General features: G+C 52.9%; 1 protein-coding gene across 2 annotated transcripts; it reads left to right on the top strand.

The window, feature by feature from the left end:
• The first annotated feature begins 12,218 nt into the window (after nucleotides 1–12,218).
• LOC147095566 (zinc-binding protein A33-like) lies at nucleotides 12,219–58,429 on the top strand. 2 transcript variants are annotated; one of them, XM_085974694.1, is made up of 6 exons: nucleotides 12,219–13,040; nucleotides 40,481–40,576; nucleotides 40,657–40,890; nucleotides 44,762–44,784; nucleotides 44,877–45,106; nucleotides 54,864–58,429. In XM_085974694.1, the coding sequence occupies exons 1-6, from the start codon at nucleotides 12,267–12,269 to the stop codon at nucleotides 55,406–55,408; spliced, it is 1,902 nt and encodes a 633-aa protein (XP_085830820.1). In that variant the 5' UTR covers nucleotides 12,219–12,266; the 3' UTR covers nucleotides 55,409–58,429. The 2 variants fall into 2 exon arrangements, with proteins under 2 accessions (XP_085830820.1, XP_085830822.1); XM_085974696.1 differs by lacking the exons at nucleotides 40,481–40,576; nucleotides 40,657–40,890 and having other exon boundaries at nucleotides 12,228–13,040.
• The last annotated feature ends 13,001 nt before the right edge of the window (nucleotides 58,430–71,430 follow it).

Genomic DNA, 71,430 nt, shown 5'->3' with positions numbered 1-71,430 from the left:
TGTCTTTCATTCTGCCAGTGCCATTTACACTTCATCTCGAGCCATCCTTTGTTTCTTAACTTGTCCCATTACCACCTCCTTTTGCCTTGCACCATCTCTTAATGTCTCTTAATCTCTCCTGCCTTCCATCCTATCACAGACCCTCCCTTTTGTTCTTGCCTCCCCCCTCCCTCGCTTCCCCCCTCCCTCGCTTCCCCCCTCCCTCGCTTCCCCCTCCCGCGCTTCCCCCCGCTTTCTCCCCTCCCCTCCCCCGCATTCACCCCTCACCCGCTTCCCCCCTCCCCCCGCTTTACCTCTCCACCCTCTTTCCCCCCTTCCTCCCCCTACCCCCCACTCCTCCCCTCCCCCTCTCCCTCTCCTCTCCCTCCTTACCCCCTCCTCCCCCTCCCCCCTCGTCTCACTCCTCCCCCGCTCCTCCCCCACCCTTTCCCCCTCCTCATCCCCCCTCCTCCCCTCCCCCCTCTCCCTCCTCCCCCCACTCCTCCCCCCTCCCCCCTCCTCCCCCTCATCCCCTCCTCCCACCCCTTCCCCCCTCCTACCCCTCCCCTTCCCCCCTCCTCTCCCCTCCTCCCTATCTCTTCCCCTTCCTCCCCTCCTCCTCCCCCCTCCTCCCCCTCCCCTCTCCCACCTCCCCTCCACTCACCCCCTCCCCTCTCCCCCCTCCCCACTCCCCCTCTCTCACTCCCTCTGCTCCCCCTCTCCTCCCCTTTCCCCTCCGCTCCCACCCCATCCCCCCTCTGCCCACTCCCCTTCCCCACCCTTCCCCCTCCTCCCCTCCTCCTCCTCCTCCCCTCTTCTTCCCTGCTCCCCTCCTCCTTTCCCCCTCCTCCCATTCTCCTCCCTCCCCTATCTCCCCTCCTCCTCCTCCTCCCCCCACCCTCTCACCCCCTCCCACAACCCCTCCCCTCCCTTCTCCCCCTCCCCTCCCTCCCCCTCCCCTCTCCCCCCTCCCTCCCCCTCCCATCTCCACCCCTCCAACCCCTCTCTCCCTCCTCCCCCTCCGTCCTCCCCTTTCCCCCCTTTCCTCCCCCTCTCCCTCCTCCCCTCCTCCCCTCCTCCTCCCCCCTCTCACCCCCTCTCCCCACTCCCCCTCTCCCACTCCCTCTGCTCCCCCTCTCCTCCCCTCCCCTTTCCCCTCCGTTCCCACCCCATCCCTCCTCTGCCGCACCCCTTCCCCCTCCTTCCCCACCCTTCCCCCTCCTACCCTCCTCCTTCTCCCCCTCCTCCTCCTCCACCCCCCTCCTCCCCTCCTCCTTTCCCCCTCCTCCCCTCCTCCTCCACCCCTCTCCTCTTCTCGTCCCTCCCCCACTCTCCCCCCTCTCACTCCTCTCCCCTCTCCCCCCAACCTCTCGCCCCCTCCCACCCCCCCTCCTTTTCCCCCTCCCCTCCTCTCCCTCCCCTCCTCCCCCTCACCTCCTCCCACCCCCTCTCCCCTTCCCATCCTCCCTCCCCCTCCCTTCCCTCCCTCTCCCCTCCTCCCACTCCCCTCTCCCTCCCTCTCCCCCTCCCTCCCCCTCCCTTCCCTCCCTCTCCCCTCCTCCCACTCCCCTCCCCCTCCTCCCACTCCCCTCCCCCTCCCCTCTCCCCCCTACCTCCCTCTCCCTCCCCCCTCCCCTCCCCATCCCTCCACCTCACCCCTCCCTACCCCTATCCTTCTCCTCCCCCTCCCTCCCCTCCTTCCCCTCCCCTCCCCTCTCCCCCTTCCCCATCCCTCCGCCACCCCCCTCCCTACCCCTATCCTTTCCCTCCCCCTCCCCTCTCCCCCCTCCCCTCTCCACCCCTCCAACCCCACTCTCCCTCCTCTCCCCTCCCCCTCCCCTCTCCCCCCTCCATCCCCCTCTCCATCACCTCCCTCCCCCTCCCCTCTCCCCCCTCCCTCCCCCTCCCCTCTCCCCCTTCCCCTCCCTCCCCTCTGCCCCCTCCCTTTCCCCCTCTCCCTACCCCCTCCCTTTCCCCTCCCCTCCTCCCCCCTCCTCCCCCCCTCCCCTCTCCCCCACCCTCTCCCCCTCTCCGCTCTATCCCCTCCCCCTCTCCTCTCCCCCCTCCCTCCCCTCTCTCTCCCTCCCCTCTCCCTCCCCCTCTCCTCTCCACCCCTCCCCCACTCTCCCCTGTCCCCCAATCCCCCGCCCCTCTCCCCCTCCCCTCTCACCCCCCCTCCTCCCCCTCTCCTCTACCCCGCCACTCCCCCTCCCCTCTCCCCTCTCCTCCCCCCTCTCCTCCCCCTCCCCCTCTCCCTCCCCATCCCCTCCCCTCTCCCTCCACCTCCCCCTCCCCTCCCCCCTCCCCCTCCCCCTCCCCTCTCCCTCCCCCTCCCCCTCCCCTCCCCCTCTCCCTCCCCATCCCCTCCCCTCTCCCTCCACCTCCCCCTCCCCTCCCCCCTCTCCCTCCCCTCTCCCCGGAGGAAATTTCTGGATTGTGGGAGCACGTTTACCACACAGACTGTCGTGGTTCAAGAAGAAGGCCCACCACCTCCTTCTCAAGGACAACTAGGGATCAGCAATAAATGCCGGTCTGGCCAGCGAGGCCCAAATCCCCAGAATGAATCATTTAAAAATCTGCCCGCTTCCTGCTGGTGTACTTTCTCCGGCTGCAGTAAAGGTGGAAGTGGTGGGATTTCTGGCAGGGGAGGGGAGCAGATGTCATTGCGCTAGTCTTTGAGGGAGATAGGAATAGGAGTCGGCCATTCAGCCCCTCGAGCCTGCTCCGTCATTCAATGAGATCATGGCTGATCTGTATCTTAACTCAATCCACCTGCCTTGGCGCCATATCCTTTTATACACTTGTCTGGCAAAAATCTATCAATCTCAGATTTAAAATTATTTATTACTAATTGAGCGAGCATCTAGTGCTGCTTGTGGGAGGGACTCCCACACTTCTACCACCCTTAGTGTGAAGAAGTGTTTTCTAACTTCTCTCCTGAAAGGCCTGGCTCTGATTTTAAGGTTATGTCACCATGGAAGGGGTCCCAGTCCAAATTCTAGCCCTCCCTGTAATGTCCGTGTATAAATGATACACGAACTGCAGAAGATGGTAATAACAGGTGTTTACTGGATAGAGGATATGCTGGAACTACTGTACAAAATTACTACACGGGTTTATATACAGGTGTGGTCACTACTGGTACTGCAGTATACAGGGGCTGTAAAATATAGTTCCTCTCTTAAAGGCACATACACTACAATTCCTCCCCTTTTAGATAAACAGTACATAACATTCAATTAACAATTAAGCAACTTATTTACAATTACAGTTACTATTTACATCAGCTGAAATTAATCATTTATAAATTCAGTCTTTGAGGAGGCTTCCTGATTCTGTCTGGATAACGCCTCTTTGGAGTATCAGGTTCTTCCGGCGGAGTTGATTCTGGCTCATTGTCATTGTTTGGTTCGTCTGCTTCCAATATCACCGATTCTGAGTGTGGTAAACCACTTTTACCGTTCACTATCGTTACACTATAGTTATCACTGTTAGATCGTTTCCCTATAGTTATCACTGTTCACATTGTTGTATCACTGTACGAGGTCGCCTCTTGTCACGCTGCTATACCTGGGCTGACCACTGCCGACTCCGCCCATGGCTCCACCTACCTGCCCAGGTATAAAGGTGGTCGACTGGCTGGTATTCCTCCTTCTTGGATCCGATCACCCACGAGGGTGGGCTCTGTTATTTAGTCAATAAAAACCCATAGTTACTTTCTTAACTCGTCGCTTTTCATTGGACGAATTGATAGGTATATCAATTTTATTGACTAAATTTTAAAATGTCGTCACTTGAGCAGCCAAACAACCAGTCAACGGAGCAGCCAAACGACCAGCCAGACGCCCAGCTACAACAGCCACAGCAGCCGGCTTGGCTGTGAGCCCTCAAACCACCGTACCCGGATCTAAACCCACAAGCAACAAACGCAGCCCTCGACTTCAAACACTGGCTGTGCTGCTTCGAATCCTACCTGGAAGAATCCGGCGTCCCTCAGAGATCCAAACTGAGAGTTCTGACCGCCCAAGCGAGCCCTAAAGTATACGCACTCATCCAGGACATTACTACTTACGAGGCCGCTATCAACCTACTGAAACAGCAGTACCGGAGCCCGGTAAATTCCATGTATGCCAGACACCTCCTAAGATCCCGCCCGCAACAGCCAGGAGAGTCTGTAGCTGAATTTTTATGGGCGCTACGAACACTCGGCAGGGACTGTGACTTTGAAGCAGTATCGGCTGCAGAAAACACTGAAGATAACATCCGTGATGCCTTCGTGAAAGGCCTTCGGTCCGACTACTCACGGCAGAGACTGCTGGAATCAAAGGACCTCGACCTGAACACAGCTGCAGCCTTGGCCTACTCCCTAGAAGTGACCCAGCGGGACCTCGAGGTGTATTCCAGGTACAGTTCGCGACTCTGGGACTCGGGCCCGACCCCGACCGCAATACCCCTCGTAGCGCCGCCCCCGGGACCTACCTCAGCGTCGGCGTCCCGGACCCGATCGGGACCGCCACCCCCGGTACCGGCTGCGACTTCGGACCCCCGCGACCGGGCCGCCGGCTGCTTCTTCTGTGGGCAGGCGAAACACCCGAGGTCGCGCTGCCCAGCCAAAAACGCGACGTGCTCCAGCTGCCTGAAGAAAGGCCACTTCGCGAAGGCCTGCAGAGGGAGAGCAGCAGAGGCCAGCAGTGCCTCATGCGAACTGTGGGGGCGGCCATCTTCTATCAAGGCCACAGATGGGCAATGGGGGCGGCCATCTTTGATCCAGGCAACCGACGCCAGCAGTGCCTCATGTGGGTTGTGGGGGCAGCCATCTTCTCCACCATTTTGCCCCACCTCGTGGGCGCCTCCATTTTACCCACCACGCTCGACCGCCACCTTACCTCCAGACCTGACGACCGCTTCACCTACAGACTACAGCGACCCGCTCAGCCACACACTAGCCTCCGTCACACTAGACCAAGCTCGCCCGCATCAGCTGTCCAAGTCAATGATGGACATCAAAGTAGACGGCCACGCCACGACCTGCCTGTTCGACAGCGGAAGCACGGAGAGCTTCATACATCCAGACACGGTGAGCCACTACTCCCTCACTGTCCAGCCAACGCGCAACCGGATCTCGATGGCATCGAGGTCCCACGCCACAGACATCAGCGGCTACTGTGTTGTGACCCTGTCGGTTAAGGGCACGGAGTATAAAAACTTTAAACTCCTCGTCCTGCCCCAGCTATGCGCTGCCGTCCTACTAGGGCTGGATTTTCAATCCCACCTCCAAAGCGTCACTCTAGCATACGGTGGACCCCTCCCCCCGCTCACAGTAGACAACCAGCAGCCTTTAAATCGCCCACCGCGTAACACCTGCGGCCTATCCACCCTCAAGGTCCCGCCACCTTCCCTGTTCGCTAACCTCACCCCCGACTGCAAACCCGTCGCTACCAAGATCAGGCGGTACAGTGCCGGGGACAGAGCTTTCATTAGCTCTGAGGTGCAGCGTCTCCTGAAGGAGGGCATCATCGAGGGGAGCACCAGCCCCTGGCGTGCCCAGGTCGTGGTCGTTAAGACCGGCAATAAAAACCGCCTGGTCATCGACTACAGCCAAACCATAAACCGGTACACCCAGCTGGACGCATACCCCCTTCCCCGCATATCTGATATGGTCAATCAGATTGCTCAATACCGGGTATTCTCTACCATCGACCTTAAGTCGGCCTACCACCAACTCCCTATCCGCCCCGAGGACCGCCAGTATACCGCCTTCGAGGCGAATGGCCACCTCTACCACTTCCTTAGGGTCCCCTTCGGCGTCACCAACGGGGTTTCGGTCTTCCAAAGGGAGATGGACCGGATGGTTGACCAGAACGGGCTGCAAGCCACGTTCCCCTATCTAGATAACGTCACCATCTGCGGCCGCGACCGGCAAGACCATGACGCTAATCTGGAAAGATTCCTCCGTACGGCCCAACGGCTGAACCTCACCTACAATAAGGAGAAATGTGTGTTTAACACCTCGCGCCTTGCCATCCTCGGCTGCGTAGTAGAGAACGGAATCATCGGCCCCGATCCCGAAAGAATGCGTCCCCTCATGGAGCTACCCCTTCCCCACTGTCCAAAGGCGCTGAAGAGAACCCTGGGGCTCTTCGCCTACTATGCCCAATGGGTGCCGAATTATGCGGACAAAGCCAGACCCCTCATGAAGTCCACCTCCTTCCCCCTTACGGAGGAAGCGCGCGCGGCCTTCTCCCTCATCAGGGGAGACATTGCTAAGGCCACTATGCACGCAGTGGATGAGTCCATCCCCTTCCAAGTGGAGAGCGATGCATCCGACTTCGCCCTAGCCGCTACCCTCAACCAGGAGGGGAGACCGGTGGCCTTCTTCTCAAGGACCCTACAGGGCCCTGAGATCCGACACTCTTCGGTCGAGAAGGAGGCCCAGGCGATTGTGGAGGCGGTACGCCGCTGGAGGCATTACCTCGCAGGCAAGCGATTTACCCTCCTCACCGACCAGCGTTCGGTCGCTTTTATGTTTAATAACAAGCTGAGGGGTAAAATCAAGAACGACAAGATCTTGAGGTGGAGAATCGAGCTATCCACCTACGATTATGATATCTTGTACCGGCCTGGTAAGCTGAACGAACCCCCTGACGCTCTATCGCGAATTACATGCGCCAGCGCGCAAATTGATAGACTTCAGACCCTCCACAACGACCTCTGCCACCCCGGGGTCACCAGGCTTTACCACTTCATTAAGGCCCACAACCTGACCTACTCCATCGAGGAGGTCAGGACCATGACCAGGAACTGCCAGACCTGTGCCGAGTGCAAACCGCACTTCTTTAGGCCGGACAGAGCAAGCCTGATCAAGGCCACCCGCCCCTTCGAGCGCTTGAGCATCGATTTTAAGGGGCCCCTCCCGTCCTCTGACCGTAATGTGTACTTCCTCAACATTGTTGATGAGTACTCCCGTTTCCCCTTTGCCTTCCCCTGCCCAGACATGACCAGCACCACGGTCGTTAAATGCCTGAACGACCTCTTTGCCTTGTTCGGGTTCCCAAACTATATACATAGTGACCGGGGCGCCTCCTTCATGAGCGAGGAACTCCGTCAGTTCCTACTAGCGAGAGGCATCGCCACTAGCAGGACCACCAGCTACAACCCCCGAGGGAACGGCCAGGTGGAAAGAGAGAACGCGACGGTATGGAAGGCCGTCCTCTTTAAGGCTTAAAGTCTAAGGGCCTCCCAACCTCTCGCTGGCAGGAGGTCCTCCCGGCGGCGCTGCATTCCACCCGGTCACTACTTTGCACTGCCATTAACGCCACCCCCCATGAACGAATGTTTGTTTTCCCCAGGAAGTCGACTACGGGAACCACGCTACCAACCTGGCTGACCTCTCCGGGGCCTGTCTTGCTGCGAAAGCACGTGAGGGCCCATAAAATGGACCCCCTGGTCGAGAGGGTGAACCTCCTGCACGCCAACCCCCAGTACGCCTACGTGGCATACCCAGACGGGCGGGAGGACACAGTCTCCTTACGAGACCTCGCACCCTCGGGCACTCCGGAGACACCACCGCTACCCCCCCCCCACCACCCCCCCAATTCCAGCCCAGGTAGACGGTACGCCGGAACCCCAAGAGCCTTCGCCTACCTCGCAGACGCCAGCATTAACACCGGAGAATGCAACACCGCCGCTGCGACGATCAGACAGGCTTCCGAGGCCTCCGGACAGACTGACATACCAGAACTGGTAGTACACTCCACCCCGCCGGACTCAAATCTAAACAAGGGGTGAATGTGGTAAACCACTTTTACCGTTCACTATCGTTACACTATAGTTATCACTGTTAGATCGTTTCCCTATAGTTATCACTGTTCACATTGTTGTATCACTGTACGAGGTCGCCTCTTGTCACGCTGCTATACCTGGGCTGACCACTGCCGACTCCGCCCATGGCTCCACCTACCTGCCCAGGTATAAAGGTGGTCGACTGGCTGGTATTCCTCCTTCTTGTATCCGATCACCCACGAGGGTGGGCTCTGTTATTTAGTCAATAAAAACCTATAGTTACCTTCTTAACTCGTCGCTTTTCATTGGACGAATTGATAGGTATATCACTGAGGTAGATGCAATTGGTACTTCGGTTTCATCACCAGGTGCGTATGATCGTGGCATAGGTTTGACTTGTTCCTGTGACTCTAGAATCTGGTCAGCATGGCGTCTCACGATGCTCTCTCCAATGTCCACTGTATACATTAGCGGTCCCTGCTGTGTGCAGATCGTTCCTGGCTGCCATTTCTCTGTTCAGTAGTCGCGGGCCAAAACTGGTTGACCTATCTTGAAACTCCTGGTTGGCTTTTCATTTATGTGCTGAAATTGCCTATTCTCCACATCTCGTCTGATGTTTGGTTTGATCAAATCCAAGCGACATCTTAATCTTCGATTGAAGAACATCATGGCTGGAGCTTGGTTGGTGACCGCATGTGTCGCATTCCGGTAGGCAAACAAGAATTTATCCACCTTGTGTTGCAGTGGTATGTCTTCATTATACATTGCTTTGATAGCTTTTTTAAAGGTTTGAACAAACCTCTCAGCCAATCCATTGGTGGCTGGATGATATGGGGCGGATGTATAATGCTTTACACCATTGTTCTTTAAAAACCTTCGGAATTCCTCAGACACAAACTGTGGTCCATTGTCGGAGCAAATCTGTTCGGGCAACCCATTTCTGGCGAAGATGGTCCGTAGGACTGTAATAGTTTTCTCTGTGGTGGTGGAGGACATTTTGATTACCTCTGGCCACTTTGAATGTGCATCCACAGCGATTAAAAACATCGAGTCCATAAATGGACCAGCAAAATCAATGTGTACCCTTTGCCATGGAGATGAGGGCCACTCCCATGGGTGTAGAGGGGCCTGTGGTGGAGCGTTTTGGACCTTCTGGCATCCTGTATAACTCTTGGCCATCTCTTCGATTTCTTTATCGATTCCCGGCCACCACACAAACGCCCTGGCTAGGTTCTTCATTTTTACCCCTCCCAGATGACCCTCATGAAGCTCATTGAGCACTCTATCTCTCAACTTGGGTGGAATTACCACTCGGGATCCACACATCAAGGTCCCCCGGCACACTGACAGCTGTTCTCTCCTTGGCGAGAATGCTGGCAACAGTGAGTCGCCATGTGCTGGCCATCCCTTCACCGTCAAATCATAGACCAGAGAGAGTGTCGGGTCATTTCGGGTTTCCTTCTCTATACTTGCATTTGTAACAGGTAGACATTCGACTATGGTCGAGTGGAATATCTCCACAGGATCTACTGCAGGTGCTTCCTCCACCGTAGGCAGCGGTAGGCGCGACAGTCCATCAGTGTTTCCATGCTGTTTCGTGCCCTTGTATTCTATATCATATTGATGCGCCCCTAGGAAAAGGGACCATCTTTGCAGCCGTTGTGCCGTCATCACCGGAACGCCCTTCTTAGGGTTGAAAATGGAGACAAGAGGTTGGTGATCAGTCAGTAAGGTGAATTTCTGCCCGTGCAGATAGTGATTGAACTTCTTCACCCCCCACACCAGGCTGAAGGCCTCCCTGTCAATCTGGGCGTAGTTACGCTCGGCTGAGGTTAACAAGCGTGACGCAAAGGCTATTGGCCTCTCTGATCCGTCAAGGAATTTGTGTGGCAGTACCGCTCCAATGCCGTAGGGAGACGCATCACACGCCAACCGAATCGGTAGTGATGGATTGTAATGGGCCAAAACTTCTTTTGAAGTGATTAGGCATTTACATTTCTGAAAGGCACGCTTACATTCATCACTCCATTTCCATGCTACTCCAGTTTGTAGCAGGGCGTTCAGTGGGTGCAGAATTGTAGACAAATTCGGCAAAAATTTATGGTAGTGGTTCACCAACCCGAGGAATGACCTCAGTTGTGATACATTTTCTGGTGCTGGAGCCTTGACTACTGCCTCAATCTTGTCAGGGGACTTATGTAACCCCTCTTCATCGATCACATGGCCACAATACGAGATTTGTTTCCTAAAAAACTCGGCCTTGGGGCGATTGGCTCGTAGCCCATATTCTTGTACTCTAGTGAGCACCTGCTCCAGGTTGGCAAGGTGTTCACTGTCATTTTCACCCGTAACCAGGATGTTGTCTAAATAACACTGGGTCCCCGGGATCCCTTGCAGGACTTGTTCCATCGCCCTCTGCCAAATAGCCGGAGCTGATGCTACCCCGAATACCAGTCGATTATACTGGTAAAGACCTTTGTGAGTGTTTATCGTGAGATATTTCCTAGAGGATTCTTCTACCTCCATTTGTAAGTATGCTTGTGCCAGATCAATCTTTGTAAAGCGTTTCCCTCCAGATAGTGAGGCGAAAATATCTTCTATCCTCGGAAGAGGATATTGTACTGTGTGAAGGACTGGGTTCACAGTTACCTTAAAGTCCCCACAGATGTGAACCTTGTTTGGCTCCTCAGACTTGCTGTTCAATGTTTTTTTCATAACAGGAACGATGGGTGTGGCCCACTCGCTCCAGTCCACCTTGGATAGCACACCCGCATGCTCCAGATTCTCCAGCTCTGCTTCGACGGCTGGGCGGATCGCATACGGTACCGGTCTGGTTTTGAAAAACTTTGGAATTGCATTCTCTTCGATCTTTATTGTGGCAGTTACGCCTTTTAGTGTTCCAAGTCCTTGTTGGAACACTTCTTTTGCGTTAGATAAGATTTTCGACAATCGTCCAGGTGTGACGTCGTCATCCTTTTTGTTAGCCACAGTCAGCGCCTGAATGGAGTGCCAATCCAATCGTATTTTTCGGATCCATTCATGTCCCAATAATGGAGGTCCACCATCTTGTAGTATATATAGATACAATTTCTGTGTTTCCTTGCCGTTGTATTTAACGGGCACCCTTATTTTTCCTCTGGAGTAGATTTTTTGCCCCGTATATGTCTTCAAGACAATGGATGTGTCCCTGAAGGGTATGTGTGAGAATAGCCGCTCGTAGTCTCGTCGATTCATGACTGTTAGGGCTGATCCTGTGTCCAATTCCATCTTAACTTGGGACCCTGCTATCATGAGGGTGACCCAAATGGTTCGATGATCCCCCTTTGCGATCACGTTGTGTAGCTTGAGACAACTTAGTCTCTTGCTCCCGGAGTCACTATCACTCTTCTGATCTTCGGAACTACTGTCCGTCATCTTTTGTACTTTCTTGTACTTTTCCTTAGTAGTCCTTTTGGTGTTGGTCTTCTTTCCCGACCTGCAGACTCGTGCTATGTGTCCCATTTTTCCACATTGCCTGCATGTTTTGTCCTTGAACCAGCAGTCCTTCTGGTCATGGGTTGTTCTGCTGCAGCGATAGCACTTTTCTAATCCCTGTGTCATTTCATGGGTGCTGTATTCATGTGGTTTTTGTTGTATTTCTGCAGCTCCCCGTGCTGCTGCTTCGTAGGATACTGCAACGCTGAAAGCCTTTTCTAGCGTAAGCTCCTTTTCCGAGAGTAGTCGTTTCTGGGTTCCTTCATTCTGGAGCCCGCAGACAAATTTATCCCGTAGGGTATCTGCCAGTCCTGCTCCGAACTGGCAGTGTTTTGATAACTTGCATAGTTCCGTAAGATAGTCAGCATTACTTTTGTCTTTGTGCTGGTTTCTTTTATGGAACTTGAATCTTTCTGCTATCAGCAGCGGTGTAGGGTTTAGATGTTCCTGTAGAATATCAACAATTTCATCAAAACTTTTCTCCATTGGTTTGACTGGAGTGATCAGATTCCGCAATAGGCTGTACGTTCTTGCGCCTCCAAGAAACTTCTCTTCAGGGATGGATCCCCGTGAGGTGGTGCAGAACTGCAGGTGAGTTCGAACCTGCTCGTCGCCAGTGTAATGTCCGCGTATAAATGATACACGAACTGCAGAAGATGGTAATAACAGGTGTTTACTGGATAGAGGATATGCTGGAACTACTGTACAAAATTACTACACGGGTTTATATACAGGTGTGGTCACTACTGATACTGCAGTATACAGGGGCTGTAAAATATAGTTCCTCTCTTAAAGGTACATACACTACACTCCCCCCAGACTTGTATCCTCAATCCATGCCCCCCAGGCTAAGAATTTTTGTGCCTTTGTGTTTTATATGTTTGACATTCAAAGAAATAAAGATTTGCCAGACCAGTTTGCCTGATGACAGTGCCCCTTTAAGAGGACAGATTGTGAAGTGAGTTCACAATAAACTAGGAGAAATGAAACTGAAAGTAAAGTGAGCCACAGAATAAGGAGCAGCAACTGAGATGGCTGTCAGTAAACAGATCTTCACCCTGACCGAGGATTTAACCTGCTCGGTCTGCCTGTCTCTGTTTGTGGAGCCGGTGCGACTGAACTGTGAGCACAACTTCTGTAAATCCTGTATCCAGAAGTGTTGGGGAAAGCAGCGTAAGGCTGTGTCCTGCCCGGAATGTCAGGGGGTTCTCCCCCGGAGAAGCTACACCAGTAACAGGGTGTTGGCCAATCTCTCCGAGAAAGTACGGCAGCTGATCCTGATCATGAAGCTGGAGAAGGAACATGGTGAGAAGCTGAACCGGGACACGGAGAAGGGCCGGTCTCACTGTGAGGAACACGGTGAGAAGCTGAACCGGGACACGGAGAAGGAGCGGTCTCACTGTGAGGAACACGGTGAGAAGCTGAACCGGGACATGGAGAAGGGCCGGTCTCACTGTGAGGAACACGGTGAGAAGCTGAACCGGGACATGGAGAAGGGCCGGTCTCACTGTGAGGAACACGGTGAGAAGCTGAACCGGGACATGGAGAAGGGCCGGTCTCACTGTGAGGAACACGGTGAGAAGCTGAACCGGGACACGGAGAAGGGCCGGTCTCACTGTGAGGAACACGGTGAGAAGCTGAACCGGGACACGGAGAAGGGCCGGTCTCACTGTGAGGAACACGGTGAGAAGCTGAGGCTGTTCTGTGAGGAGGATGAGATTCTGATCTGTGCCAGTTGTGTAGATTCTCCCGCACATCCAGCCCACAGGTTCCTGTCGGTACTGACGGCAGTTCTAAAGTACAAGGTAAGGGGACACAGTGAGTTACCCGTCTCCATTGCTCACTGTGCTTATTGGGCTGTAATTAGCGCTGTTTGAAGTTAATTAGACAACTTTTGGTCAGTCCTCCTGTTTGCTATTTTCAGCTCAACACTGACATTTGACAGTGAAGAATCTGAGAGATAAGACCTGTTAATAGTGTGTGGACTAGTGTGTTACAGGCTGTGTTTAAACTACTGCTGCAGTTTAATGTAGCTTCCAGTAACACTCCAGGGACTTGAGCACATAAATCTAGGCTGACACTCCAGTGCAGTGCTGAGGGAGTGCTGCACTGTCGGAGGTGCCGTGTTTCAGATGAGACGTTAAACCGAGGCCCCGTCTGCTCTCTCGGGTGGACATAAAAGATCCCATGACACTATTTCGAAGAGTAGGGGAGTTATCCCTGGTGTCCTGGCCAATATTTATCCCTCAATCAACATCACAAAAACAGTTTATCTGGTCATTATCACATTGCTGTTTGTGGGAGCTTGCTGTGTGCAAATTGGCTGCCACGTTTCCCACATTACAACCGTGACTCCACTTCAAAAGCACTTTGTTGTCTGTAAAGCACTTTGAGATGTCTGGTGGTCGTGAAAGGCGCTATATAAATGCAAGTCTTTCTTTCATACACAGAGGTATTGAGTACAAAAGTAGAGAAGTTATGCTGAACCTTTATAAAGCACTGGTTAGGCCACAACTAGAGCATTGTGTCCAGTTCTGGTCACCACACTTTAGGAAGGATGTGAAGGCCCTTGAGAGGGTGCAGAGGAGATTTACCAGAATGGTTCTGGGGATGGGGGATCTTAGCTACAAGGACAGGTTGGAGAAGCTGGATTTGTTTTCATTAGAACAAAGGAGGTTGAGGGATGATTTGATAGAGGTGTTCAAGATTATGACGGGTTTGGATAGGCTAGATGTGGAAATGCTGTTCCCACTGGTTGATGGTACAAGGACTAGGGGGACACAGATTTAAGGCTTTGGGTAAGAGATACAGGGGGGATGTGAGGAAAAACTTTTTTACGCAGCAAGTGGTGAGGACCTGGAATTCGCAGTTGACGGAAGTGGTGGAAGCGGAGACACTCAATGTTTTTAAGGGGAGGCTGGATAGGCACTTGAAGGAAATAAACTTGCAGGTCTTCGGGGATAGAGCGGGGGAATGGGACTGAATGGATTGCTCTACAGAGAGCCGGCACAGACTTGATGGGCCGAATGGCCTCCTTCTGTGCCTCTATGACTCTATGGCCTAGAAATTGGGTATAGCCCCGCTTGAGGCGTTAGAACTGGCGCTGCGCAAAGTTTATAGCCAGACGAAACTTATCGCTGCCTGGCGCGATATTGGGTTGCATCGCCCCCAAAGGGGATTGAGGCGCGAATTCAGACGTTGCACGGGGCTCCTAAGGCGCAAATGTTCAGGCGCTACCCAATATCGGCGCGGGCGGGCGCAGCGCAGGTGATCTCAATTACCGAAAACCACGAGACTTCCAGGCGCCGGCCGGCTCTTAAAGGGATGGGTCAGTCAGCCTGAGCTGCCACACTCAACGCCCTGTAGGCCTCAGATTCGGCGCTCGCCCTTCTCTGGCACAAAAAACTTGGTCAGGATGGAGAAGGTGAGACAGAGAGCAGAGCGCTTCAGCACTGAGGCTCTGGACCAGTTGATGTCTGCAGTTGAGCGCCGTCGAGATGTTCTGTATCCTGACAATGGCAGGAGGCCGAATCAAAAGGATTACCGGCGATCTTGGAGGGAGGTTTCTCAGAGGGTCAACTCCAGCAGCATGGCGACCAGGAACCCTGTTCAGTGCAGGAAGAAATTCAACGACCTCACTCGGGTCATTAGGGTGAGTGTTGTTTAAGCAAACTTCTGATTCCCTCCATCTGCACCTGACTTCGAGCACCCTGTTGCCATGATGCCCCAATGGCCATCTGTCAGCAAGCACCCATGGCCCTTTCTGGGCACACACATGGACATTTCACTCAAGGCCACATGTAAGGGCTCTTGCACCATGGGGGGCATGAGATGATCTCTCAAGGCATCATGTAAGGGCTCTTGTACCATGGGGGGCATGCGATGATCTCTCAAGGCCTCATGTAAGGGCTCTTGCACCATGGGGGGCATGAGATGATCTCTCAAGGCATCATGTAAGGGCTCTTGCACCATGGGGGGCATGAGATGATCTCTCAAGGCATCATGTAAGGGCTCTTGCACCATGGGGGGCATGAGATGATCTCTCAAGGCTTCATGTAAGGGCTCTTGCACCATGGGGGGCATGAGATGATCTCTCAGGGCCTCATGTAAGGGCTCTTGCACCATGGGGGGCATGAGATGATCTCTCAAGGCTTCATGTAAGGGCTCTTGCACCATGGGTGTAAAGTCTGTGGGTTGTGCAGTTAATAAATACACAGACTTCAGAAGTAACAAACAAAACAGGTCTTTACTATTCGAAGGTCCGGGCGAATCTGCCCAATAACTCCTGGCACAACACTTATATACTGGTGTGGTCACTATCGGTATTACAGTATACAGAAGCCAAACAAATAGTGCCACACCTAAAGTAGTTCCCTTAAAGGTGAACGGTTACATTCAATAGTTCCCTTAAAGATAGACGGGTACATACACTACAATCCTCCCTTTTTAGCTTATTACTTAGAGTCCCCGTTAAACATACATATCTTCAACTTCCTATAAAACAAATTACAGATATAATCTCGGTGGAGTCAATGTCATATAAAACAATTTACAAATATAATCTCGGTGGAAACAGTTCACAGGTTCAGTCTCTGCGGAAACAGTTCATAGATTCAGTCTCTGATCTTGACTCGTTCCGAACGACATTTCTTTGGTGTAGCCGGATTACCTGGCTAGCGTGACTCCTCCATAGCCTTTTTCTTGACGTAACAGCTTGAACCTTCGTCCTGTTGAACCAGCAGTGCGGACTTTTACACCCAACTGGCTGTCTTGACATTTTCCAGTTTTTCAACTAATTTAGCTCCTTTCGTAATGTCCCGCCTGGAATGGTAGAAGTGCTAATATTTTAGACAGTTATTATCTTCTGCTTCTTCTTTTTCTTTTCTGCCTTTTTGAAACTCTCGGAGCTCCTTTCTCGGCTGCCAGCTGTAGCGCCACCAACTCTCTATGTTCCTTAGACTTTAAGTGCTTCCTCCGGATTTCAGCACTTTGAGAGTTTTCATCACAAGCTGGGCAGACCACATCCTCGTAATATTCAGTGTCACTCAACAGGTCATGGTAATATTCGGGTTCGTCCTGAGTTAGGCCAGCGAGAGAGACTTCTTCTTCCTCCTCACCCATCTGGACGTTAGCTGACGGTGGTTCCTTCCCTAAACATCTTTCTTGAAAAGCCTTCTTCATGCATTCATATTCATCCCGCTCTTCCTGGGTTATCTGCCATTCCTTCACGACGGACCTCATTTGTGAGTTCAATACCTCCCTTTCCATCGGTAATTGCGTTATCAGGCTATTTAACCCTTCTACTGAAGTAACGGTTTCCACATTCTTCTGTTCACCTTGACGTGATTCAACGTACTTTTGGCATCCTTGTAAAATTTGTGTTGCCACCTCAGCTATCTCCGTGACTTTTGAGAGCTCCGAACTCGTTCCCCCTGAAGATTGAAGCTCGTGTTCAGATTGTTCCCCTTGCAGAGTCTTGTCCTTCAGCATATGAAGGAGTTGGCTGACCGTTAACTCTTCCCTGGGAACACGGTGGATCAGAGTCTTCTCCATTTCCTCCACCTCTTTCTCCAATACTTCCACCTTACGTTCCTCTTGAACTTTGGCTTTCAGCGCTCGGAAAAGTTGCGCCCTGATGCTCTCTAGCTCATGTTCAGGGACCATTCTTACAGTGTCCTGTTCTTCCACTGGAAGGATTCCCAGTTGAATCTGTTCTTCAAGTTGTTGAACCTCGGTCATTGCCGCCTCATATTTGTCTTGGGTGTCCTTCAATGTTTTTATAAGTTCTTGGACACCCTGTCTTTCATGCTCTGCCATGATTTTCACCTCTAATTTCTCATCTATGGATGGATCTCCTACCGATGAGTCTGTCTTGGCCTTGAGCTCATCAAGAATTTCCTGTAGCCTTTGGACTTCTTGCTCATGTTCAACCTTTAGTTGTTCATATGCTTCTACTGAAACTAGCTTTTCGGAGGCTGCCGAGTTAACCCCCTCCAGAATTGTAGCCTGGGCCTGTTCATACTGTTCTTTCAACTTCTCACACTCTGCTTGTAAGGAGTCGTAGAGAAGAACTGGAATAAAATCCTGGCTCCCTGAAGATTCCTCTTCCTTTGGTTCATTCTGTAAATATTCTAGTTCCTGAACAGCATCAGGGGAATGTGATTGGTATTTGACCACGATGGCTCTATGGTCGCTCTCTGCTTGAGCTAGCTGTCTCTGTAGTCTTTCCAGGTTCTCCCATTCGGTGTCCCAGAACCTTTCCATATTTTTCATCTCTTGTACGAGACGGTCACTCAACTGTTCTAATTGTTGTCGTACTTTGACATAAGTTTGCGTCCGAGCTCGGTGTTCTTCCGTCATGGATGAATCCTTTGCTTGAACAGGCTCAGAATTCTCTGTCAACATGGAGTTCTGCTCTGCAGCTTTATTCTTCTTGGTACCATAAGTCCTTCTGCATGTCTTCGTTTTCTTTCCCATCGTCGGTGTTAAGTCTGTGGGTTGTATTGTAAATAATGCACAGACTCCACGATTAACAAAATAAAACAGGTCTTTACTATTCAGAGGTTCGGGCGATTCTGCCCTAGTTAACGTATCACCCCCCTTATATACTGGTGTGGTCACTATCGGTATTACAGTATACATGAGCCAACAAATAGTGCCACCCTAAAGTAGTGCTCTTAAAGGTGAACGGTTACATTCTATAGTTCCCTTAAAGGTAAACGGTTACATACACAACACTCCTCCCTTTTTAGCTTATTACTTACAGAATCCCCTTTAAACATACAATCTTCAACTTCATATAAACAGTTTACCGATATACTCTCGATGGAGTCAACGTCATATAACAATTTACAGATATACTCTCGATGGAGTCAACGTCATATAACTTCATGTTTAACATAACATAATAACATATATAACTTCATGTCAAAACAGATCACAGATTCAGTCTCTGCGGAAAACAGTTCACATTGCTGAAGTGACTCATTCAATAGTCCTTACAGATCACAGATTCAGTCTCTGTGGAAAACAGTTCACGTTGCTGAAGTGACTCATTCAATAGTCCTTCCATGGATTTAACAGTTTGAACTTCCGAACTGATTTGACTCCGTTCGGAGGGACCACGTGTGTGATCTGGTAGAGGTGATAATGGTTCAGATGGGTCATCTTCTGTTTCGACTTTTCCTTTTCTGCTTCTTGGAGACTCTCTGGGCTCCACTGTCAGCTGCCAGCTGCCTGCGCAGTTCCTCCTTCTCTGCCTCCTGTTTCCGTCGTAGAGCCAGCTTCACCCGATGTTCCGTAGACTTTTGGTGCTCCTCCATGATTTCTGCACTTTGGGAGTCGAAGTTACAAGCTGGGCAGGACAGGACATCGCAATAATCGGTGTAGTCCACCAGGTCATGGTAATATTCGGTGTCGTCCTGAGCTAGGCCAGCGAGAGGGTCGTCTATTTCCTCCATACCCAGCTGGACGTTAGCCAGCTCTTGTTCCAAATCCAGACATCTTTCCTGAAGAGACTTCTTCATGTGTACCTCTTCATCCAGCTTTTTCTGGGCTTTCAGCAAGTCGTTTTCTAATGACATCATTTGTGATTTTAATACTTCAACTTCCTTTGGAGATTGATTGATCGGACTATTCAATCCCTCTACCGGAGCAGCTGTTTCAGCGGTCTGTTGTTCTACCTTGACGTGAGTCAGCGTACTTTTGGTATCCAAGGGTTGCTCTGCTGCCATCTTCTCAGTCTGTGTTGCAACCTCAGCTATTTCAATAACTTTTGAGAGCTCCAAACCCCTCTCCTCTTCCACCACTAATGTTTCATCTATGGATGGAATCTTTACCGATGAGGCAGCCTTGGCCTGGAGCTCATCAAACATTTCCTGCAGCCTTTGGACTTCTTGCTCATGTTCAACCTTTAGTTGTTCATATGCTTCTACTGAAACTAGCTTTTCAGGGGTTGCCGAGTTAATCCCCTCCAGAATTGTAGCCTGGGCCTGTCCATACTGTTCTTTCAACTTCTCACACTCTGCTTGTAAGGAGTCATAGAGAAGGACTGGAATAAAATCCTGGCTTCCTGAAGATTCCTCTGCAATTGGTTTTTTTGCAATTTCCTGTTGGGAGTTCAGCCAAGGCTGTTATGCTATCTGCCTCTCGAAGTCTCACTGCCATCAATTCTTCTTTATTCTTGCAGTCTATCTCAGCCATTTCCCTTTTACTCTCATTTAACTGAGTGAGTAGCCCCTTATTCTGGGCTGAGAGATATTGCACCTTCTCATGTCGACCATAGCACTCCTTCTCTGCTCGACATAGCTGATTTCTGCTGATTTGGTTCTGTGTTTCAAGTTCCAACATCCTTTGCTTAGCTTCTTTCAGTTTCGCCTCAATAATCCCCTCTCGCAACATGTCCACATTATTCACATCAGGTAAAGAAGCGTTTCTCTTTTCCATGTCCAAGATTTGTTTCTGCATCTCCTTAAGAGCACACTGCGATTCAACTTCTCTTAACCTTGCCTGCACTAGCTCCGTCTCTAATTGCAGAACAAAATCCTCAGTGTAGCGTGGTTTGCCCTTCTGCTGTATCTCTAGATCATGCAAATATTCTAACTCCTGAACATCATAAGGGAGATGTGATCGGTAATTGGTCACGATGGCTCTATGGTCGCTCTCTGCTTGAGCCAGTAGGTTCTGTTGTCTTTCCAGACTCTCCCATTCGGTGTCATAGAACTTTTTCATTGTTTTCATCTCTTGTACGAGGCGGTAACTTAATTGTTCTAATTGTTGTTGTACTTTGAAATAACGTTGAGTTCGAGCCCGGTGTTCCTCCGTAATGCATATGTCTGTAGCTTGAACAGACTCAGAATTCTCTGTCTTTATGCACGCCATCGATTTTCCAACCTTGTTTTTCATACGTAAGCTGGACTTATCGTCTTCCGGCTCGGAGTCTGAGCTGCTTGTCTGCACCGAGTCCTCACTCGTCATTGCTTGTAGGTAGTGCCATTCCATGTCTATTTTCTTGATCCACTCCCGTCCTAGAAGTGGTGGTCCTCCCTCAGGTAGTACGTACAAATTCATTCTTGGGTGTACTTTACCCCTATCTCTCACCTTGACTCTTATTTTCCCCATGGGGTATACGTTATGCCCCGTATATGTCCGTAATACGAACTTGGTATTTCTTAAGGGTATGTGAGAGAATAGCCGGTGATAGTCCTTTTGGTTGATGACTGATACAGCTGATCCCGTGTCCAGCTCCATTCGTACTTGGACTCCAGCTATTTTTAGTGTGACCCAGATCGTCTGTAGATCAGTCACTTTACCCACATTGTGGATTCTCAGACTATCCAACTCCTGGCTGTTTGGGTCTGAGTCTGAATTTTGTTCGTCTGAACTCTTTTCAGCCACCTGATGCACCTTGTTGTACTTTTCTTGTGGTGGTGGCTTCCTTTGCTTGTTGGTCTTCTTTCCGGACCTGCATACCTTCGCGATGTGACCCAGTTTGCCACATTTCCTGCACTCCTGGTTCTTAAACCAGCACTGATTCTGGTCGTGCGTTGTCTTTCCACAACGGTAGCATTTGGAATTGCTTGCAGTAATTTGGTCCACCCCGAGTGCCGCCGCCTTTTGCTGCATTTCCGCCGTTCCTTTCGCTGCGGCTTCATGCGATGAAGCTATGAGGACAGCCCTGTCCAGTGTGAGGTCGTTTTCTTCCAGGAGTCGCTTCTGCGTTCCTTCTTTGGCCAAGCCGCATACGAACTTGTCCCGCAGCGCCTCTGTCAAATTCCCTCCAAACTGGCAGTATTTCGCTAGCTTACGCAGTTCGACTAAGTATTCCACATTGCTTTCATCTTGCCTCTGGGTTCTGGCGTAAAATTTAAATCGTTCAGCCAGCATCAACGGTGTGGGGTTCAAGTGATCCTTCAACACTGCTACGATCTCTTCGAAGGTCTGGTCCACTGGTTTAACTGGTGCTATTCGATGTTTCAAAAGCCCGTATGTTTTTGCTCCCATCGAATTTAACAAAGTTATTGCCTTGTCGTCATCCCCAATTTCGTTGGCTACGCAATATATTTCTATGCGTTCCACATACGTGGCCCAGTCTTCTATTTCAGCATTAAAATCATTAATATTTCCTCGCTTAGGCATCTTCTTCTCTTTTCGAGAACAGTACAAGTATTTCTTTACTTATTAATTTTCTTCTCTTCTTGAGAACAACACAAGTATTGCTTTACTTATTCTTATTTTTCCTCTCTTCTTGAGAACAACACAAGTATTGCTTTACTTATTCTTATTTTTCCTCTCTTCTTGAGAACACCCCAGCCTTTCTGAAAATTCTGATAAATTTTCTAAAATGGCGGTTTCCCGCTTCTGCCTTCTTCCCCAGCGGTTTTCCCGCAAAAAATGGCGGCTTTCCCGCGCTTCTCGCTCTCCCCGCCCACTTCAATGGCGGTTTTCCCGCGCTTGACGGTCTTCACCCGTCCCCCGACGCTGTCTTTCAGCCCGAGTGCGGCCCTTATCTCCTGTGCGATCGCCGAAGCGGTTCTCGGCCCTTATCTTAGATGCGATCGCTGGCTCGCGAAGCGCCTCCCGCTCGAAGCGGCTCTCGGCCCTTATCTTCCCGATCGCGATCGCCCTTGTTCCTCCGACTTCCCCAGCCCTGTCTTTGCAGCCAACGCTGCTCGGCTTACCCACGTCTTCTCCACTCCAGTTTTTTAGTCGCTGATGGAGGCTTCAGGGTCCTAATGCCTGTCGCTTCCAGTGGGGTGGTGAGGTTTGGAACCTCTCTTCAACGTCCTGTCTGTGGACGAAGCTGCCGTGGAATAACTGCCGCAGGGTTCGAATCCGACTTGTCGCCAATGTTAAGTCTGTGGGTTGTATTGTAAATAATACACAGACTCCACGATTAACAAAATAAAACAGGTCTTTACTATTCAGAGGTTCGGGCGATTCTGCCCTAGTTAACGTATCACCCCCCCCTTATATACTGGTGTGGTCACTATCGGTATTACAGTATACATGAGCCAACAAATAGTGCCACCCTAAAGTAGTGCTCTTAAAGGCGAACGGTTACATTCTATAGTTCCCTTAAAGGTAAACGGTTACATACACAACAGTCGGCAAGTCCCTTTTAGCCTTGTCTTCCATATTCGACTCGGCCTTATCATCATCCATTTCAGAATCTGAGCTAATAGCTTGCACCGAGTCCTCCCTCATTATGGCTTTTAGGTAATGCCATTCCGTGTCTATTTTCTTAATCCACTCCCGTCCTAGAAGTGGTGGTCCTCCCTCAGGTAATACGTACAAGTTCATTCTTGGGTGTTCTTTACCCCTATATCTCACCTTGACTCTTATTTTCCCCACGGGGCATACGTTATGCCCCGTGTATGTCTGTAATACGAACTTGGTATTTCTTAAAGGTATGTGAGAGAATAGCCGGTGGTAGTCCCTTCGGTTGATGACTGATAGAGCTGATCCAGTGTCCAGCTCCATTCTTACTTGGACTCCAGCTATTTTTAGTATGACCCAGATGGCCTGTAGATCCGTTTCTTTACCCACATTGTGGATTCTCAGCCTACCCAGCTCCTGGTTGTTTGGGTCTGAGTCTGAATTCTGTTCGTCTGAACTCTTCTCAGCCACCTTGTGTACCTTGTTGTACTTTTCTTGTGGTGGCTTCCTTTGATTATTGGTCTTTTTCCCGGACCGGCATACCTTCGCGATGTGACCCAGTTTGCCACATTTCCTACACTCTTGGTTCTTAAACCAGCATTGATTCTGGTCATGCGTGGTCTTCCCACAACGGTAGCATTTTGTTGTGCTTGAAGTAATTTGGTCCACCCCAAGTGCCGCCGCCTTTAGTTGCATTTCCGCCGTTCCTTTCGCTGCGGCTTCGTGCGATGCAGCTATAAGGACAGCCCTGTCCAGTGTGAGGTCGTTCTCTTCCAGTAGTCGCTTCTGCGTCCCTTCTTTGGACAATCCGCATACGAACTTGTCCCGCAGCGCTTCTGTCAGATTCCCTCCGAACTGGCAGTATTTCGCTAGCCTACGCAGTTCGACCAAGTATTCCGCATTGCTTTCGTCTTTCTTCTGCGTTCTTGCGTAGAATTTGAATCGTTCAGCCAGCATCAGCGGTGTGGGGTTCAAATGGTCCTTCAGCACAGCCACAATCTCTTCGAAGGTCTGATCCGCTGGTTTATTTGGTGCTATTAGATGCTTCAAGAGCCCGTATGTTTTTGCCCCCATCGAGTTTAGCAATGTTATCGCCTTGTCGTCTTCCTCTATTTTGTTGGCTTCGCAATAGATCTCTATGCGTTCCACGTACGTGGCCCAGTCTTCTATTTCCGAATTAAAGTCGTTAATATTCCCTCGCTTAGGCATATTTCTTCCCTTGGGAGCAGCACCAGTATTTCTTTAAGTATTCTTATTTATTTGTTTGTTTCTAAGATGGCGGTTTTCCCGCGAAATCGGCGGTTTCCCGCTCTTTCCTTCTCTCCCCGCCCACTTCAATGGCGGTATGTCAATCAAGATGGCGGTTTTCCCGCGAAAATGGCGGTTTCCCGCTCTTCCTTTCTCGCCCCGCCCACTTCAATGGCGGTTTCCCGCTTCTGGCGTCTTCTCCGCCTAATGGCGGCTTCCCGCGTTTCTTCCCGGTGGAAGGGGTACGCTTCCCCCACAGCGGACAGGTTCAGCCGCTGGCTGGCTTCCGCACAGCTCCCCTTACTCGGCTATGTCTTTTCCTCCCGCCCGCACGGCCCAACCGGCGCTGGGTACACCCCGTTAACGGAGGACAGTTCAGCCGCTGGACTGGCTCTCGCGCAGTCTCTCTCTCCGTACCCGGCTCTGTCGCTCTCTCACCCGCACGTTCGGTGCTACCGGCCCTGGGTACCCCGTTGGTGGAGAACAGTTCAGCCGCTGGACTGGCTCTCGCGCAGTCTCTCACCCCGTTTTCGGCTGTGTCTCTCACCCACTCCCGCACGTTCGGTTTTGCCGGCTCTGAGTACCCCGTTGGTGGAGAACAGCTCAGCCGCTGGACTGGCTCCTCGCAGTCTCTCTCTCCGCACCCGGCTCTCACCCGCACGGTTCCCGCTCGCCTCCCCAGCCCTCTCGCAGACCGGTGTTTCCCTCCCCGGCTGCGGCTGGGTTTCTCTTCCCGCGCCTACTCGCAGGCTCAGCGCTTCGTGGCTGCGGTCGCTGCCCGGATTTTTCCCGCCGATCGCGGTCCGGCTGTCACCCGACGCCGTTGGACCCGACTTTTGGCCGGCACAGCTCCCCCTCGACCGAGGTCGAGTGCTCTGCCCTTATCCTCCGGATACTTCTACACCTTCCCCTACTCACAGTCTCTTCGGCCGCCTTGTTCCCTGCTGATCGGCTCACTCTGTACCGTGGTAGAAGGGTAGTCAGTGCCTGTTGCAGACGGAAGCTTTTGTTGCTAAAGTCTTCCACCTTTCTCCTGCTGCAGCCTCGCATTTTCTTCCAGCAGCACGACGAGGGCGGTTGCCTCTCTTCGACGCTCTTCTTGCTTTGGTAATCTTGCCGCAGGGTACGATCGGACTCGTCGCCACTGTAAAGTCTGTGGGTTGTGCAGTTAATAAATACACAGACTTCAGAAGTAACAAACAAAACAGGTCTTTACTATTCGAAGGTCCGGGCGAATCTGCCCAATAACTCCTGGCACAACACTTATATACTGGTGTGGTCACTATCGGTATTACAGTATACAGAAGCCAAACAAATAGTGCCACACCTAAAGTAGTTCCCTTAAAGGTGAACGGTTACATTCAATAGTTCCCTTAAAGATAGACGGGTACATACACTACAATGGGGGGCATGAGATGATCTCTCAAGGCTTCATGTAAGGGCTCTTGTACCATGGGGGGCATGAGATGATCTCTCAGGGCCTCATGTAAGGGCTCTTGCACCATGGGGGGCATGAGATGATCTCTCAAGGCCTCATGTAAGGGCCCTTGCACCATGGGGGGCATGAGATGATCTCTCACGGCCTCATGTAAGGGCTCTTGCACCATGGGGGGCATGAGATGATCTCTCAAGGCCTCATGTAAGGGCTCTTGCACCATGGGGGGCATGAGATGATCTCTCAAGGCATCATGTAAGGGCTCTTGCACCATGGGGGGCATGAGATGATCTCTCAAGGGCTCATGTTACAGAACTTCCCCTTCTTTCCCCTGCAGTCCAAGCTGGCGACGATCTGCAAGGACCAGCTTCGAATCGGTGGCGGACCTCCACAAGTGGTCACTCTGACGGGTCTCGAGGAGAGAGTGCACCAGATTCTTGGAGGACGTCTGAGTGGTCCTGTTACCACTGCAGCTGCCGACCCCATTTCCGACAGCGAGGGTAAGGCTCTCACCTTTTTCAGCTGTTTCCTTCCACTTGGTCCCCCCACCAGCATGCTTCCTCAGTGTGCAGCCATGTCAGAGCCTTGCCGCAATCTGGCATGCCTTGCCGCCAACCTGACCTTTTGCTAAAGCCACTCTTCCACCTCCCTGCTTTCAGATGATTCATCACCAACTCGGGCTCAACGCCGTGAAGCTGCCAGTGCCAGTGCCTCCGGAGGCGAGGATCAGGAGGAAGCCGTAGCATCCGTTCCAATCTCAGGGGAGCATACACATCTGCAGACTGGGGATAGTAGTTCCCTGGAGGGGAGGAGTGGGGGCGCTCTGATGATGAGGCAGTTGCCGGAACAAGCGGCATGCAGCAACGCAAGGGGGGTAGGCAAGTTCGGCCACCGTCTCCCCGGAGGGCAAGGCAGGTAGTGATGACTGCTGCACAGAGTGCAGAGGAGGTGCGTCGCCTGGCTGAAATGAGCACCCAGGCCCGGTTCAGGCACACTGAGCTGATGGCTGCAGTGGGGAGGATGCCTCAGTCAATAGATACACTGGCAAAGAGTGTGTTGGACTTCGGGGCAGCAATGGAGAGGACTCTCCAGGGCTTCGGGGCAACAATGGAGAGGACTCTCCAGGGCTTCGGGGCATCCATGGAGAGGACTGTCCAGGGCTTCGAGGCCGCTATGGAAAGGACTGTTCAGGGCTTCAGACAATCCCTGGAAAGGTCTGTCCAGGGCTTGTCCGAGGCAGTGGAAAGAACTGTCCAGGGCTTCTCCGAAGCACTGGCACCTGCCACACAGGTCCTCACTGCTGCCACGCAGTCACTTGCCAGCCTCGTCCACACCCAGATTGAGGCAACGCGAACTCTCACTGCAGCCACCCTATCTGCATCAGCTAGGATCACCCCGGCCCCTTCCAGTCCCATACAAGGCCAGGAATCAGTGGAGCAGGCGATTTTGGCAGATGAGCCGAGCCGGTCCCCTCAGAGAGCCAGTGTGTCGTCCGACCATGGTGCAGGTGTCCTCTCTCGGCAGGTGACCATTGCACATGCCAGCGCTGGTACGTCTGCAGTGCAGCTGCCACCACCTGCAGGGCACACTGCTTCCAGCCATGCTCCGATCAAGCATCCTGCGTCCGCACCCTCCAAGACCAGAGGTCGGCCAGGCCGTCCCTCAGGGGCTTCAGCACTTCCACACAGTCAGCAGGCGTCCCCCAGCCTTGACCCCGCCACTGGGGTTCAACTACGTAGGAGCAGCAGGAGGGAAGGGGCCGTCCGCGAAAGAGAAGTCGTTCTCCATCAAGGGGCCAGCAGTAGAGGGAGGTGCTGAGATGTTTCTTTGGCCAAATTCAAGGACACCCTCACCTGTTGAAATTGTTGGAAATGGTTTGTTGAGTTTTGCAGCTTTGCCGAAGAGTTAACTGTTATTTTGTTAGTTATGGTTTCTGTTGACATGACGTTGTTTTGCTGTAATGAAAGACTTTTGTGACAATAAAGAAAAGTTTTAATGTGCTATGGTACACGTGACTAATTACAGTGATGCTGGCCTTCAGAGGCTTTCAAACATCCAAAGTGTGCAGGAGTAAAGACACCCATCATTCCGCCAGAGGGGCCTCGAAACGAGCCCTGATGAGCCTCTGATGGATGGCCCTTCCACTTTCAGGAGCCCTTCCATCTTCCTCCTCCTCCTCCTCCTCGTTCGCATGCTCCTCCTCCTCCTCCTCCTCCTCCTCATCTGCCTGCTCTTCCTCCTCCTCCTCCTCGTCCGCCTGCTCTGCTGGACATTGAGGGACAGCTGGAATTGGCTGGGTGCGTCGAATCGCCAAGTTGTGGAGCATGCAGCAGACGACGATGATGTGACCCACTTGCTCCGACGAGTACTGCAGGGCTCCCCCCGAATGGTCCAGACATCGGAAACGCTGTTTGAGCACACCAATAGTGTGCTCTACAATGTTCCTGGTCACCTGATGGCTGCTGTTGAACAGCTCTTCTGCTGGGGTGGCGGACACACGGAGTGGTGTCATCAGCCATGGGCAGAGAGGATAGCTCTTGTCCCCAATAAGCCAGCCTCGTGGGCGAGCCGGCCCCTCAAAAAGGTCACAAACTGAGGTCTGCTGCAGGATAAAGGCATCGTGGCTGCTCCCTGGGAATTGGGCGTTGACTGCCATGATGATTTGGCGGTGGTCACAGACCAGCTGCACATTGAGGGAGTGGAACCCCTTGCGGTTGCGGAAGTCCTCAGGATTCTGGAATGGCGCCCTCAAAGCCACGTGTGTACAGTCAATCGCCCCCTGCACCATGGGGAAGTCCGCGATAGCAGCAAAGCCCTGTGCGCGCTCCGTCTGCTTCTCCAGGGTCAGAGGGAAGGTGATGAATTGACGCCTTCGCCTATAAAGGGCAGCTGTAACTTGCCGGATGCAACAGTGGACTGCAACCTGAGAGATATTCGCAATGTCCCCAGTGGCTGACTGAAAGGATCCGGTGGCATAAAAATTGAGGGCAACAGTCAGTTTAAGGGCCACCGACAGAGAGGTCCTGCACCGTAGACGCGGCTGCAGATCCTCAGCAAGCAGGTGGCACAGCTCAGTAACAGCGTCCCTCCCGAATCGGAGCCTTCGCACACACTGCTCCTCCGACATGTCAAGGTATGACACCTGCTGCCTAAAGACCCTTGCAGCATACCCTCGGATTGGATGACCTCCATTGCCCCTCCTCCTTCTGGCCAATCCCAGCCCTCTCTCCTGCCGTCTCTCTGCCCCTTCATAGTGTTCGGCCATGAGGCGGTCGCCCTCCAAAGCAGCTCCCATTCCGATGCCAGTTGGTCAAAAGGCTGTTAGGTCTAGTGCCCCAACTGCTTCGGACAGGTTTGAAGGTCCCAAGTACTCTAATGCTAAATTCCAAAAACTCTGCTCCACAGTAGCTCACCAACTCTCTCCAGCAACGATCGCAATGAACAGGCCAAGTGGCTGCAGCTTTTATACTAGAGCTGTCCCCTTTAAATAGCGCCCCCCCGACTACGAGAAGGGCCTGCTAACATTCCTTCGAACTGTCACTAATAGCGCTATGCATAAAGGTTCCGGGCGCCACCCAATATCCGGTCAGGGGCGCCTAAAAGGCGTTGCACACTGAAATGATGTCATGATCTGCTTGCGCACGCGGGCGCGTGCAAACACTTAGTGCAGGCGTTAAATGTATAGTCAATATGGGAGTTGTCGCTATCTTCATTGCGCCCGCCCCAACATTGGGTAACGCCCCAATTCTCGGTCTCTTTAGGCGCTAACCGCTGGCGCTACCAACCGAATTTCTAGGCCTATATTTCTGCAATGTTAGATTCAGTTCATAAGTCTGTGCAATAACTGAGGGTCCAGGTGTTATCCCATTCCATTGACCCAGCAGGGGGCTTAGCTAAAACCAATACACAAAGACCTGCTGCTGCCACATCAAAGGATCGGGTTCCACTCAGGGTCATTACGTTGATTGACAGGTCAGTGGGCGGAACTCCCCATCTCATAGACTTAAGGCTGGTGACAAATAAATCTCTCTCACTCTCCCAGACACAGTGAGTGAGCTGTGTTCTCACATCAGCAGTGAGAGTGAGTGTTCATGAATTAAAACTCTGGACCAGCTTGTTTCAAGAGCTCAGCTAGAGAAGGTGAGCCAGTGTTCAAAGAGTGTTCCATCTTTATTGTATTTAATAACTGAGGAGCGAGGAAACTGATTGTTCTCACTGTGAACGATAGCAAAATACTGCAGATGCTGGAAATCCGAAATAACAACAGAAAATGCTGGAAAAACTCAGCAGGCCAGGCAACATCCGTGGAGAGAAAATAGAGTCAACGTTTTGGGTCAAACCCTTTGTCAAGATTGAAAAAGCACAGGAAATGAAATAGATTAAAAGGCCAGGCTGGGAGAGAACAAAAGGGAAGTAAAGAGACATTAAGAGGTATTCAAAATGAGACGAGATGGTGATAGGACTAGTGGAGACAAAAGACAGCTCTAGATTAGGTGTGAAATGCGCTGGCAGAATGGGAGACAGCTGCCATGTGGGAGAGAAAAAAAGTGGGGGGGGGGGGGGGGAAGGGCCAAAACAAAGGTGTGGATAAAAAATAAGTAAAAATTAAATAGGGGTCGAGGTTATGATCTGAAATTGTTGAACTTGGTATTGAGTCCGGAAGGCTGTAAAGTGCCTAATCGGAAGATGAGGTGCTGTTCCTCGAGCTTACGCTGAGCTTCCGTGGAACAGTGCAAGAGCCTGAGTACAGTGAGGTCTGAGTGGGAATGGAGCAGTGAATTAAAATGACAGGCAACCGGAAGCTCGGGGTCATCCTTACAGACTGAACGGAGGTGTTCCGCAAAGCGGTCACCCAATCTGCATTTGGTCTCCCCAATGTAGAGGAGACCGCATCGTGAGCAGCGAATACAGTATACTAGATTGCGAGAAGTACAAGTAAATCACTTTCACCTGGAAGGGGTGTTTGGGGCCCTGGACAGTGGGAAGGGGGGAGGTATAAGGGCAGGTGTTGCATCTCCTGCGCTTGCACGGGAAGGTGCCGGGCGAAGGGGAAAGGGTGCTGGGGGTGATAGAGGCGTGGACTAGGGTGTCTCGGAGGGAGCGGTCCCTACGGAATGCTGAAAGGGAAGGGGAGGGAAGATGCATTTGGTGGTGGGATCACTTTGGAGGTGGCGCAAATGGCGGAGGATGATCTGTTGAATGTGGAGGCTGGTGGGGTGAAAGGTGAGGACAAGGGGAACCCTACCGTGGTCATAGAGTCATAGAGTTTTACAGCACAGAAAGAGGCCCTTCGGCCCATCGTGTCTGCGCCGCCCATCCATCCCTGTCCAGTCTAATCCCATTTTCCAGCATTTGGTCCATAGCCTTGTATGCAATGGCATTTCAAGTGCTCATCCAAATGCTTCTTGAATGTTGTGAGGGTTCCTGCCTCCACCACCCTTTCAGGCATTGAGTTCCACATTCCAACCACCCTCTGGGTGAAAAAGTTCCTCCTCAAATCCCCTCTAAATCTCCTGCCCCTTACCCTGAATCTATGCCCCCTTGTTATTGACCCCCCCACTAAGGGGAAAAGTTCCTCTTTATCTACCCTATCTATGCCCCTCATTATTTTGTACACCTCAATCAGGTCCCCCCTCAGCCTTCTCTGCTCCAAGGAAAACAACTCCAGCCTGTCCAGCCTCTCTTCATAGCTGAGGCGCTCCATCCCAGGTAACATCCTGGTGAATCTTCTCTGCACCCTCTCCAAAGCAATCACATCCTTCCTATAGTGAGGCGACCAGAACTGCACACAGTACTCCAGCTGTGGCCTCACCAGCGTTTTGTACAGCTCCATCATAACCTCCCTGCTCTTATATTCTATGCCTCGGCTAATGAAGGCAAGTATCCCATATGCCTTTTTAACCACCTTATCTACCTGCTCCGCTGCCTTCAGGGATCTATGTACATGTACACCAAGGTCCCTCTGACCCTCTGTACTTCCTAGGGTCCTACCACTCATTGTGTATTCCCTTGCCTTATTTGTCCGTCCAAAATGCATCACCTCGCACTTTTCAGGGTTAAATTCCATTTGCCACTTTTCCGCCCATCTGACCAACCCGTTTATATCGTCCTGTAGCCGGAGGCTTTCCTCCTCGCAATTTACCACCCCACCAATTTTCGTGTCATCTGCGAACTTACTGATCATACCTTTTTATATTCTCATCCAAATCATTTTTGTAGATCACAAACAATAAGGGACCCAGCACCGATCCCTGAGGTACCCCACTGGACACAGGCTTCCAGTCACAAAAGCAACCTTCGACCATCACCCTCTGCCTCCTGCCACTCAGCCAGTTTAGGATCCAACGCGCCAAGGCACCCTGGATCCCATGGGCTCTTATGCGGGACTTTGTCAAAAGCTTTACTGAAGTCCATGTAAACCACATCCACAGCATTTCCCTCATCCACCCCACTAGTCACCCCCTCGAAAAATTCGATCAGATTTGTTAGACATGATTTACCCTTGACAAAGCCATGCTGACTATCCCCGATTAATCCTTGCCTCTCCAAGTGGAGATTAATTTTGTCCCTCAGAATTTTTTCCAATAATTTCCCCACCACAGATGTTAGACTCACTGGCCTGTAATTCCCTGGTTTATCCCTGCTACCCTTCTTGAATAATGGTACTACGTTAGCTGTTCTCCAGTCCTCTGGTACATCCCCTGTGGCCAGAGAGGTTCTGAAAATTAGTGTCAGAGCCCCTGCAATCTCCTCCCTTGCCTCCCACAGCAGCCTGGGATACATCTCGTCCGGGCCTGGGGATTTATCCACTTTTTGGCCCGCTAAAACCGCTAGCACCTCCTCCCTCTCGATGCTAATATGTTCAAGTATGTCACAGTCCCCTTGCCCGATTTCTATGTCTGCATCGTCTTTCTCCATAGTGAACACAGATGCAAAAAATTCATTTAAAACCCCGCCTACATCCTCTGGCTCTACACACAGATTGCCACTTTGGTCCCTAATGGGCCCTACCCTTTCCCTGGTTATCCTCTTGTCCTTAATATACTTATAAAACATCTTAGGATTTTCCTTTATTTTGCTCGCCAGTGTTATTTCATGGCTCCTCCTCGCCCTCCTAATTTCTTTTTTAAGTATGCCCCTGCACTTTTTATACTCCTCTAGGGCTTCTTCTGTCTTTAGTCTTTTGTAACTGCCAAAAGCCCCCCTTTTATTTCTAATGCATTTTTGTATATCCCTTGTCATCCAAGGTTCCCTTTGCTTGTTGGTCCCACCCTTGACCTTTACAGGAACATGTTGGCGTTGTACTCTCTCTATTTCCCTTCTGAAAGTCTCCCACTGTTTTGATGTGGATTTTCCTATAAGCAGCTGCTCCCAGTCCACTTTGGCCAGATCCTGCCTTATCATATTAAAATCGGCCTTCCCCCAATTTAGAACCCTTATTTCCGGGCCGTCTTTGTCTTTTTCCATGACCACCTTAAATCTCACCGAATTATGGTCACTGTCGCCAAAATGCTCTCCTACTGACACTTCCACCACTTGCCCGGCTACATTCCCCAGAATTAGGTCCAGTGCCGCCCCCTCTCTTGTAGGACTTTCTACATGTTGGCTCAAAAAGCTCTCCTGGATGCACTTTAAGAATTCTGCACCCTCTAAGCCTTTCACACTCTGACTGTCCCAATTTATATTGGGGAAGTTGAAATCCCCCACTATTATTACCCTATTATTTTCGCACTTCTCTGAGATTTGCCTACATATCTGTTCCTCTATCTCCCCCTGACTGTTTGGGGGCCTATAGTACACTCCCAGCAAAGTGCTTGCCCCCTTTTTGTTTTTAAGTTCTACCCATATGGCCTCATTAGAGGAACCCGCTAATATATCATCCCTCCTTACAGCAGTAATTGACTCCTTAATTAATATTGCAACACCCCCTCCCCTTTTACACCCCCCTCTGTCTCGCCTGAAGATTCTATACCCCGGAATATTGAGCTGCCAGTCCTGACCCTCCCTCAACCATGTCTCCGTGATAGCAACAATATCGTACTCCCATGTGTTCAACAACAACTTCAGTTCATCCACCTTATTTGCAAGACTCCTTGCATTAAAATAAATGCCTTCCAGCCCTGCCATATTCTCTTTTGCCTTCACATATTTGCTCTGCCTTCCCAGCTGACTTGTTTTTCCCTCTGTATTTGGCCGTAAATCACCCCCTACTATAGCTCCACTCTGTACCCCAACCCCCTGCCAAGTTAGTTTAAACCCTCCCCAGCAGTGCTAGCAAACCTCCCCGCAAGGATATTGGTTCCCCCCGGTTCAGGTGTAAACCGTCCGACTTGTACAAGTCCCACCTTTCCCAGAAGCAGACCCAGTGATCCAGGAAACTAAAGCCCTCCCCCCTGCACCATCCCTTTAGCCACGCATTCATCTGTTCTATCTTCCTATTCCTATACTTACTAGCACGTGGCACCGGGAGTAATCCAGAGATTACAACCTTTGAGGTCCTGCTCCTTAATCCTTCACCTAGCTCCCTAAATTCTTGCTGCAGGACCTCATCCCTCTTTTTACCTATGTCGTTGGTACCAATGTGGACCACGACCACTGGCTGTTCTCCCTCCCCCTCCAGAATGCCCTGCAGCCGCTCAGTGACATCCTTGACCCTGGCACCAGGGAGGCAACAAACCATCCTGGATTCACGTCTACGGCCACAGAAACGCCTATCTGTTCCCCTTACTATAGAATCCCCTACCACTATTGCTCTCCCACTCTTTTTCCCCCCTTCCTGGGCAGCAGGAGCACCCCCAGTGCCAGGAAGTTGGCAGCTGCTGCCTTCCCCTGGTGAGTCATCCCCCTCAACAGTATCCAAAGCGGTATACTTGTTTGAAAGGGGGATGTCCGCAGGGGTTCCCTGCACTACCTGCCTGCCTTTGTTGCTCCGCCTGATGGTCACCCCCTGTGCTGCCCTACCCTGAGGCGTGCACAACTCGCTAAACGTGTTATCCACGAGCCTTTCAGCATCGCGCACGCTCCAAAATTCATCCACCCGCAGCTCGAGCGCCGCAATGCGGTCTACAAGTAGCTGCAGCTGGATGCATTTCCCGCACACATGGTCATCAGGGACACTGGCAGCATCCCTGACTTCCCACATAGAGCAGGAGGAGCAGAGCACGGGTCTGAACTCTCCTGCCATGACTTACCCCTTTAATTACTTTAAAAAATTTATTCAATACCCCAGTTACAGGTATGCTCTAGGGCGCTTTATTTACCAACTATCCCCACTACACCACAGAAATTTAACACCACAGAATTCAAGCTTGTATTGAAAAAAGAGAAATACTCACCAACCAATCACCTACCTGCTCCCTGGTGATGTCACACACTGATTACTTTTTACCTCTCTCCCCGCTGCTGAGTTGGTAAGCCTCGCCTCTCTCCGGTTTTTATACCGGTCTCACCACGCTGCTCCCGACTGGTCTCGGGCCTCGCTGGTCGCCGGGTTTTCTCCCGAGCTCCTCCTCGCTGCTCCCGCTGGTCCCGACTGGTCTCGGGCCTCGCCTCTCTCCGGTTTTTATACCGGTCTCACCACGCTGCTCCCGACTGGTCTCGGGCCTCGCTGGTCGCCGGGTTTTCTCCCGAGCTCCTCCTCGCTGCTCCCGCTGGTCCCGACTGGTCTCGGGCCTCGCCTCTCTCCGGTTTTTATACCGGTCTCACCACGCTGCTCCCGACTGGTCTCGGGCCTCGCTGGTCGCCGGGTTTTCTCCCGAGCTCCTCCTCGCTGCTCCCGCTGGTCCCGACTGGTCTCGGGCCTCGCCTCTCTCCGGTTTTTATACCGGTCTCACCACGCTGCTCCCGACTGGTCTCGGGCCTCGCTGGTCGCCGGGTTTTCTCCCGAGCTCCTCCTCGCTGCTCCCGCTGGTCCCGACTGGTCTCGGGCCTCGCCTCTCTCCGGTTTTTATACCGGTCTCACCACGCTGCTCCCGACTGGTCTCGGGCCTCGCTGGTCGCCGGGTTTTCTCCCGAGCTCCTCCTCGCTGCTCCCGCTGGTCCCGACTGGTCTCGGGCCTCGCCTCTCTCCGGTTTTTATACCGGTCTCACCACGCTGCTCCCGACTGGTCTCGGGCCTCGCTGGTCGCCGGGTTTTCTCCCGAGCTCCTCCTCGCTGCTCCCGCTGGTCCCGACTGGTCTCGGGCCTCGCCTCTCTCCGGTTTTTATACCGGTCTCACCACGCTGCTCCCGACTGGTCTCGGGCCTCGCTGGTCGCCGGGTTTTCTCCCGAGCTCCTCCTCGCTGCTCCCGCTGGTCCCGACTGGTCTCGGGCCTCGCCTCTCTCCGGTTTTTATACCGGTCTCACCACGCTGCTCCCGACTGGTCTCGGGCCTCGCTGGTCGCCGGGTTTTCTCCCGAGCTCCTCCTCGCTGCTCCCGCTGGTCCCGACTGGTCTCGGGCCTCGCCTCTCTCCGGTTTTTATACCGGTCTCACCACGCTGCTCCCGACTGGTCTCGGGCCTCGCTGGTCGCCGGGTTTTCTCCCGAGCTCCTCCTCGCTGCTCCCGCTGGTCCCGACTGGTCTCGGGCCTCGCCTCTCTCCGGTTTTTATACCGGTCTCACCACGCTGCTCCCGACTGGTCTCGGGCCTCGCTGGTCGCCGGGTTTTCTCCCGAGCTCCTCCTCGCTGCTCCCGCTGGTCCCGACTGGTCTCGGGCCTCGCCTCTCTCCGGTTTTTATACCGGTCTCACCACGCTGCTCCCGACTGGTCTCGGGCCTCGCTGGTCGCCGGGTTTTCTCCCGAGCTCCTCCTCGCTGCTCCCGCTGGTCCCGACTGGTCTCGGGCCTCGCCTCTCTCCGGTTTTTATACCGGTCTCACCACGCTGCTCCCGACTGGTCTCGGGCCTCGCTGGTCGCCGGGTTTTCTCCCGAGCTCCTCCTCGCTGCTCCCGCTGGTCCCGACTGGTCTCGGGCCTCGCCTCTCTCCGGTTTTTATACCGGTCTCACCACGCTGCTCCCGACTGGTCTCGGGCCTCGCTGGTCGCCGGGTTTTCTCCCGAGCTCCTCCTCGCTGCTCCCGCTGGTCCCGACTGGTTCCGGGAGGGAGGGGCAGGGGTGAGGGCAGAAGTGCGGGAGATAGAATGGACACGGTCGAGGGCTATGTCAACCATGGTAGAGGGGAATCCTCGGTTGAGGAAAAAGGAAGACATGTTGGAAGCACTGGTGTGGAAGGTGGCATCGTCGGAGCAGATGCGGCGGAGACGGAGAAACTAGGAGAATGGAATAGAGTCCTTACAGGAGGTGGGGTGGGAGGAAGTGTAGTCCAGGTAGCTGTGGGAGTCAGTGGGCATGTAGTGAATGTTGGGCAATAACCTATCCCCTGAGATGGAGATGGAGAAGTCGAGGAAGGGAAGGGAAGAGTCAGAGATGGACCATGTGAAGGTGAGGGAAGGGTGGAAATTGGAGGCAAAGTGAATGAAATTGTCTAGTTCGGGGCGAGAGCAGGAAACGGCACTCACTGCGAAACAGTTCTCACTGTGAAATCTGTGTAGAATTACACACAGTCTACAACACAGGAACAGGCCATTCGGCTGTAATATAACCACTTTTCAGCTTCTCCTTAAGTGTATCTCTGCTATTGGCCTCAACCACTCCCTGTGGCAGTGAATTCCACAATCTCACCACTCTCTGGGTAAAGAAGTTTCTCCTGAATTCCCTATTAATTTATTAGTGACTGTAGGTGATTTGCTTTGGTGGTTCGAATCGCCCCTCCTACTTAGTTCTATACGACAGTAATTACGGTGAACAGGATTGGGAAACAGACAAGCTTTTCAGACTCAACCGTATGGTGTTTAATAACAGAAAATGCTGGAAAACTCAGCAGGCCAGGCAACATCCGTGGAGAGAGAAATAGAGTCAACGTTTCAGGTCGAAACCCTTTGTCAAGACTGGTGTTTAATAGGGTTAACACACACACCCACCTCCAGTACGTAAAATGCCTGGTGGCGTAAAACAAACTATAGAACTGTGGTAAACCACTTTTATCGTTCACTATCGTTACACTATAGTTACCACTGTTGTATTGTTATCACCGTTATCACTGTTGTATCACTATACGAGGTCGCCTCTTGTCGCGCTGTTATACCTGGGCTGACCACCTCCGACTCCGCCCATGGCTCCACCTACCTGCCCAGGTATAAAGGTAGTCGACTGGCTGGTATTCCTCCTTGTTGGACCCGATCACCCACGAGGGTGGGCTCTGTTATTTAGTCAATAAAAACCTTTAGTTACGTTCCTAACTCGTCGCTTTTTATTGGACGAATTGATAGGTATATCAAGAACAATACAACTTGGCCCGTCGAACAGGCCCCTGTCTCGTATTAAGACACCTAAAATCACACTGCATTGCATACAGAGTATAAAATACACACAGAACCTCCCCACTAAACCCCTCTGGATTGGTTGGGACACACAACACCCCCTCACACAGTACTGGCGGTCTTAAGGATGCGTGGGCTTGTACAATGCTCACCCCGATTGTCCGTTTTCTTGCTCGCTGCTTCCCTGTGTAGAACGTGAGGCAAGAGAGGAGATTGCAGGGGCTCTGACACAAATTTTCAGAACATCTCTGGCCACAGGGGAGATGCCAGAGGACTGGAGGACAGCTAACGTAGTACCATTGTTCAAGAAGGGTAGTAGGGATAAACCAGGGAATTACAGGCCAGTGAGCCTAACATCAGTGGTAGGGAAATTATTGGAAAAAATTCTGAGGGACAGAATTAGTCTCCACTTGGAGAGGCAGGGATTAATCAAGGATAGTCAGCATGGCTTTGTCAAGGGAAGATCATGTCTAACCAATTTGAGTTAATTTTTCGAGGGGGTGACTAGGTGTGTGGATGAGGGTAGTGCAGTGGATGTGGTATACATGGACTTCAGTAAGGCTTTTGACAAAGTCCCACATGGGAGACTGTTCAAGAAGGTAAGAGCCCATGGGATCCAGGGCAATTTGACACATTGGATCCAAAATTGGCTCAGTGGCAGGAGGCAGAGGGAGATGGTTGAAGGTTGTTTTTGTGACTGGAAGCCTGTGTCCAGTGGGGTACCGCAGGGATCGGTGCTGGGTCCTTTGCTGTTTGTAGTGTACATTAATGATTTAGATATGAATGTAGGAGGTGTCATAAATCGCAACTTCTACAAGAAGTAACTCAGGAAGTACTACTGGACGGCCAGCTGAGGGCGCCGTCCAAGGAGTATAAATACTCGGGCGTGGGCCCAACTTGGCCAGAGACAATCTGGAAACAGGAAGCTAGTGACTACTAACTAGACCTCCATGTTTTGTTACAAGTTGCTTAAAGCCTTGCTTTATGTTCAACCAAGTGCGTAGTGAGTGATTATTACGTCAGGAGGTATGATCAGTAAGTTCGCAGATAACACGAAAATTGGTGGAGTGGTAAATAGCGAGGAGGGAAGCCTCAGGCTACAGGACGATATAGACGGGTTGGTCAGATGGGCAGAACAGTGGCAAATGGAATTTAACCCTGAAAAGTGTGAGGTGATGCATTTTGGGAGGACTAACAAGGCAAGGGAATACACAATGAATGGTAGGACCCCAGGAACGACAGAGAATCAGAGGGACCTGGTTAAAAAGACATATGGGATACTTGCCTTCATTGGCCGAGGCATAGAATATAAGAGCAGGGAGGTTATGATGGAGCTGTACAAAGTGCTAGTTAGGCCACAGCTGGAATACTTTGTGCAGTTCTGGTCACCACACTATAGGAAGGATGTGATTGCATTGGAGAGGGTGCAGAGGAGATTCACCAGGATGTTACCTGGGCTGGAGCGCTTCAGCTATGAAGAGAGACTGGACAAGCTGGGGTTGTTTTCCTTAGAGCAGAGAAGGCTGAGGGGGGACCTGATTGAGGTGTACAAAATTATGAGGGGCATAGATAGGGTGGATAGAAAGGAACTTTTCCCCTTAGTAGAGGGGTCAATAACCAGGGGGCATAGTGTTAAGGTAAGGGGCGGGAGGTTTAGAGGGAATTGAGGAAAAGCTTTTTCACCCAGAGGGTGGTTGGAATCTGGAACTCACTGCCTGAAAGGGTGGTAGAGGCAGGAACCCTCACAACATTCAAGAAGCATTTAGATGAGCACTTGAAATGCCATAGCATACAAGGCTACGGACCAAATGCTGGAAAATGGGATTAGAATAGACAGGGCTTGATGGCCGGCGTGGACACAATGGGCCGAAGGGCCTCTTTCTGTGCTGTATAACTCTATGAGTGTGGAGTTTGCACATTCGCCCCGTGTTTGCGTGGGTTTCCTCCGGGTGCTCCGGTTTCCTCCCACAGTCCAAAGACGTGCGGGTTAGGTTGATTGGCTATGATAAATTGACCCTTAGTGTTAGGGGGATTAAATACGTGGGGTTACGTGTTGGTGTAGGGGTTACGGGGATCGGGTGGGATATGTGTCGGTGCAGGCTCGATGGGCCGAAATGGCCTCTATCTGCACTGTGGGGTTTCTGTGTGATTCTGTGACTCCTGGTTCCGTATCGCCGATGCAGTATCCAAGTCCCAGTTTCGAGGTTCGTTCCTACAGTCAAAGAGCAAGGCGAGGCTCTTGTCGCTCGTGGTGGTTTAGAGCGAGAGAGAGAGAGAGAGAAAGCCAAAGCTGCCTTCTCTATATCCTAAAAGTTCATTCCAGCTCTGTGTAGTTGCAGTGATGTCTTTTTAATCACCCCTCTTTGTTTTCTTTGTCTGGTTTCCCGCCTTTCGGGGCTATCCCATCTAGGTGCTGGTGTTAGTGGCAGATGATGGGCCGCACTTCTCACCTGAACCTGGGTTAAGCGGCTTCCCATTAATTTACAATGGCCCTCTTTTGTCCGGTTCCCGCCTTTCGGGGCTATCCCATCTACGTGCTCGTTACCGTATGAGTTACCTACTCGGACCCATTGTCTTCCCAGAGAATTCTGTCTGCCCAGAAATTCTCCCATAATTAGTTTGTAGGCCTGGCTGGAATCTCCTGTCCATCAAGAACATCTGGGCCCCTCCCATTTTCTCCTAACAGGCTGTTGGTCAAATCAGCAGTAACAGTCATTCAAAATATCTGATACCAAAAATCCTTGGGGCCTGTGTTCGATGCTTACATGACTATCTTCTATTGGTGGCCCCTAGTTTTGGAATCCCCCACAAGTGGAAACATCTTCTCTACGTCGACCCGATCAAACCCATTCATATATTGAATGTAACATAAACCAGTTGTTGGTGTGAAGCTGTGCCTGGTCTGATTGAGTACTTTTCACACTGCCTTTTGTAAAGGGGTCCACACTAGTGACACGGGCAACATTCCCTGAACAGCTGCTCCCACAGTTTGGGAATAAACAGCAGACATTGCAATGGGTTATGGTGAGATCTGGTTCCATTTTTAGGACCAGCTGAAATCGGCCTTGGATTCCATGGAGGAGGAAAAGAAAAGTAAAAGTGAATTAAAACGGCAGCAGGAGGGAAAGATTTCAGAACTGGATGTGAGTATGACTGCTTTTACCTTTAAACACTGCCACCATTTAACAACTCGCTGCTTAAATCATCTCTCTCACCATCTTAGCAACTCACAGGATCCCTGGAGCAAGACATCTCCGCACAATTTGCCAAAATCCATCGATATCTTGAAGACAAAGAGAAACATTTAATCGAAGAGCTGAGGAGACAAAAGGAGGAAGATCTGCGACCAATGGAGAAGAACTTGGAAAGAAGTGAAGAGGAACTGACGTCACTTGAGGAGAACAGACTGAACCTTTGTGTAGACATCGAGCAGCAAGACAGTATCTCTTTTCTCAAGGTGACCCTTTATAACCCAATCCCCAAGCTGTTGGTGTAAGTGTAAACAGCACTTTATAATAGGGCTCAAACCCCGTCACAACAATGCACAATGTGCGGTATAACTGAGGACAAATAGGTATCAGTCAGGATTGAGCTCTGAGTGTCGAGGAGACTGTCCCACACTGTCAGGACCTCACACTGGCTGCAGTATAACTGGAACCAGAGTAAACGGTCCAGAAATGGAGTGTGAGAGAAGAAAGGGGATGCATCTAAACCAAGGAGGGGTGAAGAGACTTGCGAGGAGCATTGAGGCAGCAGTGGGAAATCATTCAAACTAGAGAGGTGGGGGGAGGGCCGGGGGGGAAACCAGAGCCAGCCGAGACAAACCGTAGGGCAGAATGTGGTCAGCAGGACGTTCCACACACACAAGGGAAGAAATTCCTCTCGGACGGCAGCACAAAACGGGCGATAGCCAATCGGCAGCTCGCTTTACATTCCGCCCAATTTACTGTCCCATCAATGGACTCACTCACACATACAGGGCAGAGACACCGCACAGGCCACTGGTCAGACCACACCTTGAATAGAGGAAAGAATTGAAAAGCAGAGAAAACTGAACAGGCTGGGGCTCTTTTCTCTAGAAAAGAGAAGGCTGAGGGGTGACCTGATAGAGGCCTTCACAATGATGAAAGGGTTTGATAGGGTAGAGGTAGAGAATAGATTTCCACTAGTGAGGGAGGAAAAACTAGAGACCGTGAGTATAAGATAGTCAGGAATGAATCCAATAGGGAATTCAGGAGAAACTTCTTTACCCAGAGAGTGGTTAGAATGTGGAACTCACTACCACACGGAGTAGTTGAAGCCAATAACGTAGATACATTTAAGGGAAGCTCGATAAAACACACGAGGGAGAAAGGAATCGCAGGTTATGCTGATAAGGTTCGATGAAGAGGGGTGGGAGGAGGTTCGTGTGGAGCATAAACAGCAGCACAGACCAGTTGGGCCGAATGGCCTGTTTCTGTGCTGTAGACTCTGTGTAATTCGATGTAAGATTGGCCCAGAAATTCGGGTCTCCACGGGTGCATGCACTGCGCATGCGCAGGAAACCGGAACTTCCATTCCCTTAAAGGAAGGGGTTCAGAGGTCGAACGCGTGCGCCGGAGAGGCAGGGCGTGCGCCTGGAACTTATGGTTTTTTTGCAGGTTTCTCCGGGAGGGTAAGTCTCCAGCAGTTACACTTTTAAAAAGCAGTCGCAAGGCCTGCTTTTAACAAGGTAAGTGGTGAATTAATTAAAATTAAAACATTTTTTCCACAGGTTTATTATTTTTAAATACTTTAAAGAAAGGTAAGTTTATTTTTAGCCCCGTTAAAAACTGTAATTAATTTTTTCAAAAATTTAAATTATTGTTTATAATTATTTTATATAATTTATAGTTATTTTAAAAATGTGATTTTTTAAAATGTATTTGAAGTTTTAGTTATGTATTGGGGCTTATAGTATTTATAGTTTTGACAGGTCTTCCTGTCAATTCTATGAATGGGCATTTCCCTGCTACCATTGGCTCTCCATGGCCCACGTGATCCCAGGGGACGCTTTGAACTAACTGTGCCCCTGGGATACACAAGCACTGTGCGCCGGCAGCTGGAGGAGGCCCAGGATCGGAATCCCACGCGGGCCCACAGCTCAATGGCCGGCGCGCTAGGTAAGTGCAGGTCGGAGGCTTGCACCTGCGGGAAGCCCCCGACCCGAATTTCTGGGCCATTGTGTCTAGTTCTGGTCACCCAGAAGTAAGGCAGTGCTGAGAAGAGCGGTGAGGCTAATCCCCAGTGTCAGGGTCTGAGCCCTGAGGAAAGACTGGAGACACTTGAACCCTTCACTTTGGAAAGGAGGGGGGTCATTTTGACTTTGTGTAAAACGTGCGATATCAGCTCAATCACCCATTAAACACCTCTCCCGATTTGAAGTCAGTAGAAACGGAAATGTGGAGAAGTGTTTAACGGGTGGCCGAGCCGATATCGCCCGTGTTACATAATCGCCCAGCGTCAAAATGACCCCCGAGGTGTCTGAGAGGTGGTTTTATTGAGGTGTAAGGGAGAGTAAACAGTATGGAGACGGCAAATCAAAATCAGACTTTAATTGTTGGAAACTAGGAAATGTAATTCTGGAATAAAAACAGAAAATGCTGGAGAAACTCAGCAGGTCAGGCAGCATCTGTGGAGAGAGAAACAGAGTTAACGTTTCAGGTCGACGACCTTTTGTCAGAACTGGAAAAAAGCAGGAATTGGAACAGATTTTTAAGCAAATGCAGGGGCTGGGAAAGGGGGGAGGGGATGAAAGAACAAAAGGGAAGGTCTGTGATAGGATAGAAGGCAGGAGAGGTTAAGAGACATTAAGAGATATTCAAGGCAAAAGGAGGTGGTAATGGGACAGGTTAAGAAACAAAGGATGGCTCTAGATGAAGTGTGAATTGCGCTGGCAGAATGAAAGACAGCTGCCATGTGGGAGAGAACAGAAGGCACAAACAAAAAGTGTGGATGAAAGTGTGTAAATGTAATTCTGGGACTGATGTCAGGAAGTTTATCTCACACAACAGTGATGAACACATGGAATGAGCTAACGGGTAGCATTAGGAGAGGAAACGATTAGATGATGTAATGTGGGGTGGGGCACCGTTAGTCTGTCTAGATGGAGGAATTGATGGGCTGAATGGCTTCCCTCATCTGTCAGTATCCTGTGAACTCACCATCTGAAAATCTCCTGCAGGTTACTGAGGTTTCCTCAGTGAGGGTTTGTGCTTTTTGTCCCCTTAGTTTTCTCCCCCTCTCTTCTGTCCTGAGAGCAGTGACATGTTGGGGTTCAGTCCCATGGGTGCTGACCCTGAGAGCAGTGACATGTTGGGGTTCAGTCCCATGGGTGCTGACCCTGAGAGCAGTGACATGTTGGGGTTCAGTCCCATGGGTGCTAGCCCTGAGAGCAGTGACATGTTGGGGTTCAGTCCCATGGGTGCTGGCCCTGAGAGCAGTGACATGTTGGGGTTCAGTCCCATGGGTGCTGGCCCTGAGAGCAGTGACAAGTTGGGGTTCGGTCCCATAGGTACTGGCCCTGAGAGCAGTGACATGTTGGGGTTCAGTCCCATGGGTGCTGGCCCTGAGAGCAGTGACATGATGGGGTTCAGTCCCATGGGTGCTGGCCCTGAGAGCAGTGACATGTTGGGGTTCAGTCCCATGGGTGCTGGCCCTGAGAGCAGTGACATGTTGGGGTTCAGTCCCATGGGTGCTGGCCCTGAGAGCAGTGACATGTTGGGGTTCAGTCCCATGGGTGCTGGCCCTGAGAGCAGTGACATGTTGGGGTTCAGTCCCATGGGTGCTGACCCTGAGAGCAGTGACATGTTGGGGTTCAGTCCCATGGGTGCTAACAATGCTCTGCGCAGTCAGCAATAGGAGGCTATTTGACGGTGTGGGCATCACACTGATCCTAATCCTGTTCTCTTCCGATGTGTAGACAGGTGCGTGTTGCCCCAGAGCTGCCTGGAAGTGTCCAGGAGCAGGTACATCGGCTGTTGTCTCCCTATTGAGGCGATGCTGAGGTTAGGTGTAACACCACTGTCCCCAGCTCAGACCAGAGACAACCTCTGAGTTACTGGGGAAATAGCGACCCGAAATTAAGGGAACTGATCAGTGAATCTTCAAAGTCTTCAGCAGCAGAGGAAACTCTGTCGAGTGTTTTCCGGGGGTAACTGACGTGGTTTCTCATCACTGGAGCCCATCAGTGAAAACTCCACCCAGATCCCTTCACATTTTACTAAAACCACTGATTATACATCATTAAACTGTACATTCTAAACACTGCCGTATATTTATTAAAATGTTTCTGATTCTCTGTCCTGCAGGAACTGAAAAGATTGAGAGAAAGGTGAGTATCCAATCCAAACCCCCACATGGTCTGACACTGTGATCACAGTTTGTATCCTGCAGTGAGTGACTGAATCAATCCCATTCAAACAGGTACCTGGAGAAAGGTGAGGAGGGTGAAGGTGCAGAGAGAGGTGAAGATGAAGAAGAAAACAATGACAACCGAGATTCAGAGGAAGATGAAGATGAAGATATAGACTTTGAACCGTCAGACACAAGTGAAGATGAAGAGATCCTGGTGTCTGCAAGCCTGAAATACACAGTGTTTCGAGGCCCGTTACTCTACGCAGTGTGGAAGGAAATGAAACAGATCATCTCTCCAGGTAAGAAACTCCACAGCTTTGTGTCCACTTTCTGTAGTGTCCTGCTCTCTTCCCCCTCTCCTGAAGGTGCTGCCTGTTGCTGGGTACAGATCACTGGGGCAGCAGTCTCTGGGGCCTCACTCAAGGGGCCATTCTTTATGTGGGGCCTTAGATTGAGCGATTCAAGCATGAGGGCATCGGAACCATCTTATTTGACATCCAGACACTCGCACTTTCCAGTAGGACTCACTGGACAGTGATCAGACTGGGACCCCGGGCTGATTGTGTTCCTCTCTGACCCAGGGCTCACTAGACAGTGATCAGATTGGGACCCCGGGCTGATTGTGTTCCTCTCTGACCCAGGGCTCACTGGACAGTGATCAGACTGGGACCCCGGGCTGATTGTGTTCCTCTCTGACCCAGGACTCACTGGGCAGTGATCAGACTGGGACCCCGGGCTGATTGTGTTCCTCTCTGACCCAGGACTCACTGGACAGTGATCAGACTGGGACCCCGGGCTGATTGTGTTCCTCTCTGACCCAGGACTCACTGGGCAGTGATCAGACTGGGACCCCGGGCTGATTGTGTTCCTCTCTGACCCAGGACTCACTGGACAGTGATCAGACTGGGACCCCGGGCTGATTGTGTTCCTCTCTGACCCAGGACTCACTGGACAGTGATCAGACTGGGACCCCTGGCTGATTGTGTTCCTCTCTGACCCAGGACTCACTGGGCAGTGATCAGACTGGGACCCTGAGCTGATTGTGTTCCTCTCTGACCCAGGACTCACTGGACAGTGATCAGACTGGGACCCCGGGCTGATTGTGTTCCTCTCTGACCCAGGACTCACTAGACAGTGATTAGACTGGGACCCCGGGCTGATTGTGTTCCTCTCTGACCCAGGACTCACTGGACAGCGATCAGACTGGGACACCGGGCTGATTGTGTTCCTCTCTGACCCAGGAATACTGACGGTCGATCCTCTGCTCTGTTTGGCTTTGTACCTTCACTGAGCTGTACACTCCACCGCCCACCCTCACATACCATCACTGACCACGATACACTTTCCACTGGTGTGGTTGTTGTCTTGGGAGATTTTGAGTGTAGTTTCCCGTTAATGTGAGCTTCTTATAGAATATGCTTGTTGGGAGTGTTTAGTTGTGGCGATGTCAGTGGGCGGTTTCTATAATGGAAGGCCAATCCCCATCTCCACCTTTATACTCAGGCAGCAAGTTAAACATCAACCTCTGTTATTTACCATGGGCTAAAAATTGAGTCGCGCCCCAATTGAGGCGCTAACTTCGCCGGGGCGCTAAAAGTAGCGCCCCTGCACCGGAAATTGAGTGGTTGCACCCCAAGATGGAAGCGCGGCACTACTGGAGGCGCCCCGCATCCCTCTTGGGGCTCTGCGAGTGAATATCGTGGTGCTACGTGCCGCAGCGCCACACGCTGCATCAGGTTGCGCTGCGGTATTGCAGGCCTTCCTCCCCTCCTTAAAGGGGACGGGCCTTGTGCAGCTCGACCTGGGGCCCAGCTGGGCCCCCGGGGATCGGGAGTGCAGGCAAAAGAGCCCGGCACCCAAGAGAAGTGCCGGGCTCTTGGAGTGCAGCCAGCACTCCGCGGGGGGGGGGGTCCAGGAGGTCGGGGACGGGATCGCAGGCAGGTGCTGGCAGGCGGCCAGCAACAAAAATGGCCGCCCCGCACCTCACCTTTAAATTGCGCCTCCCCGGCCACAGGTACGCCCCCCTGACCCTGTCGGACATAGCGTCCGGCGGTAAATCAGGGGGCGCTCCCGAAGATCGTGGCCGGGGTTTGAGTGGGGCGCTGCGCACACCAATGACGTCATCGCCAGCGGCGCAACGCTACCAGTTAGCGCCACCACTAACCTCCCGCTGAATTTTGCGGGAGGCGCTAGTTGGTTAGCGCCCTCTTAAGGCACTAACGGGTGGCGCTACCAACTGAATTTTTTCCCCCCATGTCTCCTCTCCTTATCCCACACGGCAAATACTTCATAAACTTTCTAATGGTGCACTCACTGGAACAGTCGTTTAGAGAATGCTTATTGTACTGTAGAGGGTGCGATGGTGTAGTGGTTGTGTTACTGGACTAATAATCCAGAGAGTGTGAGATTAATCCCACCATGGCAGTTTGAGAATTTAACTTCCGTTCAATGAGTAAATCTGGAATAAAAAGCTGGTGTCAGTAAAAGTGACCATGAAGCTGTCGGATTGTCGTAAAAACCCAGCAGGTTCACTGATGTCCTTTCGGGAAGGAAACCTGCCGTCTTTAGCCGGTCTGGCCTATATGTGACTCCAGTCCCACACCAACGTTGTCTCTTGACTTCCCTCTGAAGGGGACGAGTGAGACACTCAGTGACATCAAAACCACTAGAAAGGAAAACAAGAATAAAACCTACCGACCTCTCGGCTGTGACCTAGACATTGAATTAGGACATGACAAAAACACACCCAGCCCAGTCTACATTGCAAAGTGCTCCCCACTAACAGACCCACTGGCAGGACAGACCCACCAGAGGTGGGGGCACGGTGGGTGGGTGTGGGAGTCCTCAACATTGCGGTCTCTTGGCCTTCTGCTGAGGAAGCCGTACTCCTTCATGTTGAACACCACTTGGAAGAAGCACTGAGGGTAGCAAGGGCACAGAATGTACTCTGAGTGCGGACTTCAAAGCCCATAACAACAACAACTTGCATGTATATAGTGCCTTTAACACAGTAAAATGTCCCAAGACACGTCACAGGGGCTCAATCAGACAAACCTTGACACCGAGGTACCTAAGGAGATATGGAAATAAGAGAGGCGGAGAGGTTTAGGCAGGGAATTCCAGAGCTCAGGGCCGAGGCAGCTGGAGGCACGGCCACCAATGGTGGAGCGACTGAAATAGGGGATGCACAAGAGGCCAGAATTGGAGGAGTGCAGAGATCTCGGAGGGTGGTAGGGCTGGAGGAGGTTACAGAGATAGGGAGGGGCGAGGCCCTGGAGGGATTTGAAAACAAGGATGATCATTTTAAAATCAAGCTGTTGCTGGACTGGGTGTCAGTGTAGGTCAGCGAGCACAGGGGTGATGGGTGAATGGGACTTGGTGTGAGTTAGGACACAGGCAGCAGAGTATTTAATGTGTTCAAGATTACGTAGGGTAGAACGTGAGAGGCCGGCCAGGATTGCATTGGAATAGTCAAGTCTAGAGTAATAAAGACATGGATGAGGGTTTCAGCAGCAGATGAGTTGAGGCAGGGGGGTGTAAAGTCTGTGTGTTCTAGTTGTAATTAATAACACACAGGCTACAAGATTAAAGTTCAACAGGTCTTTACTGGTTGGAGGTCAGGACTATATGAAATACAATCTTACTACACAGTGCTTAAATACCGGTGGTCACCACCGGTATTACGTATACAGCAGCCAGAGAAAGTAGTACATCTCTTAAGGTGGAACAGGCTTAAGTTCTCTTAAGGTGGAACAGGTTACATACACCACAATCCTCCCTTTTTAGCTTAATAGTCATATCCCCATTTAACATAACATCATAACATATATACATATATAACTTCAGGTATAAACAGTTCAAAGGTTCAGTCTCTCAGGAGGCCTTCTGATTCGGTCTGGATAACGCCTTTCAGTGGTCTCTGACTCTTGTTGCTGAGGTGACTCTTCTTGTTGGTTTCCTATGTATTGGACGTCATCATCAGGTACAGTCCCTGCCGAGGTAGATGCTTCAGGTTCATTAACGTCTTCCACAGTTGTCTCTGTCGCAACCATGGGTTCGACCCTTGCTCTTGATTCTACCAGTTGATCCGCATGACGCCTTATCACATTGTTACCAATATCTACTGTGTACATCAGAGGTCCTTGTCTGGCCCGAATTGTTCCGGACTGCCATTTTTCGTTTCCATAGCCCCTTGCCAACACTGGTTGTCCTACTTCGAAACTTCGAGTGGACTTGTTATTAATATGCCGGAACTGTTTGTTTTCCACTTCCCTCCGCACATTTGGTTTTAACAAGTCCAACCTGGACCGCAACCTCCTGTTATAAAACATCATGGCAGGACTTTGGTTAGTCACTGCATGAGCGGCGTTTCGATACGCCATTTGGAAATTGTCCACCTTGTGCTGTAGCGGAATCTGGTCATCGTTCATGGCCTTTATTGCCTTTTTGAATGTTTGGACAAATCTCTCGGCCAACCCGTTTGTCGCCGGATGATATGGGGCAGAGGTATAATGTTTCACCCCATTCTTCTTTAAGAATTTTTGGAATTCTTCCGACACGAACTGTGGTCCGTTGTCCGAACAGATCTGTTCTGGCAATCCGTTCCTTGCGAATATTGTTCTTAACACCGCAATTGTCTTTTCTGAAGTAGTGGTATTCATCTTGATCACTTCTGGCCATTCGGAATGTGCGTCCACCGCAATTAGGAACATGGAGTCCATGAATGGACCAGCAAAGTCAATATGTACGCGTTGCCATGGGGCTGAAGGCCATTCCCATGGGTGTAGTGGTGCGATCGGAGGTGCATTTTGCACTTTTTGGCACCCAGCGCAGCTTTTCGTCAACTCCTCTATCTGTTGGTCAATACCCGGCCACCATACATAAGCCCTAGCAAGACTTTTCATCTTAACTCCCCCCAGATGACCTTCATGCAGTTCTTTTAGAACTCTTTCCCTTAACTTGGGAGGAATAATCACTCTTGTCCCGTACATCAAAGTACCATGGCAGACGGACAGCTGGTCTCGCCTTGCCGAGAATGCCGGTAACAGAGGATCACCACGTGTTGGCCATCCTTTCACTGTCACCTCGTAGACTCTGGACAGTGTCGGGTCGTTCCTGGTTTCTCTTTCAATACTTGCATTGGTGACTGGTAAACACTCGATGATGGTCGAATGAAATAACTCAACAGGGTCAACTTTCGTCGGTTCTTCTTCTTCAGGTAGTGGCAGGCGCGACAGCCCATCAGCATTGCCATGCTGCTTCGTACCTTTGAATTCTATTTGATATTGATGTGCCCCTAGGAAAAGGGACCATCTCTGGAGTCTCTGTGCTGTCATCACCGAAACACCCTTCTTAGGGTTAAAAATGGATACCAACGGCTGATGGTCTGTCAGAAGTGTGAATTTTTGGCCCTGCAGGTAATGATTAAACTTCTTCACTCCCCATACAAGGCTGAGAGCCTCCCTATCGATCTGCGCATAGTTGCGCTCAGCGGAGGTCAATGATCTGGATGCAAACGTGACTGGCCTTTCCGTGCCATTTGGCAACTTGTGTGAGAGTACTGCCCCAATACCATATGGAGAAGCATCACAAGCCAACCGAATAGGCAGTGTCGGGTTGAAGTGAGCCAACACTTCCTCTGAGGTGATCAATTCTTTGCTTTTGCGAAATGCCTTCTTACAGTTTTCGCTCCATTCCCATGGTACCCCCTTCTGTAAAAGAGCGTTTAGCGGGTGCAGTACCGTGGATAGATTTGGTAGAAATTTATGGTAATAGTTAATCAATCCTAGAAACGACCTCAACTGAGAGACATTATCCGGAGCGGGAGCCTTTACAACTGCCTCTATCTTGTCAGGAGACTTATGAAGCCCCTCCCGGTCAATGACATGACCACAGTACGAGATCCGCTTCTGGAAGAACTCGCATTTCTGCCGATTAACTCTAAGTCCATACTCTTTCAGTCTGTTGAGCACCAGTTCCAAGTTTGCGAGGTGTTCTTCATCACCATCACCTGTAATCAGAATATCGTCCAGGTAACATTGTGTGCCTGGAATTCCCTGTAATACCTGCTCCATGGCCCTCTGCCAAATTGCTGGAGCCGATGCCACTCCAAAAGCCAGTCTATTGTACCGGTACAAACCTCGATGCGTGTTGATCGTGAGGTATTGGCGTGACTCTTCTTCAACCTCCATCTGCAAGTACGCCTGCACCAGGTCTATCTTGGTGAAGTGTTTCCCGCCAGACAACGAAGCAAAAATATCCTCAATCCGCGGAAGCGGATACTGCACCGTGTGAAGCACCGGATTAACGGTGATTTTGAACTCTCCACAGATGCGAACCTTCCCTGGTTCTCCTGGCTTGTTGCTCAAAGGACGTTTCATAACGGGAACAATGGGCGTAGCCCACTCACTCCAATCTACCTTAGACAGTACACCTGAACGTTCTAGCGCTTCCAGTTCCGCTTCTGCAGTAGGTCGTATTGCATAGGGTACCGGTCTGGCTTTAAAACATTTTGGTTGTGCATGTTCATCAATTTTGATGTTTGCCGTAATTCCTCTCAGTGTTCCCAGTCCCTGCTGGAACACCTCTTTAGCATCATCCAATATTCTGGACAATCGTTTAGGTTTGACATCTGTTTCCCCGGAATCTACCGTTAGTGCCTTCAAGGAGTGCCAGCCCATATTCATTTTCCTAATCCACTCCCGTCCCAGTAGTGGTGGACCTCCTTCAGGTAGCACATATAAGTCCATTACTTGGCTTTCTTCGCCCTTGTGGACCACTTTTACCTCTATCTTTCCGACGGGGTACACTCTTTGCCCCGTGTATGTTTTCAATATAATCTCCGTATCCCGTAGGGGAATATGTTGGAATAACCTTTTGTAATCTTTCTTATTCATGACCGTCAATGCCGATCCAGTGTCCAATTCCATCTTTACTTGGACTCCTGCTATCTGAAGGGTGACCCAAATTGTCTGGAGATCTGCATCCTTACCAACGTTGTGTACTCTTAAGCTACCCAGTTCATTACTGCTAGTGTCTGAATCTGACTTCTGTTCGGTCGAACTGTTCTTTGTCACCTTGTGTACCTTTATGTATTTTCCTTGCGGTGACTTTTTGTTGCTGGTCTTCTTTCCTGACTGGCATACTTTAGCTATGTGGCCAAGCCTGCCACACGTTCTGCATTCTTGGTTTTTAAACCAACACTGGTTCTGATCGTGCGTTGTCTTTCCGCAACGATAACATTTTACAGTACTCAAACCCAATTTATTTGTACTGAGTTCCGGTGACCGTAGCTGCATTACTGCCGTGCCTGTCGCTGCGGCTTCGTGTGCTGCTGCCATAGTGACCGCTTTCTCAAGCGTCAGCTCATTCTCCTCGAGCAATCGCTTTTGTGTATCTTCTTTTAATAAACCACACACAAATTTATCTCGTAGCGCCTCTGTCAATCTCGTTCCGAATTGACAGTACTTTGCTAGCTTACGCAATTCCATAAAATATTCAGCATTGCTTTCATCCTTCAGCTGCCTTCTGCTGTAAAATTTAAATCGTTCCGCTAGCATCAGCGGCGTGGGGTTTAGGTGATTTTTCAGGACAGTAACAATCTCCTCGAACGTCTTATCCGCCGGTTCATCTGGTGATACAAGGTGTTTCAATTGCCCGTATGTCTTAGCACCCATTAAGTTTAATAATGTTAGTGCTCTCTCTGCATCTGGGATTTTATTTGCTTTACAATAATTTTGTATGCGTTCTACATACATAGCCCAATCTTCGATGTCGCTATCAAAGGTATTAATGTTCCCATATAACAACAGAAAATGCTGGAAAAACTCAGCAAGTCAGGCAACATCCGTGGAGAGAAATTTGAGTTGACGTTTCGGGTTTGACCCTTCTTCAAAACTGGAGAGAAAAGGCTTTTCTCTCCAGTTTTGAAGAAGGGTCAAACCCGAAACGTCAACTCAAATTTCTCTCCACGGATGTTGCCTGACTTGCTGAGTTTTTCCAGCATTTTCTGTTGTTATTTCGGATTTCCAACATCTGCAGTATTTTGCTATCGTATTAATGTTCCCATGTTTAGGCATCGTTGCAATTTAATTTCTTTATATTTTTATCCAAGATGGCGGCTTCCGCGCTCTTGTCTTCGTCCTCCGCCTACAAAATGGCGGTTTTCCCGCGCTTGGCGGTCTTCACCCTTCCCCCGACGCTGTCTCCGCTTCACCGCGGCTCTCGCGCCTTCAGTTGCCCCCAGACGCTGCGCCTTTTTAGCCCGAATGCGGCCCGGCCCTTATCACCAGCCGCGATCGATGTCCCCGCGCTGCGCCTTTTGGCCCGAATGCGGCCCGGCCCTTATCTCCGGTCGCGATCGATCTCACCGCCCTTATTCCTCCGTCTTCCCTCCCCGTCTGTACAGCCAACGTGGCCGATTTTCTGGTCGCGTCGCTGCCCGGCTTACCCACTACCGAGGTAGAAAGAAGATAGCTGACAGCCGCTGATGGAGGCTTCGAGTTCAGGATGTCTTCTGCACTCTGGTTTCTCGATGTCTGCCGCGCGACGTGTCTTCCAGCAGGGTGATGAGGGTGGAAACCTCTCTTCGACGTCTGTTCTGTGGACGAAGCCGCCGTGGATATAACTGCTGCAGGGTAAGAATCTGACTCGTCACCACTGTAAAGTCTGTGTGTTCTAGTTGTAATTAATAACACACAGGCTACAAGATTAAAGTTCAACAGGTCTTTACTGGTTGGAGGTCAGGACTATATGAAATACAATCTTACTACACAGTGCTTAAATACCGGTGGTCACCACCGGTATTACGTATACAGCAGCCAGAGAAAGTAGTACATCTCTTAAGGTGGAACACGCTTAAGTTCTCTTAAGGTGGAACAGGTTACATACACCACAGGGGGGACTCGGGCACTGTTAGTGAGGAGGAAGTATGTGGTCTTGGTGCTGGAGAGGATATGGGGTCAGAAGATCAGCTCAGGGTCAAATAGAATGTCGATGTTGTGAACAGTCTGGTTCAGCCTCAGAAGGTGCCCAGGGAGACGGATGGAGTCGGTGGTTAGTGAACGGAGTTTGTGGCGAGGACCCAAAACAATGGCTTCGGCCTTCCCAATATTTAATTAGACAAAATTTATGCTCCTCCAATACTGGATGACGGACAAACAGTCTGACGAATCAGAGGCAGTGAGGGGTTGAGAGAGGTGGTGAGGTAGAGCTGGGTGTCGTCAGCGTACATGTGGATCCTGACGCTGTAGTTTCAGATGATGTCTCCGAGGGGCAGCATGTAGGTGAGAAATAGGAGGCTCAGTCATCACCAAGACTGGCTCAGTACCACCAATGTGTCCTGAAGGACAAAGCTGCCAGACTGGGTTTGCGGCAAGTGGTGAGAAAATCAACATGAGGGAATAACATACTTGACTCAGATGCATCTGTCCATGGCTGTATTGGTCGGAGTGACCACCCCACAGTCCTTGTGTTCATAGAACTAACAGCAGTCTGGGAATATATCTAACTGTACACTGTACCCAGTCTGTAATATCTGTTCACTGTACACACTGGAGTCTGGGAATATATCTAACTGTACACTGTACCCAGTCTGTAATATCTGTTCACTGTACACACTGGAGTCTGGGAATATATCTAACTGTACACTGTACCCAGTCTGTAATATCTGTTCACTGTACACACTGGAGTCTGGGAATATATCTAACTGTACACTGTACCCAGTCTGTAATATCTGTTCACTGTACACACTCTAGTCTGGGAATATATCTAACTGTACACTGTACCCAGTCTGTAATATCTGTTCACTGTACATACTGGAGTCTGGGAATATATCTAACTGTACACTGTACCCAGTCTGTAATATCTGTTCACTGTACACACTGGAGTCTGGGAATATATCTAACTGTACACTGTACCCAGTCTGCAGATTCCACTAATACAGAAATTATGCACTGGGTGCTGAGTCCAGTTCTACAGACATCAGATATTAACCTGTGTCTGTCCACCTTCCTCTGTCTAAAATATTTAACATGATGTCATTTTTATTTCCCCCAGTCCCAGCCTCATTGACCCTGGACCCAAACACAGCTCATCGTAAGCTCATCCTGTCTGAGGACCGGACCAGTGTGAGACACAGTAACAGAGAATTACAGCTTCCTGATAACCCGGAGAGATTCGATAATGCTGTCTGTGTCCTGGGGTCACAGGGATTCACATCAGGGAAACACTACTGGGAGGTGGAGGTCGGGGACAAGACTGAGTGGGACGTGGGTGTGGCCAGAGAGTCAGCCAATAGGAAGGGTCCGATAACACTGGGGCCTGAACTTGGATACTGGGCTGTGTGGCTGAGAAATGGGAATAAATATGAAGCTGTTGAACGCCGGTCTGTCCCACTGACCCCGAGTGTGAAGCCCAGGACCATCGGAGTTTACCTGGACTATGAGGGAGGACAGGTGACCTTTTACAATGCTGATGATATGTCCAATCTCTACACTTTCACTGACACATTCACTGAGAAACTCTTTCCTTATTTCTCTCCTGCATTGTGTGATGGGAGTAAAAATGTTGCTCCTCTTAAACTGCGCCATTTTGAACCGTAGGACCCTGCGGGGAGAATGTGTCCAGTGTGGGGCGAATATTGCACATCTCACACAGTAACTTGGAGACACAGCAGAATACAGAGAGAATGGGGTCGCTATTAACTCCCCACAACATGAGGGAGAGGGTCCGGGGGGGGGTTAAAAATAAAAAGTCAGGACAGGCGCCCCCGCCTGCCGTGTACGCACAGGCCGTCGATTTAGCGATGGAGGGTCGCGGGCGAGTCTGTCCCGCTCTCGCAGTGCCATTGGGAGCCCGATTTAAATTTAAGGCTGGCTGGCCGGGATTCCCAGGGTCGGGAATCCTGGGAACTGAATGGAGATGGGAGCAGCCGCATCAAGCAGGCAAGTGCTTTCCCAGCACGGCTTGTGAGCCGGGAGGACCAGGAGTTCAACCCCCGGCCCCACACCCCCCAAACAAAGCTTCTACTGATCACAGCCTCTCCTCACCGCCACAATTCACCCCCCACCAGATCTGTCTCTCCCTCCCGATTGTCGCTCTGACCAACCCTCCCCTCCCCACCAGATCTGTCCCACCCTCCAGATTGTGGCTCTGACCAACCCTCCCCTCCCCACCCCACCAGATCTGTCCCACCCTCCCGACTGTCGCTCTGATCAACCCTCCCCTCCCCACCCCACCAGATCTGTCCCTCCCTCCCGATTGTCACTCTGATCAACCCTCCCCTCCCCACCCCACCAGATCTGTCCCTCCCTCCCGATTGTCGCTCTGACCAACCCTCCCCACCCCACCAGATCTGTCCCTCCCTCCCGATTGTCGCTCTGACCAACCCTCCCCTCCCCACCACACCAGATCTGTCCCTCCCTCCTGATTGTCACTCTGACCAACCCTCCCCACCCCACCAGATCTGTCCCTCTCTCCCGATTGTCGCTCTGACGAACCCTCCCCTCCCCACCCCACCCCACCAGATCTGTCCCTCCCTCCCGATTGTCGCTCTGACCAACCCTCCCCTCCCCACCCCACCAGATCTGTCCCTCCCTCCCGATTGTCACTCTGACCAACCCTCCCCACCCCACCCCACCAGATCTGCCCCTCCCTCCCGATTGTCGCTCTGACCAACCCTCCCCTCCACTCCCCACCAGATCTGTCCCTCCCTCCCGATTGTCACTCTGACCAACCCTCCCCACCCACCTCCCCTACCCACCCCACCAGATCTGTCCCACCCTCCCGATTGTCGCTCTGACCAACCCTCCCCTCCCCACCAACACCACACACCGTCCCGCTCCCTCTCCATCTCCCCATAAATATCGGGGCCTATGTGACCACTGCAGGGTGAATATTGCACATCTCACACAGTAACTTCGAGACACAGCAGGAAACAGCACTGGGAAAGGGGCTTGGCAATAAATGATGGGGTTGAGAGTGTTGGGCTGGTGAATTGTAAGTGTTCCTTGCGCTGAGTGCTTGGGCTGTGATCACGGAGTGGGACGTGTGTTACTGTGCAGGGTGAAGAGGCCCCAACGTTAGCTCCTGGCCGCTCGCACCAGCTGTCCAATCTGGAACTCTTCACTCCTGGTCATTCCACCGTGAGAGGCCCTGCTGCTCTTTGTGAATCCGGGGTCCGTGTTACGAATTCCAGTAGTGCCGTTCACCATCAGGAAACCAGAGTAACGGGATCCCGGAGTCACATTGCACTGTTCACACACACCCAGGGGCTAGTAGAGTAAAAATACTAAAATATACAACAGTTTTATATAAATGGGTAAAATTGGCTCCGGACGGGCTGAAGCAACAAGGGGGTCACTGAGTTACACCTCGTGGTTGGAATAAGAGAAGAACAGATCATCACAGGAACTTGCGTAACCCGGCTCCAGACCCGCTGAAGATCTCCATAACCTGGCTCCAGACCAGCTGAAGATCTCCGTAACCTGGCTCCAGACCAGCTGAAGATCTCCATAACCTAGCTCCAGACCAGCTGAAGATCTCCGTAACCTGGCTCCAGACCAGCTGAAGATCTCCATAAACTGGCTCCAGACCAGCTGAAGATCTCCGTAACCTGGCTCCAGACCAGCTGAAGATCTCCGTAACCTGGCTCCAGACCAGCTGAAGATCTCCGTAACCTGGCTCCAGACCAGCTGAAGATCTCCATAACCTGGCTCCAGACCAGCTGAAGATCTCCATAACCTGGCTCCAGACTAGCTGAAGATCTCCATAACCTGGCTCCAGACCAGCTGAAGATCTCCATAACCTGGCTCCAGACCAGCTGAAGATCTCCATAACCTGGCTCCAGACCAGCTGAAGATCTCCATAACCTGGCTCCAGACCAGCTGAAGATCTCCATAACCTGGCTCCAGACCAGCTGAAGATCTCCATAACCTGGCTCCAGACTAGCTGAAGATCTCCATAACCTGGCTCCAGACCAGCTGAAGATCTCCATAACCTGGCTCCAGACCAGCTGAAGATCTCCGTAACCTGGCTCCAGACCAGCTGAAGATCTCCGTAACCTGGCTCCAGACCAGCTGAAGATCTCCATAACCTGGCTCCAGACCAGCTGAAGATCTCCATAACCTGGCTCCAGACTAGCTGAAGATCTCCATAACCTGGCTCCAGACCAGCTGAAGATCTCCATAACCTGGCTCCAGACCAGCTGAAGATCTCCATAACCTGGCTCCAGACCAGCTGAAGATCTCCATAACCTGGCTCCAGACCAGCTGAAGATCTCCATAACCTGGCTCCAGACCAGCTGAAGATCTCCATAACCTGGCTCCAGACCAGCTGAAGATCTCCAGAACCCGGCTCCAGACCAGCTGCTACACCACAACCCGGGGGCACCGAGATATTCTGACGGTCTCGGCTAGTCTGAGCCAACCATGAGTAGACATAAGACTTTTCTTCAGCGATTAATCTGGGATGGGGCTTTGTTTGCAGACAGGGGATCACATTTTGGGAGTCAGTAGCTTTTCTCGTGTCGTTAAAGCAATTCTAAATTGTGCAGCAGTTGTAGATATTGTTCAATTCTAACAAGGTATTTTACTGCTATAATAAATGATTATCTTCTTTATAAAGCCATGGTTTATGCCTAAAATTTTTTATTAGCAAAAAGTTAAACATCAAATTTTAATCGTGTGGAGATCAAGAGGTATTTCCCCGAATTGAAGAATGACGTCACATTGCACCTTTGCCCCGACATAGTGCACAGTGATCAGAGCAGGACCCCTGGCCAATCCCACTCTCTAACCCGAGGGTAGTGCACCCCTACATAGTGCACAGTGATCAGAGCAGGACCCCTGGCCAATCCCCCTCTCTAACCCAAGGGTAGTGCACCCCAACATAGTGCACAGTGATCGGAGCAGGACCCCTGGCCAATCCCACTCTCTAACCCGGGGGTAGAGCACCCCTACATAGTGCACAGTGATCGGAGCAGGACCCCTGGCCAATCCCCCTCTCTAACGCGGGGGTAGAACACCCCTACATAGTGCACAGTGATCAGAGCAGGACCCCTGGCCAATCCCCATCTCTAACCCGGGGGTAGTGCACCCCTACATAGTGCACACTGATCGGAGCAGGACCCCTGGCCAATCCTCCTCTCTAACCCGGGGGTAGTGCACCCCTACATAGTGCACAGTGATCGGAGCAGGACCCCTGGCCAATCCCCCTCTCTAACCCGGGGGGAGAGCACCCCTACAGTGTGCACAGTGATCGGAGCAGGACCCCTGGCCAATCCCCCTCTCTAACCCAGGGGTAGAGCACCCCTACATAGTGCACAGTGATCGGAGCAGGACCCCTGGCCAATCCCCCTCTCTAACCCGGGGGTAGAGCACCCCTACATAGTGCACAGTGATCGGAGCAGGACCCCTGGCCAATCCCCCTCTCTAACCCGGGGGTAGAGCACCCCTACATAGTGCACAGTGATCGGAGCAGGACCCCTGGGCAATCCCTCTCTCTAACCTGGGGGTACAGCACCCCTACATAGTGCACAGTGATCGGAGCAGGACCCCTGGCCAATCCCCCTCTCTAACCCACGGGTAGAACACCCCTACATAGTGCACAGAGATCGGAGCAGGACCCCTGGCCAATCCTCCTCTCTAAGCCCGGGGGTAGAGCACCCCTACATAGTGCACAGTGATCGGAGCAGGACCCCTGGCCAATCCCCCTCTCTAACCCACGGGTAGAACACCCCGACATAGTGCACAGTGATCGGAGCAGGACCCCTGGCCAACCACCCTCTCTAACCCGGGGGTAGAGCACCCCTACACAGTGCACAGTGATCGGAGCAGGACCCCTGGCCAATCCCCCTCTCTAACCCGAGGGTAGAGCACCCCTACATAGTGCACAGTGATTGGAGCAGGACCCCTGGCCAATCCCCCCTCTCTAACCCGGGGGTAGAGCACCCCTACATAGTGCACAGTGATCGGAGCAGGACCCCTGGCCTATCCCCCTCTCTAACCCGGGGGTAGAGCACCCCTACATAGTGCACAGTGATCGGAGCAGGACCCCTGGCCAATCCCCCTCTCGAACGCGGGGGTAGAGCACCCCTACATAGTGCACAGTGATCGGAGCAGGACCCTGGCCAATCCCCTCTCTAACCCGGGGGTAGGGCACCCTTACATAGTGCACAGTGATCGGAGCAGGACCCCTGGCCAATCCCCCTCTCTAACCCGGGGGTAGAGCACCCCTACATAGTGCACAGTGATCGGAGCAGGACCCCTGGCCAATCCCCCTCTCTAACCCGGGGGTAGATCACCCCCACATAGTGCACAGTGATTGGAGCAGGACCCCTGGCCAATCCTCCTCTCTAACCCGGGGGTAGAGCACCCCTACATCGTGCACAGTGATCTGAGCAGGACCCCTGGCCAATCCCACTCTCTAACCCGGGGGTAGAACACCCCTACATAGTGCACAGTGATCGGAGCAGGACCCCTGGCCAATCCCCCTCTCTAACCCGGGGGTGGAGCACCCCGACATAGTGCACAGTGATCGGAACAGGACCCCTGGCCAATCCCCCTCTCTAACCCGGGGGTAGAGCACCCCTACATAGTGCACAGTGATCGGAGCAGGACCCCTGGCCAATCCCCTCTCTAACCCGGGGTAGAGCACCCCTACATAGTGCACAGTGATCGGAGCAGGACCCCTGGCCAATCCCGCTCTCTAACCCGGGGGTATATCACCCCTACATAGTGCACAGTGATCGGAGCAGGACCCCTGGCCAATCCCTCTCTCTAACCTGGGGGTAGATCACCCCTACATAGTGCACAGTGATCGGAGCAGGACCCCTGGCCAATCCCTCTCTCTAACCCGGGGGTAGATCACCCCTACATAGTGCACAGTGATCGGAGCAGGACCCCTGGCCAATCCCCCTCTCTAACCCGGGGGGAGAGCACCCCTACATAGTGCACAGTGATTGGAGCAGGACCCCTGGCCAATCCCCCCTCTCTAACCCGGGGGTAGAGCACCCCTACATAGTGCACAGTGATCGGAGCAGGACCCCTGGCCAATCCCCCTCTCTAACCCCAGGGTAGAGCACCCCTACATAGTGCACAGTGATCGGAGCAGGACCCCTGGCCAATCCCCTCTCTAACCCAGGGGTAGAGCACCCCTACACAGTGCACAGTGATCGGAGCAGGACCCCTGGCCAATCCCCCTCTCTAACCCCAGGGTAGAGCACCCCTACATAGTGCACAGTGATCTGAGCAGGACCCCTGGCCAATCCCCCTCTCTAACCCGGGGTTAGAGCACCCCTACATAGTGCACAGTGATCGGAGCAGGACCCCTGGCCAATCCCCCTCTCTAACCCGGGGGTAGAGCACCCCTACATAGTGCACAGTGATCGGAGCAGGACCCCTGGCCAATCCCCCTCTCTAACCCGGGGGTAGAGCACCCCTACACAGTGCACAGTGATCGGAGCAGAACCCCTGGCCAATCCTCCTCTCTAACCCGGGGGTAGAGCACCCCTACATAGTGCACAGTGATCGGAGCAGGACCCCTGGCCAATCCTCCTCTCTAACCCGGGGGTAGTGCACCCCTACATAGTGCACAGTGATCGGAGCAGGACTCCTGGCCAATCCTCCTCTCTAACCCGGGGGTAGAGCACCCCTTCATAGAGCACAGTGATTGGAGCAGGACCTCTGGCCAATCCCCCTCTCTAACCCGGGGGTAGAGCACCCCTACATAGTGCACAGTGATCGGAACAGGACTCCTGGCCAATCCCCCTCTCTAACCCGGGGGTAGAGCACCCCTACATAGTGCACAGTGATCGGAACAGGACCCCTGGCCAATCCCCCTCTCTAACCCGGGGGTAGAGCACCCCTACATAGTGCACAGTGATCGGAGCAGGACCCCTGGCCAATCCCCTCTCTAACCCAGGGGTAGAGCACCCCTACATAGTGCACAGTGATCGGAGCAGGACCCCTGGCCAATCCCCTCTCTAACCCGGGGGTAGTGCACCCCTACATAGTGCACAGTGATCAGAGCAGGACCCCTGGCCAATCCCCTCTCTAACCCGGGGGTAGTGCACCCCTACATAGTGCACAGTGATCGGAGCAGGACCCCTGGCCAATCCCCCTCTCTAACCCGGGGGTAGAGCACCCCTACATAGTGCACAGTGATCGGAGCAGGACCCCTGGCCAATCCCCCTCTCTAACCCGGGGGTAGTGCACCCCTACATAGTGCACAGTGATCGGAGCAGGACCCCTGGTCAATCCCCCTCTCTAACCCGGGGGTAGAGCACCCCTACATAGTGCACAGTGATCGGAGCAGGACCCCTGGCCAACCCCCCTCTCTAACCCGGGGGTACAGCACCCCTACATAGTGCACAGTGATCGGAGCAGGACCCCTGGCCAATCCCCCTCTCTAACCCGGGGGTAGAGCACCCCTACATAGTGCACAGTGATCGGAGCAGGACCCCTGGCCAATCCCCTTCTCTAACCCGGGGGTAGAGCACCCCTACATAGTGCACAGTGATCGGAGCAGGACCCCTGGCCAATCCCCCTCTCTAACCAGGGGGTAGAGCACCCCTACATAGTGCACAGTGATCGGAGCAGGACCCCTGGCCAATCCCCCTCTCTAACCCGGGGGTAGAGCACCCCTACATAGTGCACAGTGATCTGAGCAGGACCCCTGGCCAATCCTCCTCTCTAACCCGGGGGTATATCACCCCTACATAGTGCACACTGATTGGAGCAGGACCCCTGGCCAATCCCCCTCTCGAACCCGGGGGTAGATCACCCCTACATAGTGCACAGTGATCGGAGCAGGACCCCTGTCCAATCCCCCTCTCTAACCCGGGGGTACAGCACCCCTACATAGTGCACAGTGATCGGAGCAGGACCCCTGGCCAATCACCCTCTCTAACCCGGGGGTAGATCACCCCTACATAGTGCACAGTGATCGGAGCAGGACCCCTGGCCAATCTCCCTCTCTAACCCGGGGGTAGTGCACCCCTTCATAGAGCACAGTGATTGGAGCAGGACCCCTGGCCAATCCCCCTCTCTAACCCGGGGGTAGAGCACCCCTACATAGTGCACAGTGATCGGAGCAGGACTCCTGGCCAATCCCCTCTCTAACCCAGGGGTAGTGCACCCCTACATAGTGCACAGTGATCGGAGCAGGACCCCTGGCCAATCCCCTCTCTAACCCGGGGGTAGTGCACCCCTACATAGTGCACAGTGATCGGAGCAGGACCCCTGGCCAATCCCCCTCTCTAACCCGGGGGTAGTGCACCCCTACATAGTGCACAGTGATCGGAGCAGGACCCCTGGCCAAACCCCCTCTCTAACCCGGGGGTACAGCACCCCTACATAGTGCACTGTGATCGGAGCAGGACCCCTGGCCAATCCCCCTCTCTAACCCGGGGGTAGAGCACCCCTATATAGTGCACAGTGATTGGAGCAGGACCCCTGGCCAATCCTCCTCTCTAACCCGGGGTAGAGCACCCCTACATAGTGCACAGTGATCGGAGCAGGACCCCTGGCCAATCCCCCTCTCTTACCCGGGGGTAGCGCACCCCTACATAGTGCACAGTGATCGGAGCAGGACCCCTGGCCAATCCCCCTCTCTAACCCGGGGGTAGAGCACCCCTACATAGTGCACAGTGATCGGAGCAGAACCCCTGGCCAATCCTCCTCTCTAACCCAGGGGTAGAGCGCCCCTACATAGTGCACAGTGATCGGAGCAGGACCCCTGGCCAATCCTCCTCTCTAACCCAGGGGTAGAGCGCCCCTACATAGTGCACAGTGATCGGAGCAGGACCCCTGGCCAATCTCCCTCTCTAACCCGGGGGTATATCACCCCTACATAGTGCACAGTGATCGGAGCAGGACCCGTGGCCAATCCCCCTCTCTAACCCGGGGGTATGTCACCCCTACATAGTGCACAGTGATTGGAGCAGGACCCGTGGCCAATCCCCCTCTCTAACCCGGGGTTAGAGCACCCCTACACAGTGCACAGTGATCGGAGCAGGACCCCTGGCCAATCCACCTCTCTAACCCGAGGGTAGAGCACCGCTACATAGTGCACAGTGATCGGAGCAGGACCCGTGGCCAATCCCCCTCTCTAACCCGGGGGTAGTGCACCCCTACATAGTGCACAGTGATCGGAGCAGGACCCGTGGCCAATCCCCCCTCTCTAACCCGGGGGTAGAGCACCCCTACATAGTGCACAGTGATTGGAGCAGGACCCGTGGCCAATCCCCCTCTCTAACCCGGGGCTAGTGCACCCCTACATAGTGCACAGTGATCGGAGCAGGACCACTGGCCAATCCTCCTCTCTAACCCAGGGGTAGAGCACCTCTACATAGTGCACAGTGATCGGAGCAGGACCCGTGGCCAATCCCCCTCTCTAACCCGGGGGTAGTGCACCCCTACATAGTGCACAGTGATCGGAGCAGGGCCCCTGGCCAATCCCCGTCTCTAACCCGGGGGTAGAGCAGCCCTACATAGTGCACAGTGATCGGAGCAGGACCCCTGGCCAATCCCCCTCTCTAACCCGGGGGTAGAGCACCCCTACATAGTGCACAGTGATCGGAGCAGGACACCTGGCCAATCCCCCTCTCTAACCCGGGGGTAGAGCACCCCTACATAGTGCACAGTGATCGGAGCAGGACCCCTGGCCAATCCCCCTCTCTAACCCAGGGGTAGAGCACCCCTACATAGTGCACAGTGATCGGAGCAGGACCCCTGGCCAATCCCCCTCTCTAACCCAGGGGTAGAGCACCCCTACATAGTGCACAGTGATCGGAGCAGGACCACTGGCCAATCCCCCTCTCTAACCCAGGGGTAGAGCACCCCTACATAGTGCACAGTGATTGGAGCAGGACCCCTGGCCAATCCTCCTCTCTAACCCGGGGGTAGAGCACCCCTACATAGTGCACAGTGATCGGAGCAGGACCCCTGGCCAATCCCCCTCTCTAACCCAGGGGGTATATCACCTCTACATAGTGCACAGTGATCGGAGCAGGACCCCTGGCCAATCCCCCTCTCTAACCCGGGGGTACAGCACCCCTACATAGTGCACAATGATCGGAGCAGGACCCCTGGCCAATCCCCCTCTCTAACCCGGGGGTATATCACCCCTACATAGTGCACAGTGATCGGAGCAGGACCCCTGGCCAATCCCCTCTCTAACCCGGGGGTAGAGCACCCCTACATAGTGCACAGTGATCGGAGCAGAACCCCTGGCCAATCCTCCTCTCTAACCCAGGGGTAGAGCGCCCCTACATAGTGCACAGTGATCGGAGCAGGACCCCTGGCCAATCCTCCTCTCTAACCCAGGGGTAGAGCGCCCCTACATAGTGCACAGTGATCGGAGCAGGACCCCTGGCCAATCTCCCTCTCTAACCCGGGGGTATATCACCCCTACATAGTGCACAGTGATCGGAGCAGGACCCGTGGCCAATCCCCCTCTCTAACCCGGGGGTAAGTCACCCCTACATAGTGCACAGTGATTGGAGCAGGACCCGTGGCCAATCCCCCTCTCTAACCCGGGGTTAGAGCACCCCTACACAGTGCACAGTGATCGGAGCAGGACCCCTGGCCAATCCACCTCTCTAACCCGAGGGTAGAGCACCGCTACATAGTGCACAGTGATCGGAGCAGGACCCGTGGCCAATCCCCCTCTCTAACCCGGGGGTAGTGCACCCCTACATAGTGCACAGTGATCGGAGCAGGACCCGTGGCCAATCCCCCCTCTCTAACCCGGGGGTAGAGCACCCCTACATAGTGCACAGTGATTGGAGCAGGACCCGTGGCCAATCCCCCTCTCTAACCCGGGGGTAGTGCACCCCTACATAGTGCACAGTGATCGGAGCAGGACCACTGGCCAATCCTCCTCTCTAACCCAGGGGTAGAGCACCTCTACATAGTGCACAGTGATCGGAGCAGGACCCGTGGCCAATCCCCCTCTCTAACCCGGGGGTAGTGCACCCCTACATAGTGCACAGTGATCGGAGCAGGGCCCCTGGCCAATCCCCGTCTCTAACCCGGGGGTAGAGCAGCCCTACATAGTGCACAGTGATCGGAGCAGGACCCCTGGCCAATCCCCCTCTCTAACCCGGGGGTAGAGCACCGCTACATAGTGCACAGTGATCGGAGCAGGACCCCTGGCCAATCCCCCTCTCTAACCCGGGGGTAGAGCACCCCTACATAGTGCACAGTGATCGGAGCAGGACCCCTGGCCAATCCCCCTCTCTAACCCAGGGGTAGAGCACCCCTACATAGTGCACAGTGATCGGAGCAGGACCACTGGCCAATCCCCCTCTCTAACCCAGGGGTAGAGCACCCCTACATAGTGCACAGTGATTGGAGCAGGACCCCTGGCCAATCCTCCTCTCTAACCCGGGGGTAGAGCACCCCTACATAGTGCACAGTGATCGGAGCAGGACCCCTGGCCAATCCCCCTCTCTAACCCGGGGGTACAGCACCCCTACATAGTGCACAATGATCGGAGCAGGACCCCTGGCCAATCCCCCTCTCTAACCCGGGGTTATATCACCCCTACATAGTGCACAGTGATCGGAGCAGGACCCCTGGCCAATCCCCTCTCTAACCCGGGGGTATATCACCCCTACATAGTGCACAGTGATTGGAGCAGGACCACTGGCCAATCCCCTCTCTAACCCGGGGGTAGTGCACCCCTACATAGTGCACAGTGATCGGAGCAGGACCCCTGGCCAATCCCCTCTCTAACCCGGGGGTAGAGCACCCCTACATAGTGCACAGTGATTGGAGCAGGACCTCTGACCAATCCCCCTCTCTAACCCGGGGGTAGAGCACCCCTACATAGTGCACAGTGATCGGAGCAGGACCCCTGGCCAATCCCCTCTTTAACCCGGGGGTATATCACCCCTACATAGTGCACAGTGATTGGAGCAGGACCACTGGCCAATCCCCTCTCTAACCCGTGGGTAGAGCAACCCTACATAGTGCACAGTGATCGGAGCAGGACCCCTGGTCAATCCCCCTCTCAAACCCGGGGGTAGAGCAGCCCTACATAGTGCACAGTGATTGGAGCAGGACCTATGGCCAATCCCCTCTCTAACCCGGGGGTAGAGCACCCCTACATAGTGCACAGTGATCGGAGCAGGACCCTTGGCCAATCCCCCTCTCTAACCCGGGGGTAGATCACCCCTACATAGTGCACAGTGATCGGAGCAGGACCCCTGGCCAATCCCCCTCTCTATCCCGGGGGTAGAGCACCCCTACATAGTGCACAGTGATCGGAGCAGGACCACTGGCCAATGTCCCTCTCTAACCCGGGGGTAGAGCACCCCTACATAGTGCACAGTGATTGGAGCAGGACCCCTGGCCAATCCTCCTCTCTAACCCGGGGGTAGAGCACCCCTACATAGTGCACAGTGATCGGAGCAGGACCCCTGGCCAATCCCCCTCTCTAACCCGGGGGTAGAGCACCCCTACATAGTGCACAGTGATCGGAGCAGGACCCCTGGGCAATCCCTCTCTCTAACCCGGGGGAACAGCACCCCTACATAGTGCACAGTGTTCGGAGCAGGACCCCTGGCCAATCCCCCTCTCTAACCCACGGGTAGAACACCCCTACATAGTGCACAGAGATCGGAGCAGGACCCCTGGCCAATCCTCCTCTCTAACCCCGGGGGTAGAGCACCCCTACATAGTGCACAGTGATCGGAGCAGGACCCCTGGCCAATCCCCCTCTCTAACCCACGGGTAGAACACCCCTACATAGTGCACAGTGATCGGAGCAGGACCCCTGGCCAACCACCCTCTCTAACCCGGGGGTAGAGCACCCCTACATAGTGCACAGTGATCGGAGCAGGACCCCTGGCCAATCCCCCTCTCTAACCCGAGGGTAGAGCACCCCTACATAGTGCACAGTGATTGGAGCAGGACCCCCGGCCAATCCCCCCTCTCTAACCCGGGGGTAGAGCACCCCTACATAGTGCACAGTGATCGGAGCAGGACCCCTGGCCAATCCCCCTCTCTAACCCGGGGGTAGAGCACCCCTACATAGTGCACAGTGATCGGAGCAGGACCCCTGGCCAATCCCCCTCTCGAACGCGGGGGTAGAGCACCCCTACATAGTGCACAGTGATCGGAGCAGGACCCTGGCCAATCCCCTCTCTAACCTGGGGGTAGGGCACCCTTACATAGTGCACAGTGATCGGAGCAGGACCCCTGGCCAATCCCCCTCTCTAACCCGGGGGTAGAGCACCCCTACATAGTGCACAGTGATCGGAGCAGGACCCCTGGCCAATCCCCCTCTCTAACCCGGGAGTAGATCACCCCTACATAGTGCACAGTGATTGGAGCAGGACCCCTGGCCAATCCTCCTCTCTAACCCGGGGGTAGAGCACCCCTACATAGTGCACAGTGATCTGAGCAGGACCCCTGGCCAATCCCACTCTCTAACCCGGGGGTAGAACACCCCTACATAGTGCACAGTGATCGGAGCAGGACCCCTGGCCAATCCCCCTCTCTAACCCGGGGGTGGAGCACCCCTACATAGTGCACAGTGATCGGAACAGGACCCCTGGCCAATCCCCCTCTCTAACCCGGGGGTAGAGCACCCCTACATAGTGCACAGTGATCGGAGCAGGACCCCTGGCCAATCCCCTCTCTAACCCGGGGTAGAGCACCCCTACATAGTGCACAGTGATCGGAGCAGGACCCCTGGCCAATCCCGCTCTCTAACCCGGGGGTATATTACCCCTACATAGTGCACAGTGATCGGAGCAGGACCCCTGGCCAATCCCTCTCTCTAACCCGGGGGTAGATCACCCCTACATAGTGCACAGTGATCGGAGCAGGACCCCTGGCCAATCCCTCTCTCTAACCCGGGGGTAGATCACCCCTACATAGTGCACAGTGATCGGAGCAGGACCCCTGGCCAATCCCCCTCTCTAACCCGGGGGGAGAGCACCCCTACATTGTGCACAGTGATTGGAGCAGGACACCTGGCCAATCCCCCCTCTCTAACCCGGGGGTAGAGCACCCCTACATAGTGCACAGTGATCGGAGCAGGACCCCTGGCCAATCCCCCTCTCTAACCCGGGGGTAGAGCACCCCTGCACAGTGCACAGTGATCGGAGCAGGACCCCTGGCCAATCCCCCTCTCTAACCCCAGGGTAGAGCACCGCTACATAGTGCACAGTGATCGGAGCAGGACCCGTGGCCAATCCCCCTCTCGAACCCGGGGGTAGTGCTCCCCTACATAGTGCACAGTGATCGGAGCAGGACCCGTGGCCAATCCCCCCTCTCTAACCCGGGGGTAGAGCACCCCTACATAGTGCACAGTGATTGGAGCAGGACCCGTGGCCAATCCCCCTCTCTAACCCGGGGCTAGTGCACCCCTACATAGTGCACAGTGATCGGAGCAGGACCACTGGCCAATCCTCCTCTCTAACCCAGGGGTAGAGCACCTCTACATAGTGCACAGTGATCGGAGCAGGACCCGTGGCCAATCCCCCTCTCTAACCCGGGGGTAGTGCACCCCTACATAGTGCACAGTGATCGGAGCAGGGCCCCTGGCCAATCCCCGTCTCTAACCCGGGGGTAGAGCAGCCCTACATAGTGCACAGTGATCGGAGCAGGACCCCTGGCCAATCCCCCTCTCTAACCCGGGGGTAGAGCACCCCTACATAGTGCACAGTGATCGGAGCAGGACCCCTGGCCAATCCCCCTCTCTAATCCGGGGGTAGAGCACCCCTACATAGTGCACAGTGATCGGAGCAGGACCCCTGGCCAATCCCCCTCTCTAACCCAGGGGTAGAGCACCCCTACATAGTGCACAGTGATCGGAGCAGGACCCCTGGCCAATCCCCCTCTCTAACCCAGGGGTAGAGCACCCCTACATAGTGCACAGTGATCGGAGCAGGACCACTGGCCAATCCCCCTCTCTAACCCAGTGGTAGAGCACCCCTACATAGTGCACAGTGATTGGAGCAGGACCCCTGGCCAATCCTCCTCTCTAACCCGGGGGTAGAGCACCCCTACATAGTGCACAGTGATCGGAGCAGGACCCCTGGCCAATCCCCCTCTCTAACCCAGGGGGTATATCACCTCTACATAGTGCACAGTGATCGGAGCAGGACCCCTGGCCAATCCCCCTCTCTAACCCGGGGGTACAGCACCCCTACATAGTGCACAATGATCGGAGCAGGACCCCTGGCCAATCCCCCTCTCTAACCCGGGGGTATATCACCCCTACATAGTGCACAGTGATCGGAGCAGGACCCCTGGCCAATCCCCTCTCTAACCCGGGGGTAGAGCACCCCTACATAGTGCACAGTGATCGGAGCAGAACCCCTGGCCAATCCTCCTCTCTAACCCAGGGGTAGAGCGCCCCTACATAGTGCACAGTGATCGGAGCAGGACCCCTGGCCAATCCTCCTCTCTAACCCAGGGGTAGAGCGCCCCTACATAGTGCACAGTGATCGGAGCAGGACCCCTGGCCAATCTCCCTCTCTAACCCGGGGGTATATCACCCCTACATAGTGCACAGTGATCGGAGCAGGACCCGTGGCCAATCCCCCTCTCTAACCCGGGGGTATGTCACCCCTACATAGTGCACAGTGATTGGAGCAGGACCCGTGGCCAATCCCCCTCTCTAACCCGGGGTTAGAGCACCCCTACACAGTGCACAGTGATCGGAGCAGGACCCCTGGCCAATCCACCTCTCTAACCCGAGGGTAGAGCACCGCTACATAGTGCACAGTGATCGGAGCAGGACCCGTGGCCAAGCCCCCTCTCTAACCCGGGGGTAGTGCACCCCTACATAGTGCACAGTGATCGGAGCAGGACCCGTGGCCAATCCCCCCTCTCTAACCCGGGGGTAGAGCACCCCTACATAGTGCACAGTGATTGGAGCAGGACCCGTGGCCAATCCCCCTCTCTAACCCGGGGGTAGTGCACCCCTACATAGTGCACAGTGATCGGAGCAGGACCACTGGCCAAACCTCCTCTCTAACCCAGGGGTAGAGCACCTCTACATAGTGCACAGTGATCGGAGCAGGACCCGTGGCCAATCCCCCTCTCTAACCCGGGGGTAGTGCACCCCTACATAGTGCACAGTGATCGGAGCAGGGCCCCTGGCCAATCCCCGTCTCTAACCCGGGGGTAGAGCAGCCCTACATAGTGCACAGTGATCGGAGCAGGACCCCTGGCCAATCCCCCTCTCTAACCCGGGGGTAGAGCACCGCTACATAGTGCACAGTGATCGGAGCAGGACCCCTGGCCAATCCCCCTCTCTAACCCGGGGGTAGAGCACCCCTACATAGTGCACAGTGATCGGAGCAGGACCCCTGGCCAATCCCCCTCTCTAACCCAGGGGTAGAGCACCCCTACATAGTGCACAGTGATCGGAGCAGGACCCCTGGCCAATCCCCCTCTCTAACCCAGGGGTAGAGCACCCCTACATAGTGCACAGTGATCGGAGCAGGACCACTGGCCAATCCCCCTCTCTAACCCAGGGGTAGAGCACCCCTACATAGTGCACAGTGATTGGAGCAGGACCCCTGGCCAATCCTCCTCTCTAACCCGGGGGTAGAGCACCCCTACATAGTGCACAGTGATCGGAGCAGGACCCCTGGCCAATC

This window comes from Somniosus microcephalus, unplaced genomic scaffold, assembly GCF_052327205.1.
Source record: "Somniosus microcephalus isolate GS21.2 unplaced genomic scaffold, FLI_Smic_1.0 unresolved_chr1, whole genome shotgun sequence".
In the NCBI taxonomy this organism is placed as follows: Eukaryota; Metazoa; Chordata; class Chondrichthyes; order Squaliformes; family Somniosidae; genus Somniosus; species Somniosus microcephalus.
The sequence above is the reverse complement of the archived record's forward strand: the minus strand, read 5'-3'. Positions and strand labels throughout refer to the sequence as shown.

Bases quoted from the DNA above. Each gene is read 5' to 3' on its own strand.
- LOC147095566 (XM_085974694.1), top strand. From the start codon at position 12,267: ATGGCTGTCAGTAAACAGATCTTCACCCTGACCGAGGATTTAACCTGC. The intron at 13,041-40,480 runs GTAAGGGGACAC...TTCCATTTTTAG, and splicing joins CGGCAGTTCTAAAGTACAAG to GACCAGCTGAAATCGGCCTT. The intron at 44,785-44,876 runs GTGAGTATCCAA...CCATTCAAACAG, and splicing joins CTGAAAAGATTGAGAGAAAG to GTACCTGGAGAAAGGTGAGG.